The 72,089-nt window shown below is 39.9% G+C and overlaps 1 long non-coding RNA gene and 1 pseudogene across 1 annotated transcript; one reads left to right on the top strand and one right to left on the bottom strand.

Annotated features, from left to right (window-relative positions):
* Nucleotides 1–12,000: 12,000 nt before the first annotated feature.
* LOC146522487 (uncharacterized) lies at nucleotides 12,001–27,243 on the bottom strand. The gene is made up of 2 exons (XR_014873071.1): nucleotides 25,931–27,243; nucleotides 12,001–15,295 (listed from the first exon to the last, which is right to left on the bottom strand). It is a non-coding gene; the product is annotated as an uncharacterized LOC146522487 (long non-coding RNA).
* Nucleotides 27,244–61,284: 34,041 nt separating this feature from the next.
* LOC146522486 (uncharacterized) lies at nucleotides 61,285–64,125 on the top strand (annotated as a pseudogene).
* The last annotated feature ends 7,964 nt before the right edge of the window (nucleotides 64,126–72,089 follow it).

The following is a 72,089-nucleotide window of genomic DNA, read 5'->3' as shown; positions in this document are numbered from 1 at the left end:
AGCCCTCTCTCCCCTAGTCTTTAATCTGTACCTGGGAACATCTAAAAGCATCAGGTCTGCTGACCTCAAAGATTTCCTGGGGCGGTAAATGCTAAGAAGCTCTGCCAGGTAAGGAGGTGCAGTACCGTTAAGAACCTTAAAAACCAGCAGTAAAATTTTAAAATCAATCCTAAAAGCAACTGGGAGCCAGTGGAGAGCAGAGGACCGGAGTGATGTGGTCACTCTTTTTGGAACCGGTCAGCATGCGAGCAGCAGCGTTCTGCACCAGTTGGAGGTCTGACAGCAGCAGGTGTATCACTCCTTTTTCTACCTGGAGACAGCAGTCGCCTCAATTTTCTGACACACAACACAAAACTATCCACAACACTACACACTAACTACACAAGACAACACATTAACTACACACTCCAAACACGCTAAACGTCACAAATCTCTCACATCTCAAAACTCGCTCTCTCTCTTTTTCTGCTGTCTTTCTCTCTCTCTCTCTCTTGCTGTCACTCCTAAAACTTCCCCTGTTTTGTTTTTTTTTTTTTGTTTTGCTCATAAGCAGAGAGTGCTTGCTGCGCTGTCCTTAGACAGTAGTGATGGGTCGTTCGCGAACGAAATGGCTCTTAGAGCCGGCTCTTTGACGTGAACGACGCGAGCCGTCACGTGGGTGTTTTTTTTCTTTCTCTCAGCCTCTCTCTCGCACTTTTTTCCCGCTTCACTCCACACCCGAGCCTTGTGCTTTACGCTGAGCAGAGGGGGGTAGTTACACTCAGTAGCACAGGAACAGAGCCGGAGGGAGACAGAGAGAAAGAGAGCCAGGGACAACAACGTCACATTAGAAAGGTATAGTAATCATCCACAACTATTTTTGGTTGCAGATGATAAAGGATTCAGAAAGTTTATTCATGCAGGCCCATATGACAGAGAATATGCATGTTCTTTTTGTTTTCATATTTTAATTTATATTTAATTGTGTTGTGGTTTGCAGTGTTTTGTGTTGTTTCACTTTAAATTTGTAAAAGGAAAAAGCTGAAAATTTAAATAGTTAAAATTTGAAATGTGAATACTTGATTTTTGTATTATATGATTTATTTATTACATTTTATGTGGAGTGAATAAATAAAAGTATATTTATGGTGGCCCCTAGAGACAAAGCACATACAAACTTCAAATCATGTACAAACTCCAAAACACGTACAAACTCCGAAGCACGTAAAAACACGTACAAACTCCGAAGCACGTAAAAACTCAAAACACGCACAAAAGACAACAGAAGTGCTCCAGCATGCTGGGCGCAGTGTTTCCTCACATACAAAGAATGTTTCACTTAAAAGCAGTACAAAAGAACAGCTATGTCTTCAGCGTCGGTGTCTTCAGTGAGAGCCAAAACAAACCAACTTTTCAGCGTGAAACAACTCAGCTCGTGTAACCTGAGGAAACGGTAAGTTTTCTCTAAATATCTTTTTAGCTGTGGTTAGCTGGATGTCAGTCTTATGTTACAGCAGCTGTGTCGAGCTGCAAGTCATATTTTCGGCGCTACGTTGTAGTGAGATAAGTTTGTGGGTGTTTTGTGCAGCTTCAGCTGTCTTTTTAACTGCTCGCTGGTTAGCTAGCGTGAGCTATAAGCTAACAGCTAGCCTGGTTAATGACGCTGGAGTTCCACGCACATGTACCATACAACTTATGGTAAACTGAGCTGCCTTGTATGAACATATGTTGAAGATGCCTCGTTCTAATGTGTTCTCTGAGGCTGCTGTGCCATGTGGAGCAAAAATGAATATAAAGTTTACAGCATATCTTGTCACTGGAAATTGTTTGCACTGTTTATATATTTATATTATTTACTGTAGGTATTGGTGAAAAAAGCTTTATGTTGTGAAAAACGGAAATCTGGAAATTAGAATTGTTGTGCCTTATTTTGTTGATGTTTTTACATATTCTTTTGTATATTTATTTATTTTTGTTTGTCTGATAACATTTATTTAAAAAATAAATCGGACATTTCAAACAGTTACTCGCTACTTGAGTAGTCTTTTCGCCAAGTACTTTTTTACTCTTACTTGAGTAACTTTTTTGACAACTACTTTTCACTTTTACTTGAGTAATAATATTTTAAAGTAATGCTACCCTTACTTGAGTACAATTTTTGGATACTCGACCCACCCCTAATCTAATTAGTTAGATTACTCGTTACTGAAAAAAGTAACGCCATTTTGTAACGCCGTTATTCCCATCACTGTTGATTGATGGGCTCGTGAATAACGAGTAATGAATCGTGAATAACATCCCTTGTATGTGCTTTTGTGCTTGAGATCAAAGCAAAGTATTTAAAAAAACAAACTCTGGTGTATAATTCAATCAACAAATTGACTTTTCATTATCACACTGTAACACCATGTTTTTTTTTCATCATGTCTTTTTTCTGTCTTACAATAGAAGTTTTCATAGGCAACCACTTAAACTCCCACCGCATGCATTTTTCCTTGTAAATGGCCTGTATTTATATAGCGCTTTACTAGTCCCTAAGGACCCCAAAGCACTTTACATATCCAGTCATCCACCCATTCACGCACACATTCACACACTGGTGATGGCAAGCTACATTGTAGCCACAGCCACCCTGGGGCGCACTGACAGAGGCGAGGCTGCCGGACACTGGCGCCACCGGGCCCTCTGACCACCACCAGTAGGCAACGGGTGAAGTGTCTTGCCCAAGGACACAACGAGCAAGACTGTCCAAGCCGGGGCTCGAACCGGCAACCTTCCGATTACAAGGCGAACTCCCAACTCTTGAGCCACGATCGCTTTTGTACTGATCAAAAGCAACAAGTAATTCTGGTTGACTATCCACATCATGTCTAAAGGAGGGTAACACCTAAAGTTATGTTGCACAATAAGTTTCCAAGCACGCTAATGTAAAAAACAATGTGAGGTCACTGCTACCTGGTAAAAAAAACAAAAAATACTTGTTTAACCTGTCAAGCTGCTCACAGTGGAGGACAAAAAGGTTTAGCAGGCAAGTTCAAGCTTGTGAATAATAGTCCTCCCAACCCATCAACAAATACTATTTATTTACATAACTCCATTCTTCTTCACAGACACCCCCCTCCCCCAATTTGTGATTTTGAGTGAACAGATCTAATTCAATAGAAGAAACCTTTACATGTTCAAAATAAATCATGTTACTTTACTTAACATTAATCTTCTGTATTTTAACTGATTGTAACATGTTGGATCATCATCTCAATCAGAGAGACTGATCTGCCACCAGGTACTCATCCCAGGGAATCAAACACTCCCATCCAGACACCAGTGTTTTTGAATGAACAGGTCTGTTAGATATAAAGAACCTGTACATGTTCCCATCAAAATACATCATATTACTTTACTTATCATTGCCTTCTGTATTTTAACAGATTTTCACATGTTGGAATTAGCACAAAGCATCCCAAAGCATCCCATTTTGGTCAGTAGTTGTAGTCCACACTGGAGGTGGGAAGGACTCCAGGAGTCACAAGTCAGCCAGCCAGGACGCTGTGGGTCACTCTGTTTTCAGTTGTTTGTTTAGCTTGTACCTACTTCCTAGCTTTGTTTTTAATTTCTGGTTGGGTTTAGACATAAACTACTTTATATAGAACATAAACTGAAGGAGTTCACATCATTTTAAAATACCTGTGCAGTGAAGCACTGTAAGGGTCATTCATGTAGGTTTTTTATTTGTTGCCCTCCTCAATTTTGGTGGGTCTATTATGATGTGTTCTTTTATAACCTTAGAGGGGAGGGTCCCTACAAATTAAGACAAATCCAAGATTACAATACCCCCTAAAGGACACAAAGGGGGCACTGAGTGGTCTAAGTATAAAAATGATAGGAGTCATATGCAGTGGAATTCACAGTCCGTAGATCTCAGTCCAGCTGAAAATTTGGACAGATGAGTTGTAGAGTGACTATAAATCTATAGTAAGAAAACTTGAGCTTGTGGCCTTAATGACTTGCTTTATGTTGTTTTTTTTATTAAATTTGCATATTCCCAGCTTTACAAACCATAAAGACAATACAAAAACAACACAAATTAAAAGGGCTCTCATCATAATGTCAGTAATGTATTCGTTACAGATGCTTCTTTTAACCCAGGCATTCGTCTGAGCCTTCAGCACACATCAGCCTCTTCTGCTGATGAATCACATCCACAGCCACAGTCCATATTGTGGCTCTTCATTAACCCAGAACAGTCAGGAACAGCATCCTTTTCAAATCTGAATCTCTGTGTCGTTCTGTCAGACTGAAAATCATGTGGGATTTCTCTACTGAGAACTTGATTACACCTATGAATAAATGTCTTAAACTGACAAGGATCACAAATCAGGCTGGACTCAATTGCAGGAGTCAGTGTGGAGAGGACTCAGGGACTGTGACATAAACATTATCTCTAATCCAAATATTTCACAAGTGTAATTAGAAATGATAAAGAAAAAGCACAGTTCTATATAAGGCCCTTAACAGCTGCCTGTGGCACTTTTATTTTAAGGTGTTGGGTTTTTTTTGTTGTTTATTGTGGACTTTACTATTTTCACCCTTTATCGTGCTGCTGTAACACAACAATTTCCCTTGTAGTAACAATAAAATATCTATTTGTCTATATATTTTGTGTTTGAAAGGTGCAGGATAAATATGTGGTGGTGATGGACAGAGAAGGAATTGTTTATTCAGTATTATGCTTAACTGTTAGGTAGTTAGGCAATGCAAATGTTTACTGAGGTATACATCAACTATAACTTTTTACTCTGCCTTGATAAAACCAGCCATTACATTGCCCCAGGACGCATCAGCTTTTGGCTCATTTAACTTAGCATGTAAATTTGCCTGGTCAATATATCGACAACCCTTTTACCCGTGCAAACAGCAGCCCCGCTGATAATCCTTAGGATAACACATGTATTCAAGGTGCAGTTTTGATTCTCAGTGCGTGAATGAGAGAGCTGTGAGGAAGAGAGTAGGTGGTTATTTGTTCTCCCCCAAGAAAATAAACTGTACATCCCATGAGCTGCAGAAGCTTGCAAACTGAAGCTGACCTCAAGGGAAATAGATATAACAGTTTTTCCTCCTACATGAAAAATAAGTTTTGTTTTTCACTTTTTAGGTCCAAGTTCAAACCAACATAGCATAGTTGTCTCTATCAGCTACTGTATTAAAGGTGTAATTTCAGACAATACAAGTTTTTTTTTCATTCACTTTGTTTCTTTATAAGTTTTAATTCTGCAAAGACCAGATGCCTTGTAGTCTTACTTATAAGTGCCATTAAAAAAAAATAATCATGAAATGTCCCAAATTGTTTTACGATGCTGGAGACATGAAGAGGTGATCCTTTTTACACAGATGCATACCTGCCTAATAATCAGATAGAATAAACCTATTTGTAAATCATGCTATTTCAACAAATGACTGAAACAGGATAGGTCACCACAGACTAGTGTAAAAATTGAAATACAAAACAATTTTGAAATGTGAATTATTGGTTTATAACAAGATCCTCTCACGGTTGCTCTTGGATGTCTGAACAAAGGACAACAAACGGCTGGACTGCACACAAATGCTTTGTCATACAGAAAAAATATAAAAGGTGGCATTATTTTGCAACCCTTGTTTGTCACATACCTACGTTACTTTTATCTCCACCCTTTATTTTCTCTTTCTTTGTGGATCACCTGTTACTGATTATCCCATCAGTCCGCACTTGATACCTAACTTCTTCCCTTTGTTCTCAGCTACATTGTCTTGTCTTTTTCCGCTAAGGTCAAGCTTTCAATCTTTTTCCTTGCAGAAGTTATGTTGACTATGTTTACTAGTGATGTAACCTGTGTTTTTGGGCCATTGTCCTTTGTCTTCCGCTAGCCTGTGCTTTTCTAAAAATGTCTTGTGTCTTGTGTGTGGCTTCCATACATACAATAGCATAAGTAGCATAATGCAACTATTTTCCTCTTTACTCACAAAGCTTCAGATGTTTGGTAGAGCTTTTCTGAGAAGATTAAGTTGACATATACCACGAAAAAGCTGGTGGGGCATGTTTCTGGAGTTAAAATATGTAGTTGTACCTGTAATACATTGGAACTGAGGTGTGTGTTGGTATGTTAATCCATAAATCTGACAAAACAATGATAAGCTTGTAAGCAGAAGGTTAAACTGTTGTTTGCCAAGTCTGTCTGTTTTTGTTTCACTGTCTTGGTATGCACAGATGACTAATGTAGACCAGAGTACATATGCGTGTGCACAGTTACTCGGTGGTATTAAAAAGCTCAAGTACTTCACTTAAATGCTAATTTTACTACTTAAGCAGCAATAAATGTATTCTACATCCTGATTCAAAGCTTGTATTATAAAAGTCAAGTCTTTTATGCAAATATTCAAATATGCAAATATCAACATGTGTGATATATACAGAAACCTCAGCTAAATGCTTGTATAAACCATTTCAATAACCACCAAATGCAACGCAGACAACCAATACTTAAAAGAGCAACTACGTAATTGCACAAAAGTCCGCTTAACACACGCAACTGAGACAAAAAATCTCTAGACTTCATGTAGCGATGTAAACAATTAGCTAAGCTAGCTAACTGTTAAGCTAACACCAAGTTTCACAATGCTCTGACTAAAATTCACTGAACCAGCCAAAAAAGAAGACCACAACAATACAAGCGGAGAAAATGCGGTAAGACAGAAATCTGCATACGAGCCGCTGTACCCCCTGATAATGGCAGAACCAACACAATGCATTAGAGCCACTTCTGTCAACAATCGCGATTTTAGGCCCAGTTACAGACACGTGACTGGATTACACCGCGTGTTGTAAATTTGGGGCCGTCTGGCCTTGCAGCTTCTGATTGGTTGAAGTGATAAGAATCCAGAATCATTACCATGATTTTACTGCCTCAAACGATTAAAAAGAGGTGTCAATCGGCCAATAGAAGCCGAAGCTACAGCCCTGAAGAGGTTAGAGTGCCAGAGTCTATGTACACAGGAGACTGTGAATGTTTGGTTAATTCTCAAAAAAAGTAAAAGAAAAAAACAAAAAAAACAAAGAAAAAAAAAAAAAAGCATTTTAGGCATGTTAATTAAATTGAATCATTTCTGCTATTTAATACCTAAAAGAAAATGTGAACAAACTGCTGGTCTGACCCATCATGAAAGCAATTAGGAGTATTTGGGGCCATTAATCATACAAAGCTCCAAAATCCAGTTGATCCCCTTATAAGACCAGTGTCAACTGATGTTATAAAGGGATAAATCCAAATGTGAAAGTTTTGGTTCAAATCATGATCAGTATTTACTGGGAGGTACAACAGTAAATGTCATCGTTTGGGGCTCCATTTCAGCATGACCATGATCTCAAGCACACTGCCACTGCAGTGAAAGCATTTGTCAATCAAACACTATCAGTCATGGATTGGTCTTTCCAGAGCACAGACCTCAGGAATACTGAGGCAGCGTGGGATCATCATGACAGAGAACAGAACAAAGGGCAGCAACATCCAAAGAGGAGCTTTGGATGTCCTTCAAGAAGCCTGGAGAACTATTCCTGACGACTACTTAAAGAAATGACAAGTTCAGACTGTGTTGAAGAATAAATGTGGTCATACAAATAATAACTTTTAAGCTCATTAGAATTGTCCAAACTCTGTTTTTATACTTAATTTGATCTATTAATTGTTATATTTTCCTTATTTTGTGAGATTTAACAAAGAGTGCAGAAATTCACCACAGGTATCCTTTGACCTTTAAAATCCAACCAGACAGAGATCAAACATTTGCTTCCCTTCTCTGTTCAGATTTTTGAATTTCTCTTTCACTTGCTTTCTGTCATGCACACGTGTGCTCCCAGCAGACCAGTTCTTGTTGTGAATGGAAAAGCCAAAGCGACCACTATCCGTCATGGCTCTCTTTTCACTCTTTCTTCTGCTCTTCACTCACCCCCTTTCTGTTAACCGTGAGGGCTGGTGGGCTGGGAGGAGGTGCTGGCTGTCAGATTGGGGTCTGGGATGCGGGGCCTCCCTGCTACTACAGATAAGGAGGCGGTCTTCCTCCACACCAGAGAGAAGGGTTACATCTCCTGGGTCCGGGTATGGTTTGCCCCTCTGGGGGCTGGGGTACCTGGACCTGGGATATAGAGTATGTTTGGAGAGTGTGAATGTGTGTACAGTGTCTATTTGTGTCTGTCTCCACGTCGGGTGAGTGTCGAGTATTTGTTTGTGTATATAGGGGTGGGAATGCACGTTTGTGTCTGCGTGCGCCTGTTCATCTGTGTCTATATGTCAGCTTGGGTCTCAGACTTCACCTCTCTGGGAACAGCTCAGGCTCTTCGAGGTATGGAGGTCTATCTCCCCTCATCACACTCCCTGCTGGTGGCTGATGCCCTCAGACATTGGTGTGTTGGTGGTTCTTGGTGTCTGGGGCTGAGCGCTCATGTATGTACCGGCTCACTCCTGGTGGCCGATTGGCGGGGCCTGGCGCCTGTGGCCCGGCTGGGCCCCTTCCGAGGGGTGGGGTGCCCTCAGCCTCTGGGCCTCAGGCCCGGTTCTCTCTGGCACAGCTGGCTGCTGGCAGAGCCGGCACTGAAACCCCCCCCCGGCTTCTGCTCCATGGCTGCTGGGTGACCTCTCGTTTGGGGCTCTCCTCAGCTCTTCCCAGGAGGGTGGCCCAGTTTCCCCTTTGGTGGTCCTCCTTGGGTCCTCGTATTCTGGGGCCTCTGGATGTCTGGGGCCTGGATCTCGTCCATACCTGCTTCATGCCCTGGGGGACGGAGCTATGACTCCCCATACTCCCTAGCAGATTGTTACATGGAGAAACCTTTTAAATGCAAGCGTGCTGATCCACACAGGTGTACACACGGGTGTTCACAGACACAAACTACACCTTTCTTGGCTGCTACCTCAAAGCACATTGTGCGCTGTTGATCTTGTGTGCTGCACAATAACATTTAATCTTTAGTATTTACTGTTATCTACTGTTAGCTAGTTTATTGTGATTGTGTTGTATTTGTTATGTTGCTCTTTTTTGTTTGTTTTCTCTTCTCTTTTTTTCTTCTCCATACAGGTGATCCAAGTGTTTTGTTTGTGTTTCTTTTTTTTTCTTCCCCCCTTTCTCACCATCTTTTCTCCCCTCTATTTTTCTTTCTCTCCCTCTCTTTCTTTTAAGCTCAATCAAATGGACCAATATGGCAAGGACATGATGATCCACTTGGTAAAGTAAATCTGCTTGGCATTGTTCTTGGCCTTCAGACAACAATTCTGATGGCTAAAGATCCAAATGGGACAAGCAAAAAAAAAGAAAAAGAAAAAAAGAAATCAAAATTATTTACTTTTACTTAAAGTTGCTAGGTTTAAACATTTCATATGTTTTGTAAGTTCTATTTGCGTTGTCTCATTTGCCTTTGTTGCACCCCTCCTTCCATGCAGACACATGTAAGCCTTAATTGAATCCCCAAAAGAGCCCCTTCAGAAATTAGCATGGTAATTAAAATTGTAAATCTTAAAATGCTGGCTTGGTGTTTCGATGCGTGTGAGGTATAAGAAGCTGTGGGAAGAAAAAACAACAACAAGGGCACAAACCAGTTCAGCAACATTCTGAAGCTCATTTTCATTCTCAGAGCTGTTACTCACCAGGGCCGCTGTTGATTGAGTGGAATGTCGTCTGTTCAGTGTTATTTTGTAATGGAGAAACAAATGCCTCCACGGTGTGCGTGCATATTATGCAGTCATCTCCACTGCAACACAGGCAAGGTACACGTACAGTTGTAGTTGACTGTTGTGATTGGCAGGTTGTTTAGCATTAACAAAAGTGAAATGAACACAATAATATTATAGTTTGGATTTTAATAAATTAAGACAGCATGTTTCCCTTCTTTTTTGTCTAATACACTTAACTAAAATAACTATATTGTTGAATATTGGAATATTGTGGTCCAGCAGCCTGGCTTTAAAGGCATCTTCTGCAAGTCTACAGAACAGAGTTTCAAAAATTCTACTAGATTTTCATTTAAGGTTTTTTGTTTCTTTTTTCACGCTCTCTGCAGCTTAGTTACTCTCTGATACAGTACAGTGGACTTTCTTGTGTAAAAATTTAATGATTATAGAACATGTAAGTTTTGATTTTCAAAACATCTGTTCTTATAAAGAGACTCAGCAGTAATATTCATGCAGATGCACTGAATCACTGCACAAAGCTCACATTTCTGAAGCTAAAGTGAACAGAGCTGTATATGTATGAGGTGTCATGACACAACCCTGTGAAAAGCTATATACACCCCATGACTCAGCAGGTTGTAGACGAACCTTTAGCAAAGATAAATGAAGTTATCGCTTGTCAATTCATTGAGGTTTGTGGTCATTCATTTATGCGCAGCTCTCTGAATGTCCCACGACAGCATTTCAGTCAGCTTGGGGTCGGGACTTTGACTGGACCACTGCAAAACCCTGGTTCTTTTCTTTTTCAGCTATTCTGTTTTAGACTTGCTGCTGTGCTTGGGATCATTCTCCTGTTGCATGATCCAGTTTCAGCCACACTTTATCTGTCAGACAGACAACCATAAAATCCTCTGCAGAAGTATTCTAGCACCAAGTGTGAGGCTGGCTCAGTGACTGCAAGGTGTGCAGGTCCCGTGGATGTGAAACAAGACCACATTATTACCCAACATCTTTGATGGCTGGTTTGAGGTGTTTGTGCTGACATGCTGTATTTCATTTTACCAAAAAGTGGAGTTGTTAGATTAGACTGTCCAAAGGACATTGTTCCAGAAGTCCAGACTGTAAATCATTCATATTTTATTTGTTGTGGCTACAAATGAGACTTTATTATTATTATTATGAAAGAAACATTTTTACATAAATGCAGAGAACAGGTCTGTTTATGTTGCTCGGCAACATGATGACATTATAATATCTTAAAAAGACAACCTCACCTCATGTTTATATATTTTTTAAGCATTTTAAAAGAATTCCTGGCAATATTAACTTTTGGCACTTTTAATCCTCCACAGTAAATGAGTAAAGGTGATTATTGTCATGGTCCTGGGTCGGTGACCCAGCGCTTTAAGTTTATTATTATCATTTTCTAGTTTATTGTTATGATTATTATTTGAGTTCTCTTCGGTCTGCCTCTGAGTCTGCGTCTGTATCTCTGTCTATGGTGTCGCCCCATCTGTTTGTGAATCTGTCTGTTCAGTTCAGCGTCTTGTCTGGTTCCCGGTGTCTGAGTTTCCTGTTTTATTGTGAAGGTCTGTGTCTTTTGTGAGTGTACTCAGTTTACGTTACCCCTGTCTCGTCAGCTGTGATTTCTCCCAGGTGTGTTCCCCTCCTGTCTCTCATCCCTTGATTACTGCCATCTGTGTATTTAAGCCCTGTGTTCCTCTGTGTCAGTGTTGCGTCGTTAACGTCTGCTCACCCTCAGATTTCACTGTGTTTTCCGTTATCTGTTATGCCTGCCTGTTAGTTTATTTTCCCCCCAGTGTAGTTAGTCTTTTGTTCAGTCTGCAACCTGCAATAAAGTTGTTTATTTTGAGTTCAACTTTCCCTCAGTGAGTCCTCAATTTTGGGTCCTTCCTGCCTGCCTTCACACAGCCATGACAATTATTGTCACTGTAATTAATAGCAGTCTTCTGGTATGGCATGTGAAGTATTTAGGGTGTGCTGATGTGCGTGCATGTTTAAAATCCATTGGCTCAAATCCACTTTCCAATCCATTACTCTCTGCATTAATCAGGTGTTGAGTCTCTGGTGGTCCTAATCCCTTCTTTAAATAACACACACAACATGTCTGAGAAATAATCAAAACCAGGAGGAATGAAATTTCATTCAGAAAGGTAGACACACCATTATGCAACATTATATAAACAAATCACAGAGGCACACGTGACAGCCTGAAAATTACATACATAAATTCACAGAAAAATGCTCACACCTTGGCAAAATGTAGATCCCCCTCCCCTAGATCCCATTATGCTATTTTTAAAAAAAAAAAATACATCCATGCACTGTCAGGCTTGCCAGGCGCACATTCCCCTGAACGTTTTTTGCTTCTGTTATCGCTTCTACGTTTGATGAGTATACAATAATGTGCATAGCTGTCAATTGTACACTAGTTGTACATGAGGCCCTGTGAAAATGTCTGGATACCCTCCAGAGTGCAGTCCTGTTAGAGAGAGTGTGTGTGTGTGTGTCCTTGTTTAAACATCATCAAGGGGACCAAATGTTGGTACTTTTGAATTTTAAGGCAAAGGCTCAAAAAGTGGTTTGGGGTCATGGTTGGAATAAGGGGGCTAGGGACATCATTATGTCAGTCTGATCCCCTCACTAAGATGTGAAAACGAGTATGTGTGTGTGTCTGTATGACACAGAGAGAGAGAGTTGTCTTTGTGTCAAAACCAGCAGTGGTTTTTGACCCTTTGATCTCCTTATCTCTTAATAACCCACAGCTGTTGCGAGCCCCTGTGCAAGCTCACGAGTGTGTGTGCAGTCATGTTCCTGGGTGTCAGAGACTCGTAGGTGTCCATAAACCATGTGAACTACAGCTACAGCTGTACGTATGACACACAATTGTGAGAACAGAATACATCCTGCAGTTGAGCTTTTTAGGTATTTAGGTTTCCTTTGCGTCTTTTTGCCGGCAGACAGTTCTGCTTAAAAACGCCCAGATCTCTCTAACAACCCACTAGGCCAAGGGGAAAGATGTGGTTATAAGAAATTTATTGGCTACACATTTGAAGGGATTCACTGCTGCGTTCCTTTCTGTTTATGTGTGTGATTTCACAATATCACATATGGCTGCCACTCTGATAGTTTTGTCACACCTGTTAGATCAGGATAATTACGACAGGTCTTTTTCATGGAAAGATATTTTCACGTGTCAGAGCTAGAAAAGCATTTCAGAAAATAATTAAATCATTGCTCCCTAAATTCTTTGGCATGGCCATGACTCGCTGGGACACTTGAATAGAAGTTATGACTTCTACCCTTGTTTTTTCTCTTGTGAAAAGTCTAAATAGGTCTTTGTTTATTCTTCTAATATGGTCCTGCTGGTGATTAATGCATGGATTTTCTTGTTTAACCAAAGAGTTTGATGTCATTACCTCTGCCAGGGAGAGGTTCTGTCTGCAAATATGATAGCTCAAAAAGTCAAATTAATTCAGATAAAACTTTTTAGGGGTGTAGAGTGGAGTCATGTTAACAATCTATTAAAACTTAACTCACTTAATGTCTTATTGGTTGAAAATTGACAAAAAGCCTTGTATCTTAGAAACTATGATTCCCGTGTGTTGTCAACATATGGAAAGTAGTGTATAAAAGTAAAAAGATCACTTGAATCATGTCACCTTTGACCTCTGACCTTTCCTTCGAGAAATATATCGATCTGATGGACAAAGTGATAATAATGGTATAAAACAATCTTTCTTACTGCCATTGTTTGTATTGAGAACATAGGCATAAAGGCTATGATGAATGCAGATGCTAAATATCACATTATTTTATTATGACTGTTATGCAGATTACAGTAACAAATTATAACCATTACAAAACATTCAGAAACATTTCATGTATATTCAAATTGTTAAACAGACATTTGTGTTCAAAAATGTTTTCATGTGATGTTGATTTCTAAACATCTAAATGAATTTTCCCAAACAATGGAATGAATGTTACATATGTAGTACATCTACATAATTGGGGGTACAATTATTATTTTTTTAATTTATCTCAAGTATATTAGAATGGTTTTTAACTGGGTAAATAACAAAATCCTGCACATTGCACTTATGTTTCCTCCTGTTTCTCCTAAAAGTAAATACTGGCAAGAGAGTAAGCTGCCTTGGAGGATGTTTAACACTCTCACAGTGCTTCCTGTTTTTTATTTGGGAGTGATTGTTTTGCTTAAACTAACTGAGGATGCTCCAGAGACAACCTTAAACGGGTTACTGACTGCATAAGTGTCTTAGCAGCTGTGGTCCCCGCTCACAAAGAAAAGGTTTTAACATCAGGTGGGATGCTCAAAGCCAGTGGTAAATATATTGATGAATATATTAGTATTAGAAGATGTTTCCTCTCTCTTACTGAGGACAAAAAAAATGTCTGACCTTTTAGAGCAGCAGGAAGCCTCAGCTTTTGACTCGCGTGGATTACTGAACTGGTTATATTTAATGTGAGAATCTACAGTTTTAGCAGTATAAACTGCTAATTCACGCAAATATCTCATCAGCCAATCATATGGCAGCAACTTAGTGCATGTAGGCATATAGACACGGTCAACATGATCCACTGAAGTTGAAAGTGATCATCAGGATAGAAAGAATGGCAATTCAAGTGAATTTTCAGTGTGCGTGGTTGTTGATGTCAGACAGACTGGTCTGAGTATCTGCTGATCTGCTGGGATTTCCCCACAATCATCTATAGAGTTTAAAGAGAATGGTCTGATCAGGAGAAAATACTGTGTGAGCAGCAGTTTTCTGCTTGAAATGCCTTATTGATACCAGGAAGTCAGAAATGAATGACAAGACTGATTCAAGCTGATAGGAAGAAAACAGGGACTCAAATGACCAGTCATGACAACATAGGGATCTAGAAGAGCATCTTGGAACGGACAACACGTGTAACCCTGAATCAGATGGTTTATGGCAGCAGAAGAGCACATCGGGTAAGAACAGAAAACTTAAGCTACAGGTCATATGAATTCGTCCCAATTGGTGATGAGTCTAAAGTGATGAAATCAGATTAGCCAAGAACTTCCATGAGTCTGAATGTGATGTAAACACTTTGAAAGCGTCGATCCAGGCTGTCTCCCGCCACTGGTTCAGGTCGCTGGTGTAATGGTGTGAGAGACATTTTTTGGCACACTTTAGCACGCTAGTATCAACTGAACATAATTTGCCACAGCCTTCCTAAGCTTGTTGCTGACCCTTTCAATCCCATTATGGTCTTAGTGTACACAACGTCTGATGGCTGCTTCAGCAGGATAACCCACCATGTCAAAAAGTTTAAATCGTCTCAAAGTGATTGCTCGAAGAGTTCAGTGTGTGCAAAGGGCCACAGTCAACAATTAAAAACCTCACCTTTGGAATGTGGTGGAACGAGAGATTAACATCATAGATATGCAAAGCTGTAGACTGTAAAAACACCTACAGTGTTTCTGAATAATTTCCTGGGTGAGGGCGTTCTTGGAAAGGAAAATTTCTCTCTGTCACGTGTTCTTTCGAGTGCGTTGAGTGTATGTTTGTTCTGGTTTTTTCTTAGATCCATATTTCAATACAGCGCCCCTTCACCTGCAAATGGAAAAGAATACAAATGTACAATGAATAGATGCTGAACAGACAACAAAGCAGGAGCATGAATAGAGAATAAAAAATGGTCATCATCTTTTTTTCTTTGATAAAGCAAAGGAATGAAGGCATGAAAGTGGTGTAGTTAATTGTGTGACTGACATCTTGGCTGATAGAGAAGGTCTTATCCATCAAAGCAATGCTCAGCAAAGTTCAAACATATAGTTTGAGAAAACAAGCAGAATTGACTCAAAGAAACTTGGTGTGAGGAATATGAAAGAAGGGTAATTACCTCTGAAGGGGAGAATAAGAGACAATTATTTCTGGCAGATAATTGTCTTTTTACAGTGAGAATGGATCAAATGGTCAAGGATATTTAATTGCTGGAGCATGAAAAGTGATGTGACTCAGCTGAGCACGTCTTTTGTTGCACTCAAACATGAAAACACAGTCACTAACATTCTCTGTGGAGAAAAGATGACTTATAACTGCAGCTTGTTTACTCAGGGTTAGGGTTCTTTATTTACAGCCATCAACACATTGTGATGAGTGGCATTGTTACAACGCTTTAAACAGAAAGTGGAAAAAAAAGTGTTGTGCTAAATGGCGTAAGGGTTGCCTGTGAATAATTAACAGTTTTGTTTAAAAGCTCAGTCATTACAAAATCAAGTCTACATATCCATCCATCCATCCATCCATCCATCCATCCATCCATCTTCATCCGCTCTATCCGAGGCCGGGTCGCGGGGGCAGCAGCCTAAGCAGAGAAGCCCAGACCTCCCTCTCCCCAGCCACCTCCTCCAGCTTATCCGGGGGAACACCAAGGCGTTCCCAGGCCAGCCGAGAGATATAATCTCTCCAGCGTGTCCTGGGTCTGCCCCGGGGCCTCCTCCCGGTGGGACATGCCCGGAACACCTCACCCAGGAGGCGCCCAGGAGGCATCCTTGTCAGATGCCCGAACCACCTCAGGTGGCTCCTTTCAATGTGGAGCAGCAGCGGCTCTACTCTGAGCCCCTCCCGGATGGCCGAACTTCTCACCCTATCTCTAAGGGAGAGGCCAGCCACCCTTCGGAGGAAGCTCATTTCTGCCGCTTGTATCCGCGATCTCATTCTTTCGGTCACTACCCACAGCTCGTGGCCATAGGTGAGGGTAGGGACGTAGATCGACCGGTAAATTGAGAGCTTCGCTTTTACACTCAGCTCCCTCTTCACCACGACAGACCGGTGCAGCGTCCGCATTGCTGCAGCCCCAATCCGTCTGTCGATCTCCGGCTCCCTTCTCCCATCACTCGCGAACAAGACCCCGAGATACTTGAACTCCTCCACTTGGGGCAGGAACTCATCCCCAACCCGGAGTGGGCACTCCACCCTTTTCCGGCTGAGAACCATGGCCTCAGATTTGGAGGTGCTGATCCTCATTCCCGCTGCTTCACACTCGGCTGCGAACTGTTCCAGTGCGAGCTGGAGGCCCCCACCCGATGAAGCCAACAGAACCACATCATCCACAAAAATCAGAGATGAGATTCTGAGGCCACCAAAGTGAAAGCCCTCCGCCACTTGGCTGCGCCTAGAAATCCTGTCCATAAAAATTATGAACAGAACCGGTGACAAAGGGCAGCCCTGGCGGAGCCCATCACCCACCGAGAACGAGTCCGACTTATTGCCGGCAATGCGAACCAAGCTCTTGCAACGGTTATATAGGGATCGAATGGCCCGTAGCAATGGGCCAGACACCCCATACTCCCGCAACACCTCCCACAGGACACCCCGACAGACACGGCCGAATGCCTTCTCCAAGTCCACAAAACACATGTAGACTGGTTGGGCAAACTCCCATGCACCCTCAAGTATCCTCGAGAGGATGAAGAGCTGGTCCAGTGTTCCGCGACCAAGATGAAAACCGCAAAAACGTTTTCATGTGATGTTGATTTCTAAACATCTAAATGAATTTTCCCAAACAATGGAATGAATGTTACATATGTAGTACATCTACATAATTGGGGGTACAATTATTATTTTTTTTAATGTATCTCAAGTATATTAGAATGGTTTTTAACTGGGTAAATAACAAAATCCTGCACATTGCACTTATGTTTCCTCCTGTTTCTCCTAAAAGTAAATACTGGCAAGAGAGTAAGCTGCCTTGGAGGATGTTTAACACTCTCACAGTGCTTCCTGTTTTTTATATGGGAGTGATTGTTTTGCTTAAACTAACTGAGGATGCTCCAGAGACAACCTTAAACGGGTTACTGACTGCATAAGTGTCTTAGCAGCTGTGGTCCCCACTCACATTGTTCCTCCTGTATCCGAGGTTTGACTAGCGGACGAACTCTCCTTTCCAGCACCCTGGCATAGACTTTCCCAGGGAGGCTGAGGAGTGTGATCCCCCCGTAGTTGGAACACACCCTCCGGTCCCCCTTCTTAAAGATGGGGACCACCACCCCGGTCTGCCAGTCCATGGGTACTGCCCCTGATCTCCACGCAACATTGCAGAGGCGTGTCAACCAGGACAGCCCTACAACGTCCAGAGCCTTCAGGAACTCGTGGCGGACCTCATCAACACCAGGGGCTCTGCCACCAAGGAGTTGTTTAACTGCCTCAGTGACCTCGCCCCCGGAAATTGGCGGGTCATTCCCCTCATCCCCAGACTCTGGTTCCTCCTCGGAAGACGTGTCAGTGGGATTAAGGAGGTCCTCGAAGTATTTCTTCCACCGCCTGACAATTTTCTCAGTCGACGTCAGCAGCGCTCTGCCAGCACTATACACAGTGCAGGTAGAGCACCGCTTTCCCCTCCTGAGACGCCTGACGGTTTGCCAGAATCTCTTCAAGGCAGTCCAAAAGTCTTTTTCCATGGCCTCTCCGAACTCCTCCCACACCCGAGTTTTTTCTTCAGCCACTGCCCGAGCCGCATTCCGCTTGGCCTGTCGATACCTGTCGGCTGCCTCCGGAGTCCCACAGGCTAACCAAGCGCGATAGGACTCCTTCTTCAGCCTGGTGGCTCCCTTCACCTCTGGTGTCCACCATTTGGTTCGGGGATTACCACCACAGCAGGCACCCACTACCTTGCGGCCGCAGCTCAATGCAGCAGCTTCAGCAAAAGAGACGCTGAACGTGGTCCATTCGGACTCAATGTCCCCCGCCTCCCTCGGAATGCTGTTGAAGCTCTGCCGGAGGTGTGCGTTGAAGATCTCGCGGACTGGGGCCTCTGCTAGACGTTCCCAGCACACCCTCACTACGCGTTTAGGTGCACCGGGTCTGTCCAGCATCCTCCCCCGCCACCTGATCCATCTCACCACCAGGTGGTGATCAGTTGACAGCTCAGCCACTCTCTTTACCTGAGTTTCCAGAACATATGGTCGCAGGTCTGGTGATACGATTACAAAATCGATTATCGACCTACAGCCTAGAGCATCCTGGTGCCACGTGCACTTATGGACACTCTTATGTTCGAACAAGGTGTTCGTTATGGCCAAACTGTGATTTGCACAGAAGTCCTATAACAAAGCACCGCTCGGGTTCAGATCAGGGAGGCCGTTCCTCCCAATCACGCCCCTCCAGGTCTCGCTGTCGTTACCCACGTGAGCATTTAAGTCTCCCAGCAGGACAACAGAGTCTCCAGGTGGAGCACCTTCCAGCACCCCCCCCCCCCCCAGGGACTCTAAGAAGGCTGGGTACTCTGAACTACCACTCGGCGCATAAGCGCAGATGACAGTCAGGACTTGTTCCCCAACCCTAAGGCACAGGGAACAAACCCTCTCATCCACCGGGAAAAACCCCAACGTACCGGCAGCAAGCCGAGGGGATATTAAAATACCCACCTCAGCCCTCCGCCTCTCACCAGGGGCAACTCCAGACAGAGTCTCCAGACAGAGTCCAGCCCCTCTCCAGGAGACTGGTTCCAGAGCCCAAGCCATGCGTAGAGGTGAGCCCGACTATATCTAGCCGGTACCTCTCAACCTCACGCACTAACTCAGGCTCCTTCCCCACCAGAGAGGTGACATTCCATGTCCCTGTTGCCAGTCTTGCCCCATGGGCCCATGTCTCCTCTTCGGGCTGTGCCTGGACGGGCCCCATGGACTAAGGCCCGGCCACCAGACACTCGCCCTGGGGCACCCTCCCCGGGCCTGGCTCCAGGGCGGGGCCCCGGTAACCCTATCCCGGGCAGGGTAAACTGTCCCCTCGATGTTCTCTTCATAAGGGTCTACATATCAATGTGAGTATTGTTTTTTAAAATATTGTTTTAATTCACTATTTAAAAACTATGGTAAATGGCCTTTATTTGTATAGCGCTTTACTAGTCCCTAAGGACCCCAAAGCGCTTTACACATCCAGTCATCCACCCATTCACACACACATTCACACACTAATAAAATGTCTATAAAAATGCAGTTTGGAATCACTTTTCTTGGGAAGTAAATCAATTTTAACACATCCTCCAGTTGCAGAGCTACAAAATAATCTCCAGCAGGAAACTGGTGTAAATGTGTCTGACTGAGGGTGGACAGAGGGCCCAGTGTCATATACTGAGCCCTGTGCTCACTATCCGACATCATGGTGCCTGCTTGGCACATGCCATAGATTACCAAAATTGGCAGGTTCAGCTCTGGCACCCTGTGCTTTTCACAGGTGAGAGCAGGTTCACCCTGAGCAAAAGTGACAAACGTTAAAGAGTCCTCCCTGTCCAGGATGTGTACATCCTCATCATTGAAAGAGTGTCCACTGGCCTGTAGGTGTAAATAGACTGGAGAGTCCTGGCCTGACGAGGTGGCTCTTCTGTGTTGTGCCATCCGATTCGCCAGAGGTTGTTTGGTTTCCCCGATGTATAAATCCTGGCAATCCTCCTGGCACTTAACAGCGTACACTATGTTACTCTGTTTGTGTCGGGGGACCCAATCCTTGGGGTGGACCAGTTTTTGGCAAAGCGTGTTTTGGGGTATAAAAGTCACAGAGACCCGGTGTTTAGAAAAAATGCGTCTCAACTGCTCCGATACTCCTGACACATATGGGATCCCTACAGGTTTTCGCTTGGGCAGCGGTTGTCTTTCTCTCCTGGATCGGCTGGAGCTTTCTTTAGGTGCCTTTCCACCTTTGACAAAAGTCCAGCTGGGATAACCACATTTGCTCAGGGCCTAAGGGTACAATTACTTATTGTCAGTACTCATTGAGTGGCCCCTCGCCAAGTCCAGTAAAACATCTCTGGTAGATTATGTTTTGGTTCCTCACACACTACCAGATCCAGTGACACCTTGTTCCAGATTTTGGAGGAACACCTACAAGACACCGTTTGTCACCTCATTAGGAATATGCCCCGACATTGTCAGGCATGAATACATGCAAGTGAAGGCCATACAAACTACTAAGAACCAAGTGAAGGAAAGAATTCAGCCTCGTGTGTACTGATAATTTTCAACAGACAATGCCATATCTGTTTGTTCCTAACACATTACCCAGTCCATATCAGTATAGATATCCAGCCTGATTTTTTTAACCACCGGGGTCAGATATGATTTCAGAGTGTTTAAGTACATCCCGGTGAATAAGAGAAGATGTTGTGATTTCAAAATTAGTTTAACAGAAAGTATAACAATAAATTCGGATTAGTTATAGATAAAAAACAGTAATGGAAACAAATTTTCATTAAGTTGTGAGATCTGAATTAGATCAAAAATACGTTTAGATCCTGGGGTAGTTCTCCCTCAGAGGCAAAGCTTCACTGTAAATCAGTACAAAGCAGTTCTGAGTTGTCATCTCTTTTTCCTAAAATGAAATATTTCTATTCTGATGAAAGCACTCCTCCATGGTTTGACAAGTGTAAAGACTGTCACAGTAACATGCTTTCACAGTCACAAGATTTCAAAGGAACTCAGCACCTGTGGGAGGTTTCAGTGGCATTCATATCATTACTAGCAGTGCAGCAATTCAGAGAATCAATGACAAGTTGCAGAGAAGATATATAATATAATACGTCACTAAGATGTTTCCAGGAAAGGGATCACACCTTTATAACCCAGGAGTTTCATTTAATTTCCATGAATAAGGAAAAAAAGTAAATAAAAGAAAATAATCAAATTGAGAGTCGCAGTTTATTCTTGTGGCAGTCTGGGGGTACTAAAAATGACAATAAAAAACACACATGAATAAATTAGACAAAGCTAATAAAGATCAAATGTTTCACAAATACAAGATCTCTCATACCATACGTTCTTCTCAGAGTTGTTTTTGAAAGCACTGTAAATAAAATAAAAATGCACAGGTTTGTCAGTGAAGAGAAGGGGTCTCTGGGATTTTTGTGTTACAATATATCTACTCATAGCCACAATACTGGTAGGAGGAATGTGTGCTCCACTACATATGACAACAGCACAGATTTAACTAATTTCACAAATGCATGCTCCCTGAGTGTGCAAATGGCTGTTTGGTCTTTCTGAATGCACCCACACATACACACTAAAAGACCAGAATCCCTGGAAAAGTGAACGAGCATGAAATAGTAAGCTGACAGCTGGCAAATCATACACATGATAAGTGAGTGGAAGTCACATTGAATGAGTGCAGAGAAAAGTGAATGGCTTTGTTAGTGTGCGTGCACAGTGGGATTTCGCCTGTTATATTCTATTTCTGGCATTCAAACATGTCACCCATCTGTTACACAGCGATGCCAGGTGGGTGAAAATGAGTGGCATAAGCCCCACAAGAATGAGTGTGTATGCAAATATTTCTCTGAGCCTTTGTGTGTGTGTTTGTATATCTTCCTCTGTGAGTAATAAATACCCTCAGTGGGGAATCTGAGGCAGTAATGAAAGAACATTCATCAGACTGCTTTATTTAATTAAAATGGTTTTCACCATCACAATCATGTCTTCATTAGGGGTTACTCTGGGGAAAAAAGCAAAACAGAAACACCCAATCCAGATCTAGAGTTGTTTATGAAAACCTTCCATTTGCCAAAAAATGCTTTGCCTTTTAGCGTTTTAAAAGGCTTTTTCAGCTCTGAAAGATTTCAGCTGCCAAATGGTATTCCAATATGAGCTCAGTTACAATAATCTGCCTGAAGGGTTAAAAATAATCAACCAAACGAAAAACTGCCTCAGAGCTACAGTGTGCATGATAAGAGTATTTCTACAGATATTTGTAGGCTGCCAAAAAACAGGCCTCGTTTTGTTTACACACTGGAAAAAAAACATCTGTGAAGCACAATGTCCTGTTCATTTTTGATGCCTCTATTTTTATGAGGGTTTTTAGTGATACTGTAAATGAAAAATGGTTAAAAAACAAACAAACAAACAAATACAGAAAATTCTGTGGTAGCTGGCTCTGGGCTTTGTTCTGTCATTTATTGTTTCTTTTTTATTCTTAGTTTGTTGTAGTTTCACAGTGTGGACTTATGAACCTCTTTAGAGATATCCGGTCTTTAAGTCTGACGTTCATGTCTGGGCCCAAACTCCGCTGCAGGTCCCTAAGTCAAACAATCACTGCGGCATCACTGAGAGTTGAAAAACTGCCTATTCTTTCATCTGTAATAAAATGTTCAGTGTGGCTGCTCTACCAGGTGTAACAATTAAGTTTAACATCCAGGCATCCATGAAAACGGAATTTATGACATTTAACGGAGTTAGAAGTTAGCAGGGAGTTAACTTGCTAGCTTTCATCTAAATATAAAATACCATATTCTGACTGAGGGATTTATGAAACAAATTAAAACGTACAGCTCTGCAATCTCTTCCAACTAGGGATGGGTATTGTTTAGGTTTTATCCGATACCGGTGCCAAACCGGTACTTTTGAAACGGTGCCGGTGCTTAAACGGTGCTCGAACACAAACTTTGTCCAAAAACCTCCCATGTTTAGCTGTTTTTTGAAAAAGATAACAATGTTAGCCTTTTCTGCATCTATAGGGCATATATGTATCACTCTTGGCTGGAAGCAATGCTTAAACAATGAAAAAACCACAAACTTTGTCCAAAAACCTCACTTGTTTAGCTGTTTTCCACTTTTTCTTTGGTCATTTTAGCCTTTTTGGCCAGGATGAAGGGAGTATCTGCCATCAAACAAGAAGACAGCCGTATGTAACTACGACAGTGTTTGCTAGTTTACCTTACGTGCATTAGTTTAATGCAGGGGTCAGGACTCTACTCTTCGGCTTCTTGGGGAATGTTGCTAACTCCGGGTCCAATAACAGGCACCACACCCGCACTCGGAGTGAGGTCTTGCAGCCAGCTATCAAATACGGTGCATTTCTCGGCTTTTAAAAAAACGCTATCGTCGTCAGATGTTTCATCAGATTCTATCCTAATATCCTCGGAAAGGTAAAATGATTGGCTAGAATCCAAAGTGTTTGACTTCTCCGGGGAAAAAAAAGCAACGAAATAAAGCACCGAAATGTGCGCTGCTTTTCGGTCTGGTTACTACCGTTTATGTCAGAACCGGTGCCAGGTACCCATCCTACTTCCAACATAAATGAAGACAGGAAAGTAAACAGCAGTGACGTTTGTAAGGTTACTGAAGTTGGGCTAGCTGGTATATAATGATGTGCTACGTGATCGCTAGCGTGACAAAGCTATGTTAGCATAATATAAACAGTGAAACTGGAGGATGAACGCTAACGAACGGAGGACGTTTTTTCCACTCGATAAAAGTTAATGTGAGGGTTCCCAATGGTTAGGGGCAAATGCACTCGCATGGCAGGATGCTGTAAACGGACAAAACGTCAGTCAGGAGAACAACTGAGATAATCCATCCACAATACAAGGTTAGTCATTAATATACTGATTAAAGTCACTTTAATCTCAGAATTCTGGAAAAGAGAAAATAAAGATTTGCCCATTCCCCCCATTCTTATGGCTCCTTTCAAGTAAACTAAAACTTCACTAAAACTAAACTCATCAGTGTCCATGTCAGAAACCTTCCTGGAAAAGTTCCAGCTTGTACATTAATAGCTGTGTACTTAGCAACCTGTTTAACTACCTACATTAAAAAAAACAAGCTTATATAAAAGCTTGTGGTTGCAGCGTCATGCATTAGTCCGAACAAGTGACTGATGTAACAAAGGCAAGGCGGGGAGCCAGATTAAAGAAGAATACAGTAAGGGCACATTCTCTAAGAGTCACAACAGGTGTGCAAATACAGTGGACCTGTCCTGAGTGGGGTTGACTGAGGGTTAAGTGTAACCCAACATCAGAATGCAAGGCAGGTATTTGTGTGGGAGCAGTGGCTCACATCAGGCGACAAGATGATTATGTCAGATATCAATAATGGTAGCTGCTGGTGAAGAATTTATTGAGTTACTGACACGATAAGTTATGCAAACATTACGATTTAACATCAGTTTATGATGGACAGAGAGATGGAGTTTGTCTTCTTGTGTTTATACCTGGACATCGTTCGACACATTCAACATGATTGTAAAGGAGTCCAGAGAGACTCAAGAAGACCAGTAACTCAAATTTTTGCAACCGGCCCACTTTTGGAGATCAGTCGCAAAATTGGCCACCCCTATGAACACTGTTTAGTAAATACAGTCACATGCTATTTTGTCCTGATTGGTAAATCTGGTGCATTTTTCCTAATCTCATACTTTATTTTTACTCTCAATATACACTTTCATCGCAGCTGCCCTTAAAAAGGACCTGATATTACCTTATGCTTAGGGAGAGAATGGGATAGTGTAGTGGTAAGTCTACACACCTGGTGGATTCCCACCTGGTATCCAGTAGGGGTCCTGGCTAGACCCCCCCCATGCTAAAAAACTAGCCCTGGAATGGCGCGGCTACGTTTGCAGCCTGTCCGCAGCTCTGACACAAGCATTTCACTACATGTTGTACTGTGTGTGAATTTTATTTTAATTTTTTTTTACTAGTAACGTATGTGTTTAATGGTTAAATGTTAAAGTTAATGTTGACTTTAATTTGCTGTGATATAAAAGTGTTGCAGTCTGTAGTGATAAAAAATAAATAAATAAAAGCAACAGCAGTATAAAAATCTGGAATGGTTGGAATTTAAATTATTTATTTGTGTTACCTTTTGACATCTATAATCTGATTTAACATTTGTGGTTTTAAATGGCCTGAAAAGAATTCATGCTCTCATACTTCAAACATGTGACTGAATACTATGGGATAGGTCTGACATTTTCGTATTTGACAAACTGGAATACTGATAATACCGGTGTGTTAGCGTGGGAAAGCACCTAAGGCTCTACTGTCAGGGTCAAATTCAAGTCAGTGTCTTTCCAGCCGATGCTTGTTTACAGTAGGAGTCCAGGACTGAACTGCCAGCCTGGTCCTGAGCCACAGCCTCCCCTAATGGCTGAAAACATCTGTGCACAAAGACGGTGCATATATATAAAACTTTTTAATTGTTCAAACATTAGCATGGCACATTGCACCATTTGATGTCCACTGCATGCTATAAATTAGTCATAGATAAACAGGCATGTTGCTTTGCTTTACTGAAGTGCCATTTATACAGAATAAAGCGTTGTGACATAGACCTCAGTTTATAGTTTAGTGAAAAACAGCAGTCGCAGAGATAAAAGTTCCGCAAGTGTCCCTGAACGCAACACACATTTTAGATCCACAAGGAAATGATTATCTAACTAAAAAAAAAAAAAAGTCAGGCGGCTTTTGCTTTATCCACTCACCTGATAGTCATCCCCTTTGGGCTTTACAGGATACACACTTGACTGAATCCTTCCTTTGTCTGTTTTAAACACTTTCAAGTAACTGAGTGAGTGATACGGCTTATCAGAATATTGGAAAATCAAGGGAGTCCCGCAAAGACCAGAACACAGAGAGTGCTGTGCCCTGTGGCAAAACTAGAAGTCTACGGTGTGCTGGAGAATCTCCCGCTGTAAAAACACTCAAAATGCTTCGGCTATGCTGGCTTGCCTTCGCTTAGAATACAACAAGTTTAAACACATCTACTGTGATAGAGAGGATCTTATGCAACAATAAAGGTCGGCAACTTGAGGTTAGTTTGTTATGAAATACTAGTGTTCAAACTGGTATGACATATTTAAAGCAATCAAACTATGATAATGAAATAATAGACTGATAAAGGAAGTTATTGTGTTACAGGAGGAAGGTTAAAAATAATATAGCCTACAATAAACAAACAAAAGAATTCAAGTAAAAGTGACACAAGGACATAATGAAAGGCTTGAATTTTTAGATTAAGTTAAGGGGAAGTAAAATGCACACTGTTGGTTTCAGTGCAAAATCTATGACATGATTTTTTCTTCTTTGTCTTAAAGAATTTCCCAAGTCTTGTCAGGGCTCTGTGTGCAGGCAGGTGGAGAGGAGGAGCCAAGCGCAGGACTCGAACACAGAATTGTAACTCAAAACCTCATCTTTATTGCTGACATGAAAACCAAACGTGAAGTGAATACAGAAACCAAAAACACACAGGCATAATCTGAGGGTACGACGCGACACCGAGCATGGGGAAACACAGGGCTTAAATACACAGGGTAGTAATGAGGGAATGGGCAACAGAAGGGAGACACAGCTGGGAGAGATCAGGGCTAACGAGACGGGGGGAACCAAGCTGCACACACTAACATAAGACAAAGACTTTCACAATAAAACAGGAAACATGAATCACTAAACAAGAACGCAGACTCGACACTGAGAGACAAAATAACATGGAATACATACATGGAACTCAAACAATACATGAAACCACAAATCCTTAAGTACGGATAAACAGAAACAAGAAACTAATAATAATCATCATTATCACTACAAGAGAATAAGAAAACAATCCATGAAGCAGAATTAAACCAAAGTATAATAAACTCAAAATACTGGGTCCAATGGACCCAGAACCGTGACAAGTCTGGGATACGTTAAGTACTTTTTTATCTTTGTTACATTGCAGTGAAAACAAATATTGGATGCACTTTATAATGTCACACAATGAACCATTAAGGTATTAGGAATCGGTTAATTCATATATATATATATATATATATATATATATATATATATATTAGGGCTGGGTATCGTCACTGATTTCTAGAATCGATTCAATTCCGATTCACAAGGTCCCGAATCGATTCGATCCACGATTCGATTCAATTCGATTCGATTCAATTCGATTCAATTCGATTTGAATCTGGGAAATTTTGACAGTCAGAAATATTATAATTCAGATCAGTATATTTACATATTTTTGTATCTATAAAAAGAAAGCTGACACATGCAAGACTTTATCAAAGGTGTAAGTGTCACAGCAGATGCCTTTGCGTCAAAGTAGCTGAGGATAAAACACAGAAAAACATGAAGGCGATTTTCCTGGCCTGGGATTTTATAAAAATATTCTGCAGTACATCAAAAACGAAAGAAAGCCATTAACCAACACATGAACATTACCTCTGAAGTTACAGCGGTTTTATTAGAGACACGGCTAAGAGTTTTGCATTTTGCATAATTTTAAAAAGTTTAAATTTGTTCAGTATTGGATGACAGAAATTAGGTTTTCTTTTCGGAAGTATATAAAACGGGAAAAAAAACGTTGGCCGACAGCGCTGTAAACAACGGTAGACTTGTGCGTAACAAGCAAGCGAATAATGAAGAAAACAGATTTTTAGACGGGAAACTGTTCTTGAAGTACAGAGAGAGAGAGAGAGTGAGAGAGAGAGCTGTGCACCGTGGTCGAAGCAAAACAGTAAAAGTAAGAGTGAATACATGACGATGTTTATGTGAAGCGTAGTTTGGATCTTCTTTTGCTGCTGGTTCAGTCAATATTGTTTGGAAAGACATCAAACTAACAGCTTTAGAATCAGCGCATAAAGGGCGTGAACACAAAGCGCGGACCCACTGACAGATCAGATTCAGTGAGCTGTCGGCTTTCAGCCCCGACTGTGAGAAATTCGACATCTAACTGATTCTGATCTGCGGGTTGCGCTGTATGTTTACGTCTTTCTGCAGAATCCGTGTACCCGCTCTCATTTACTGTCTTAGCTGTTTGGTGGTTGTTGAAATTTTGTGCGATTTCACCAGAGATTCTGGCATTTCGGGCAAAATAAATTTATATTAAAAAATTGATTCAGGATTTTAATGAATCGATTTTACATTATCCAAGCCAGAATCGATTTTAATCGATAAATCGATTATAAAAACCCACCCCTAATATATATATATATATATATCTATATATATATATATATATATATATATATATATATCATTACACCTCCTTTTGTGTGTCTTTCATAAATACAGATATGTTACACCATGTCCAGATATCAACTGCTAGTCATAATCACAATAATATCTGTATCTACAAATGACATACTGAAAAGTAATGATATATTATTGAATTAAAAACTTGCTAACAGCTTATTAGTTAATTAATAAACCATTAATAACGTTTTTTATTTATGTTTAATAGTGTGACATTGTTATAAAGTGCTGCCCAAATATTAAGAGAGACCGACAAAATAAACTAAATACATTATAAGATAGTTAATTGTTTTATTTTCCATTAACTAATAAAAATCAAAATAAATAGATAACACATTAAAGTATCTATTAAATTGATTGAAATATTGAATCTGATCTTTAATTCATTATTTCATGGTTTCTGTGTGTCAGGTCATCATGGCCTTGCCCCTTAAAGTCAGGGGGTGTGGTTGATTCTGATATAGTCAAAACCAGGTGTGCAGTGGAATCTGAGTGCATGGGGTTTGTACACGCACACCTGCTGCTTTGCAGATACACCCACGAATCCAGACATCTGAGGACAGGAGGACACACCTCACATTGAGAGAGCAGCAGACTCATTAATATCAGCTCAGCTTCACTGTTTACTTTACTACCTTTTCACCCTGATGATTAATCCCTGCAATGAAAGGAGCTCATAAAAGACCTAATGACTTTTGTTCTTTTAAACTTTATTCACAAATTCATAAGCACTTTGGGCAAGATTCTCAGCCATAAAAGATCCATTAGGATGGAATTATTTTGAAAGGTCATAAACACCGGCTCGCTCGGAAGAAAGAGCACCAGTATATTAGACTATATATTACTGATTAATCAACTGTTCTCTTCTCTCCTAAAAACCTTTTAGGAGAAAATGATTATACATCAATGCATAGCTTATTCTCAAAGAAGACAAAACAGATTATATGTTAATTTTTTCTCTCTCCCAACACTTATAACAGATGGTGTTTACAGTGTAATCAAATACATATAAAAAACGATAATTTACTTGACATCACTCTTCAGGAAATCTACGAATAGCATCAGCATGCTGCTCCAGATGTTTGAGTTCCCGGTGAAAATGTTCTCATTTTACTTCCTGTGTTAAAATATTTTAGTTTTCATTGAAAATGAGCTGTTATAAGCAGGTAAAACACAACTGAAAATCAGGAAACAAAGATGAGTGAACGATTCACCTCAAAATGTGCCAGCAGTGCTCCAGTGAGCCACTATGGTTCACTAAAACTATACAGTCAGAGCTTAACTTTAAGCCCAGCCAAACAGATTTGCTCAAATAAACAAAACACAGAAACGCACAAACTATCACCCATCAGATATCACCTGAGTGTGTTATATCCTGTGTCTCCCTCGCACTGAGAGATGACGGTGAGTGGGGGATTTGAAAACAGCATGCCAGAAGCAATTCTGACCCAAGCCAAGAATTCCCTCCTAACCACCTATATTGAATTAGAACTATAAGCCGTATAAACACGCAGATTTTTTTTGCAGAACTTGTTATAGAGAAAAACATTTAATGTCATGAAATATTGAGTCCTGACATGAAAACGTAACAGCCGTAATAATTTCAAATATTTTTATTGAAGCTGGTAGTAGGAAACCTTCTGTGTGTTTCCCACACTGAAACGGTAGCTCAGGTGCCGTTATAATCTTATAACTTCTCCAGCTTTTCTCTCTGGGTACTCCGGCTTCCTCCCACAGTCCAAAGACATAAAGTTAGTGGAGACCAGGGTTTTAATAGTTTTGCAATTTTCATTAGTTTTTATTTTTATTTAGTTTTGACTTCAGATTTTCAATTTTATATCAGTTTTAATTAGTTTTTACCAATTGTTTGCTAGTTTAGTTTAGTTTTTATTTTTTTGAAAATCCTTAGTTTCAGTTTAGTTTTGATTAGTTTCAGTTATAGTTTTAGTTGTGTTTGCAATAATTAAGTGTAACAAAATCCCAGTTTCATCTTATCAGTTATTCTCCTCTGCTTATCCTTGGGTATGTTGCTATTCCAGCTACCATACTGCACCCTGGACAGGTCGCCTGTCTGTCGCAGGGCTAACATGCAGAGACAGACAACTCACATTCCCACCTATGGGTTCTTTAAATAAATAAATAAAGGCAGATGAACAACCATTGATACCAGGCAACTATAAAATGTATATCTTCGCCCCAATGAGACTATTAACTCTTGCAGCACCGGGTGTTCGTAATTTTGGTTCAAGTGAATTGATAAACTTTTTGAAGGTAATTGACTCACACAGTTGTGTAGATATCCCCGTCCTGTTGTCTCGGGATGCATCACGCTGCCTTGCCTGGGGTTAGCTTCTGTTTTCTGGGGATGAGGGTTGAGTGTGCTCCCTTACCTTCTCAAGGTAAGCTAGGTTAGCCTTCTTGTGTGAGCTTTTCAAGTGCACTTTAAGGTTTGTGGGATTTTTTTCCCTTTAGAAATGTCTCATAATTTGTCTGTTTCCACTACAAGACACTTGCTTTATTCAAAACACAGTCATATTCAAAGTAATCCCAAATTGGACTCTGGCGCTTTCTATGACTTTTCCTGACATGATTCTGCGCGTGGACGGAGCAGCAACACAGACGACTCGACTAACGTACTTGCCACCTGCTGGCATAATGAGACACAGCAAGAAAAAAATCTGGAAACTAAACTTCATTTTCAAATTCAGTTAATTTTAGTTAGTTTTGTGAACACTCATTACAGTTTTAGTTAGTTTTCCTTTTTTTGTTTTTATTTTTATTTCCGTTAACGAAAATGTTTTTTCACTTCTAGTTTTCGTTATTTCGTTAGTTTTCGTTAACGATAATAACCTTGGTGGGGACAGATTAATTGGTAACTCTAAATTGCCCATAGGTGTGAATGTGAGTGTGAATAGTCATCTGTCTCTATGTGTTAGCCCTGCGACAGACTGGTGACCTGTCCAGGGTTTACCCTGCATCTAAGACAGCTGGCTCCAGAAGACACCGTCTGACCTCTATACGACCTTTGTTCATTATGTACACAATACATAATAAAACCTATGTTTTATGGTTTTGAGATTCCCAGATGAGACAAAAACCATTGAGAACCTGAACAAATGTGGAGGAAAGACAAACAGTTTGGTGTTAAAATTCCTTGAACTAAAGACAGACATGGAACACGCACTTTCAAGATTCCATAAAATCATAATTTTCCCTGATTTGACCCCCATTGGTGCATCCAACATTCATCTCATTAACTACAAAAATTTATAGCAAGGTATTTTTACTGATGTAAAAACTATTTAGGCCAGGTTTGTACAGCAGAACAGTACAAAGGGGTTAAACAGCTGATGTTTCAGTTGATCTTATCTCCTATCATTCATAGCTAAAAGAAAATTGAGATTTGGCTGTAATTTTAACTCAAAAGCAATTGTGAAAATTAAAATCGACACAGCTACTATTTCTGTCTTTCTACTTTCTCTTATCTCTGCATGAGGCACGTGGTGCCTGCAGCCTGTTGCTCTTTACATGTGTTTTCTCTACACAGACAAACATTTACACTTTGTCCTGAATGCAAATGTTGCTGTTGGTGGTCATGAAAAATTACAATATCTTCTCATGTAACCATTTTTTTTTATAAATACCCACAAAACAAATTTGAAATATTTGTAATTCACTGTCCTTTCACATTTCACACTTTTCCTTTGAGTCTTTTGCATGATTGTCACAAACCACCTGCCAGACAGACACTCAGTGCCCATGACAAAACACTACCTGATTAAATAATTGATTTCAAACTGCACCAGGAGTAGCCAATCATATTTGGTCTGAAACCAACTCTTGCAGAACTAATTGGTTTACAGTTAAAAGTAAGGCAAGCGGTGTTTTCTTTCTCTCCTTATCACACTCTGTCTGTACTCTAAAGGTGAATGAAGGAGAAAAAGAACATCCATCCACTTCACAGATGAAACAAAAACACTTCATGTCATTAAGCAAATTGGAAAACACAATGTTTGAGGGCAAGTGGGCTCGTTGTGGAAGTGTGCACATGCAATCTAGTTTTATGCCTCTGGCTATAATGCGAGTGCGTTGTTTGTGTCCTGTAATGCTGTCACTGTTTTGAATTTGATTTCCTGATTTTTAAAAAATGTCTCAGGTTATCATCACAATGTCTGAGGACACACGACTCAGAGCTGAGGGATTTAAAATACTGACTTGACGCCTGAACTGTTAAGTTCAACATATCAAGGATATATTTCCATTATCCATATTTACTTAATCAACAACAGCAAGCACAGCAGTCACACAAAACTGGTTCAAAATTATAGAAAAAAGTATTGCTGATTCTCATCGGTGGAAAAAAGACATTAAGCGCTACCGAAAACCTTTAAACTCTCCTACTGCAAGCACAGAGGCCTGAGGGATCTTCTGCACTTTCCTCCCCAACCTGACAACTGATTTGTCAGTAGGCCGTGATTTCATACCTGTTGATATCTAGTCTCATAAAAAAAACCTACTCCAGGGCAGTTTAGCTCTACAACATGGCAATAAATCCAGTAAGAGTTAACCTTCAAGTTACCTTTGTAGGGCAGAACACTCAGTGTCAATCCTGAAATGACCTGGATAAGATGAAATCTTGCATCATGGCACAAGTCTGGTTTATTAAGCAGCACCAGAACCAGCAGAGCAGTGATGGCACACAACAGAAATACTGACTACCATCAGTGCTAACCGTAGCTTCCTAGTAGATACACCTAGGTGACTTCCATCTTGAGCAATCGTATTCACAACAATTTCATAAAACTTGACCTCTGAACTTGACCTCTAGGTTAAGGTTACTGTGATTTGAACTCCTCCAAGATTTTTAATAGATGCACATATGGCATCAATATTAAAATCTTACATCACCTCGTTCTCGAGTTCACAAAGTTACATGTCCAAAACTGACTGGTGACAATACACCTTGAGCCTTTCTCAGCTGAGGGCTAAAAATACCTTTTTATATACCTATTCATATTCACGCAAAGGCCCTGAAATGGCAACAGTCAAATAGTATAACTGACCAAGGATGTAGTGGGTGTTCTCCCCCAGAAAACTCTCTCAGACGTACACTTATGGTACAGACACAGTTTATAGTTAGGCAAAATCAAAAGAAAGCAGTTGTCAACATCTGTACATCTGTCAGTCAACACAGCCACAGTGGATGAGATGGATTAATTATTAATAGGTAATTCATCCACAATAAGCTGTTATGAAAGGAGAAACCTTCTGTACAGGCAAAAATCTTTATCTTCTTTTAATATACCAGGATGTAAACATGATTTTTGAGGCCAGGCTCCAAAGTCCACTGGAAGAACTGCAATTTTTGGCACTTCAATGTTGCCTTCATTTCTCGGCCCTGGTTTCATGTATGTCAGCTGTGTGGTTTTAATCTAAAACATATTTTCCTAACTTTAAGTAAGAAGCCTGGGTGCTTAGGCCTAACCAAATTCCAAATTCGACTTGCAGTCCAACAAGTTTGTTTTTTCCTCCACCGCTTCTCCTTCTATCGCTTGTTGAATGTTTTGGTGTTCTAAAAGCAAAAATCTTCTTATATAAAACTTCAAGAACCTTTACATGGAACATTTGAGACTGTGGGAAATGACCGATATGACTGTTCAGCTGGAGGACTTACTGCTGAAAAGTGTTGCCGTGGCCTGCTGAGAGACCGGGAGGAATAATTGAAGGAAACAGGATCAGTGTGGGAGACTGCATGTTTCGTGTGTTCACCCCGAGAAGTCAAGATGTTAAGGGGTGTATTTCACCAAACTGTTTGCTCACAGAAGTGAGTGGGTGTGGTGACTCATGCTCTGCCGTTTGCACCATGCAGCGGTGCTGCGACCAGTGTTACTTATCTTCCACGAACCTGCACACACGCAGCATCTCCTAACACAGAGTGTGTACACTCAAAATGCCATTAGTAAGTGTTTTTGCAAATAGGACATACAGATTACAAACTGTACATTTTAATCATGGTCCTCACAAATAGAAATGTATGCATGCATACGTGTTTTCTACAGTGTTCACATGTCCAACAGGAATTGTTTTACTTGCAAAAAAAAAAAATCTTTGCATACATTACTACATGTACACATGTTTTGAAATGAAAGCATATACCTGTTCCCGTCTGCTTGTGGTATCTTTGACATAAGGACATATTTAGCCTTTATTTTTGTTTGTTTGTATTCGATTGCCATCACGTTTGCTCCTGCAAGGAACAAGAAGTGTGTATGTATGATTTGGTGATCATTCATAAACTGTGAAAAATGCCTATTTATCAACAACACAAAACAAAAAAAAAGAAATGAAGAAAAGCATCTTTTATTTTAATGTTATACCTGGAGTATTGGAGTGGTAATATGAGAAACCACCTGTAGGGGAATCAAAACTATGGCCTTAATCACTTGAAGAAGCTGTTACTGAGCTTTAATGCATGTATGTGGCTCAGGGTTTATAGAGATACTGAACTCTGAGTTGCCTCAAATACACTCATGCGAGAACTTGGATGGCACATCAGTGAGTAGTAAAAACTGCTCACTGATGTACTCAATTAGAGTAGGCAAAGCACTATATAGGAAACCAGTCCATTTACCATTTAATGCAAAAATCTGAAAGAAATAATACAATGTGACATATCACTCAAAAGTGAGAAGAAACTAGAGCAGGAATAGAGTAAGGAATACAAAACTCAACCTGTCAAATATAGGAATCAAAAGGTCTGTTAGTTTCTGTGCAGATTTTTGTTATTCCAGAATTCAAAGAGAAACGTAAGAATACAAAACCCAAAAGTAATGAACAAACCGAGACAGAATCTACTTTGAAATTTTCTCAAAATATTTCATTTTAAATTTTTTTTTACTGTTTCTGAGGGTCTCTTCTGAGTGTTATATTAGCATTCAGAGATGTCGAGAGAAGTTTAGGGAATTCATAAACAGAGAGGCCAGATCCAATTTGTGGGTCCTCATAAGCTGTGCTTATCACCATATCTCTCAAATGTCATTGATTGAACCAGATTCCTGCTACCCTAAATCTTCTATATCGCTGTTATCTCTATAAACCATCATCTACACATGAATATTTAGGCAAGTGGCAGCATTTTTGATATTCTCTGGCTGCTGCTTCGAGAGGCTAAACACCTCTGGCCCCTTTCCTTAAGACCATCACCTTCAAGCAACATAACAGTTTTTAACAAAGTGAACCATTAAAAAAAATGTGAGATATGATTTAACCGTAAATGTGAAACTAGATCCACTACAGTCTGCCTGCAGCGCAGAGAGAGGTGCTTTTTATACTCAATAGTTTATATAAGCACTTAGAAAAGCTGCAAGGCCATTTCATGCTTTTGTTTGCAGACTTTTCATCAGCATTCAACACGATGCTGCCATATCTTTTAATAGGATAGGTTGTGACATGTGATTTTAAATTGCCTCACCAGCTTCTATTAGAGATCTTGACTTCTTGACTGACTGAGAGCTGAGGATTTCTATAAATGGCCATATTTTCTCCGAACATGTAGATGTCCACAGGCTCCCTATATGGTCGCGTCCTTTCACCCCGACTCTTTAATATAGACATGGATGAATGTTGGAGTGCTTTTTGCCATATTTTCTGATGACACAACATTGTTGACCCTCTTCCGAGGTTCAGAATCAGACTGGAGGAATGTGCTTACTGATTTCATTCCTTGGTGTGGCCAAAAAAATAATAATTATTGGACGTTATTATTTCAAAGATCTCCACTGAGTGTTCTGCTTTTTGTAATACATATGAGTTACAGAGAAACAGTGCATCATAGAAAAGCTAAACATGGAAATACTTAAAAATAATTGAATTAGCACCTCACATTTTAGGTTTTCATTTATTGGCTGGATTCACTTCCTCAATCTAAACAGCAGAAACAACCTGAACAGCTTAAACACGCTGAAACTACAACAGACCTTTAAACTCATTTTATAATGCATGGATCCTCAGAAAGATGTGACTTTGACTTAATACAACCTTGTAAGTGAACTCACCATCTGACATTTATTTATTTACTTTTTTTTTTTTTTTACTGATTTTGACCTGATCCTTGTAGTATTTATCACTTGTATCTAGCTTATTAGAATTAATTTATTTTTAAATATTTTTTTATACCATTGACTGTATATCTGTATCCATTTTAACTCATTTTAGCTTACCACATATCAGAGCAAAGCCTACAGCACATTTAAACAACAGAAGCTAACTCAAAGGGCATCAAAGATTTTATTTTTTTTTAAAAGAGTCTAAAAAACAGTTTCAAAATACATGAAAAGCTAATAGGTGTGTTTCATTGTGTTGTGGAAAGTAAAAATCAGTGTGTCACATGGCTCTTCCTTCTTTACAAGTTTGCTTCTGTTCACTTATGCGCAGCTCTCTAAAGGTCTCGCCAGGTTTGTAGTCATGTCGAGGTCTGAACTTTGACTAGGCCATTACATCACCCTGAATCTTTTCTTTTTCGAGAGAGGGGCGAGGCAGTGTGGCCTGGAACAAAGAAGCAGCTGAGTATGAACAGAGTAAAGAAAGAGTCAAGTGACGCACAAAGAAACAAATATAAGGGTGTAGACAGAACTTATTTAAGTGCATGACAAACAAGGATTACAGAATGTATTATGGCCAAACATCTACAGTTTTTCTTTCTTAGAGAGAAGAGGCTCTCTCTTGGCAACCTACCAAGACAAGTCATACTTGTTCAGCCTTTTTCTAGTTATACTGTGATGAACTTTAACATTTAACAGGCTGTAGAGTTTCAGATTTACTTGCTGGGATTTTTGCAGTTTCTGAGAATTGCAGAGTCTGACCTTGGGGGTAAATTTGCTAGAGAGCCCTCTCCTGGGAATATGTTGTTGTATATGTTGGAATTGACCCTGTGCACGAGAAAATGCTAACTTCCTGGTTTGAGACCGGATGTGGGGTTGTACATTTCCGGTAGCTTTACTTTGCGGTCAATCGCTACTGCCAAGATATACTCCAAAATCATGTCCAAAACTGGAAAACGGAAAGATCGCGTTAAGTTACAAAGAGCAGAAGGTGGGAACACTCAACACTGTTGTCTTAAAAAATCGAATAATCAATTTTGACTTTTAAAGAGATCGATCAGTTGTTTACATCACTCAACACAACCAGAACTGCATCACTGCAGCAGAAGACACATCGCCCACATTCAGAAGTATCTCTGTATAGTGACTGGTCTTATGATTTAAACAGGCAAATGTTCAGCATTCAAACTACAGGTGAACAATAGTCAAACCAGATGTTTCCCCATTATGTCGATATCAGCTAGTCAAGTACACACCTACACAGCATGTTAACAAACTGTGAAAAAAAGCCACACAAAAAATGAATGATTGCTGGTAACGGTTTCTATACATTAGTATTTACGAAGGGTATGTTGTGACTTACCTTCAAAATTACAGTGGTCCCTCGCTATAAATTTCCCAGAGGAACCTACCCGAGGGATTAATAAAGTTTTATCTAATCTAATCTAATCTATAATGCGGTTCACATTTCACCTCGCTGTTTCGCGGATTTTTAGTGCAAGTTTGCATGCTTTTTTTTTTACGTCACATTGTGTTCTGCGTCCTGATCGCTGCAGACGATCTCCTCCGTGCCGTCTCTCCTGTACAGTACAGAATCACTGCATCGATCGCTAGCAGTGTGACTCTGAAGTGCAGTACTGTATGTCCACGATGTCCACGAAACGTTTTGCGCCGTCAAAAAATAAAATTGGCTACTTGATTTCACCTATCGCTGGTTATTTTTAGAACATAACACCCGCGATAAACGAGGGACAGCTGAGAAATATAACATTTGAATCCATTTTCTCTTTTGCTCTGAGGCGCGGGGGAAAAAATATCGACAAGTCGATGAACATCATTTACAGATATATTGGGTAAATGCCCAAGACATCTATAGAAATGTAAATCGCCGCTTGATTCATTAATTTGCTTAACTTGTTTTGGACTGTAAACCAGGCGTGAATAGGACACCGGAAACAAAGCTCCCCACAGGAGTTTTCCGCACCGGAAGTAGCATATGCTAACGTGCACATAGTCAATATGTTACTGCTGATGATCAGTCAAGTCCATTTGATCACCTGGCTGCTACTACTTTATAAATATATTATTCACTGACTGTAAAGTGCATTGCTTCCATTTTACAACAGAGACTGAACCAACAATATTTGCTCCAACAAAAAACCAAACTGAGTTATGGCCATGAATAACATCTTTGTTTTATCAGCTGGTTCAGCTACTACAATTTCCCATTTTATACAAACATTGATTGTCTGCTGGGTATTAAGTCTACAGACTTCAGTGATCTTCCATCTGGATAAAGGACCATTGACATTTTGAGGACAGATTAGTGGAAATTTCTGCTGTCACTATATTACTGCTGCCATAAAAATTCTAAATTTCGGAGATTGCATCCAAGCAACCTGGTGGTCACACGATGCTTGACCTCTTTTTTCTGTTCAAATCATTAAATGTGGTCCAGATATCTCTTCGTGACCCTTTCAGATATCCCTTCAATAATCCAGTCTTCTCTCTGCTCATTCATCACTGTATGGTTTGGATACTGAACAGGAATACAACTGACAGTAAGGTTGGCAGAAAGACATCATTGGTGCCGACTTGCCTTCGATTCAGGATTAGTTCAAATCCAGAGTCAAGAAACGAGCAGTTAGCCTCAAACCCTGTTACAACCTGTCCCAAATCCTTCCCTGTGGTAGGTGCAGAGCACTGTACACTAAAACAAGCAGACATCTGTACAGTTTCTTTCCACTGATGGATAGGGATGGGTATCGTTTAGGTTTTATCCGATACCGGTGCCAAACCGGTACTTTTAAAATGGTGCCGGTGCTTAAACGGTGCTCAAACCGGTGCTTAAAGAATGGAGAACACAAAATTGGTCCAAAAACCTCATGTTCAGCTGTTTTTTTGTAAAAAGATAACAATGTTAGCCTTTTCTGCAGCTATAGGGCATATATGGTATCATTCTTGGCTGGAAGCAGTGCTTAAACAATGGAAAAATCAAACTTTGTCCAAAAACCTCTCATGTTTAACTGTTTTCCACTTTTTCTTTGGTCATTTTAGCCTTTTTGGCCAGGGTGAAGGGAGTATCTGCCATCAAACAAGAAGACAGCCGCATGTAGCTATGATGATGTTTGCTAGTTCACCTTACATACATTAATGTAATAACGTGGTTAGCCTATTCAACGTAAATTAAACACGAACAACATTAAGCTACTCACGCAGAGAAGAACGGCTGCTGCTGCCATCATCATCATCATTTCTGCTTCACTGGCAGGGCTACGGCTACACACGCAGTAGATGTGCACGGTGTGAGGTCTCGCAGCAAGCTATTAAATACGGCGCATTTCTCGGCTTTAAAAAAAACCCCGCTATGCGTCGCCAGGTGTTTCATCGGATTTGAGGTGTTACCTCCTTTCCACAGTATCAGCTTAAAGCACTTGTTGCAGGCTGCTGAGTTTGCATCTTTTGCTGTGAAGTACAGCCAGACTTTGACCGCTTCGCCTTGGGCGTTTTTAATCTGTAGCTCTGCTCTAAAAGAACGTACGTACCTGGACCCGCCTACTATCCTCAGAAACGTAAAATGATTGGCTAGAATTCAAAGTGTATCACAGCTCAGGAAAAAAAAAAGCACCGAAATAAAGCACCGAAATGTGCGCTGCTTTTCGGTCTGGTTACTACCGTTTATGTCAGAACCGGTGCCATCATGGCACCGGACACCGGTACCCATCCCTACTGATGGATACTCAATGTCTGTACTAAAACATCCATCATACCTGCTCCTGTGCTGTACACACTGTTTTGTGTGTGAATATATATTAACAATATACAAATAGGCAATCCTCATATATATACACTCTATATATTGTCACTAGTTATCCATCCCTTATGATTTCCATCATTTATTCTAATATCTTTGCACTCCTTACCATAAGTATGCTACACATGTGTTGTTATTGTCTGCATCATGTTGATGTCATGTAGTCAATATTGTCTCTGTTACCTACACTGAGAGCAAAGAAATGGCCAGAGCCTAGTTCATTGTATGCTTACACATACTTGGTCAACAAAGTTGGTTCTGATTCTGAAGTTATTTCCAATACTGTTTTATTAGCGAGGCCTTTAAATCATTAAGAAAAGTATACTTTCTGAAAATAAATGTTAATTTTAAGCGCTGAATTACAGCACTACAGAGCAACCAGCATGTCTGCAGAAAATAAGCTTTTTACAACTGTCAAACAGGACACAGTGGATCAATTTTAGTTCAACTTTAACTTAACCATTTTAAACTATAAAAACAGGATAAAGTTTCTCTGGTTGTGGTAAGGTATGGTTTCAAAAGGATGTCTAGATGTAGTAAATTATAGACTGAGCTGAAGTCCCATTAAATTTTAATTACGGTCTTCTTTATTCTTTCTTCTATAAAAAATTAAGGACAACAGCTGGACAGGAGTCCGGTTGGCCATGCTTTTGAAACATTTAGCTAAAATTGCTCACTATGAAGGAAGAGAATTAAATTCAACACCATCCACAGCTACAAGTACCGATAGCAGGATGCGATCAGGTCAGAGGGCTGCATTCACCTGACAATATTATTTTGACCCCTGAGTGACTGCGACAAAGACCAGTGCAGGTATAAGAAGAGAGCCAAGACATGGGGTAGAGTGGACTGTGGTTTTTCCAGATAAGAGCTTATTAGAGCAAGTGGATGAAGACAGTTAGGGGAGAGAGGATGACTCATACGAGTGAGGGTAATGTGAGTGTTTTCTCAAATGGATGAGTTTTGAGCCTGCGGTTAAATATGGAGTGAGACCCTGCTGGTCTTCCTGTGGATTGAAGGTGATTTAACTAGCAGAGAAATCAGTTTTACATCTGGCTCAATGAGGGAGGTAATCTGATGCTTATGTAGAGGATGATTTCTGAACAAAAGGACTCAGCTACAGCGCAGCATCCCTGCCTGGAGCTACCAAGAAATGAGATGTTTAGAAATAAAACATTTTTGTTCAGTGGTTTGACCTATACAGCAGACTTTCAGTGCTATTCTCCAATATGCTTTTTTTCCTTTCTCAAAATTCAGAGTAAAAAATAACCCCCTTCTTTTTACGACTTAATGCTGGTGCAGCTCAGTCAAGGTCATAAAAGTCAGTACAAATATTCTGGTTTTGGCTAAATCAGGCATGTTACAGTGTATATCGTTGGTGATCCTTTTCCTCATTTAAAAAGATGACACATTGCCAGACATTTTTTGACAATCTCACAGCTCAACAGCCCTTTCAAACAGGAAACTGTGGCAGACAGAGCTTTTACTTGCCCATTTACCCCCCACTGATTGTTCTACACACAGGAGCTTTCAGACTTTTTTATTTTTAATTTTCCAGTATCTGACTACCAACACCACAATGCATTTTCAGCTTCTTAATACAGATGTTGTTGCAAATGGTGAGCCTATGAACTTCTGTCTGGCTCATAGACTGTATATAAAGATGGACATACCTACCGTGACATCACTTATTGGTTAGCAAAGCCCTGCTGTATGTCACAAGCTGAGCATTTCACTCCCATTGCCATCTTGGTGCTTGGTGGTTGATGCCCCCTTCTGGCCATTATAAAGAAGTGCCTGCAATGACTTCACTTTTCAGACACAGGAGCTACAGCCACAGTTTATAACTATTCTGTGGTCTGACTTTCCTATGAAAAATGACTCTGGACACAGACTAAAGCCTCAATTTGGCATCTGTTTGTTCATAGCAGTCACAGAACAAAGGATTCTGTTTGCATGCAGCACTATAACAAGCCAACAGCACATTGCCTGTGGGAAATACTCTGCTGGGTGGATGGCAGAGCAGGAAAGGGGAATGCCAAAGTGGTTTTCACCATGAAGATCTGGTGAACTCCACTTTGATGTGGAGGAGAAGTACTGACCAGTACTTAACAATCAGGCCCCCCATCATTTACTAAAATATTTACTAAAATGGGTTCTTTCATCATATAATGAATTTTGGGGTGAATGGGATAAAAAAACAAACAAACATTTTTTAAAATAATAAATACAACTACTTTTACATAGAATCATTTTGACCACATAGAAATCAATGTATGATGCTATACTCAACATTCAGATAACGCCTTAATTGCTTAGCAAGACGTATTATTTACACATATTTTTATATGAATGCAGCTATGACATGAGCCAGAGCCAGCTACATGTGACTGATGGATAAATATGTTGGATTAGAGAAGACTTGGGAGTAGAGTTGGATGTCTCGAGACCGGTCTTGGTCTCAAGACCACTTTTACGTGGTCTTGGTCTCGTCGTGGTCTCGACAGACTTTGGTCTCGGTCTTGGTCTCGTTGTCTCGGTCTTGGTCTCGCTGTCTCGGTCTTGCGTTCTCAAATCGACATAGTGTTCGGGAGATTTGGAGTCAACCATCAGCGGAGCGGGGGTGGGGGGGTGGCTTACTGGGCTTAAGCCCGGGTAATTTTTTCAGAAGCATGGGGTCTTTTGGAGTGTAATTTGTTAGTTAGATGCCTGACTGACAATTGTATAAAACAAAAACAACACACGAAGCACAGAGCGCACAGTCATAAATTCCCCCTAATTTTGGTATGATCCGAGCTCAGGCACTGGGCGACTGAGCACAGCACCCATGTGAGTGAGGAGAAGCTGCTGCCTGCGAGTTTGCTGCAGACAGAGGAGAGCTTAAGTTTGACCAGGTCAGGGGCGATTCTAGGACCAGAGCTTTGGGGGTGCTGAGCACCAGGAGAGCTGCCCAGCCAGGCAAGATAAACTTTACTTGTCACAATGAGACTTCTTCCCCATCTCTGTCAGTCCCTGCATCCTTAAATGTCTCCAGTTGTCCCGAGTTCTCGACTGTCTCCTTGGTGCATTCAAACCCCTGTTCCTCCCTGTCCTCGTCGTCTGTTGTCCTCATCTCTGTTATCAGTCATCATCATTTTACCATCTCTGTGCAAGTCTGCAAATTTCTTTATTAAATCATAAGATTCTTAAATTCATCAAGTCTCTCTGTGCCTGGGTCCTCGTCTCAAAACATGACATCACTGTTTTGTACATTTTAACACAATTTAATCCCACATTTGTGAAAGAAAAGCAAAACACTTTTTTTGAAAAGTCTGTGACAAAACCATCAAATCTGATAAAGGTTATTAAAATGCTGCTAAAGAAGAATGGATTGGAATAAAAATACATATCCTAACTTTAATTACAGGTGGAGAATAATGAATGATGCTCATAGTGAGTAAGAAGTAAACTGAGTGCATTTTTTGGACAGAGATTCACTTTTAATGTGTATGTATAATATAATACAGAAACATAAAAACACTCCCAAAACAGAATAAATTATTACAAATAAATTATTACAAAATATTTAAAAAAATATATAAAAATGGAGGCAACTTTGCCTGTGGTACAATGTATAAAATACATGAAAAAAATCTTTACTGTAGATACTAATTTTGTGTTGTAAGATTTATGAGTTTCATGCTTTCATAGTGGTCCTTGGGAAAGCTTAACATTTTATCAGGTGGTACACACTGTAAAAAGTTTGAGAAACACTGATAAGTGTATATGTGCTTTTGGAAAACATTTAAAGCTGCAGTACCGAATCTTTGAAACAAGCTTAAAACATTTTTAGAATATAAACAGAGCACTCTGCTTCTCTTTACAGCTCCTCACTCCACCAGGGCTGTTTGGCACTTTCTGATAGTGTGCAAATGTGGTGTACGTACTGTGGCAGTCATACAGACAACTGGAAGGTCCAAAAGTTGGCCTACCTATTACTGGCTGAGGTTTTAGTAGAGTTGTGGCTGAACCACATAAAAACATGTCATTAATTTTAATCTCCCCAATCAATTATAATGTTATGTTGGAATGTTGTTAAAGAGGGTCAAAAATGTTTCAATCCAGTTTGTTTTGCAGATTCTGTATAACAGCTTTAATATAGAGAGAACACAACTTCCAGATTGTGTGAGTAAAATCAGTTTTTTTCTCTTTGTCAGTTTAACAGTTTCGGTTGTGCCTGTCACTGTTCCCTGTCTGTTTTCTTACCTGGTTTTTCCTGACCTTGTACTTTCTCCTCACGTTCCCCTCTTTCCTCTCTCCCTCTTTGGACTGACAATCATACACAAATAGATTGTATTCAATTAGATGAAAAATTACATTAATATGAAAAAATTCTATTAAGATCACTAACAAAAAGTCCTCTCTCAGTGTACTTTCAACCAAAAGGCAAATAACCAAACCACATTAACATCTAATAAAAGATATCAACTTTGAAACACTGATCCAACATTATTCTTGATTGACGGATCATTTGATTTAATACATTTTAACTTAAATGTGGCTCCTTTTTTTGAAAAAACTTCCTTATATCCATTATGAACCTGGCTGTCTCTCTGTACACACACACACACACACACACACAACAGGAGTTATAAGGTTAATGGGCATTCAGTCAGTTAGCTAGTAAGTATCCATTTAAAACAGGACAGTGGTAACAACAGCAGGCTACGGACAATTTTAAGTTTTAGATTTTTTTTAAATAGGCTGTATACATTTCAATGGGAGCAACACGATGGTCAAATGTCGCTGATTTTACTACAGAGCAGGACGGATTGTAGGGTAGCAAACACTGTCTGAAAACATGTTTTCAACACTGCAGGTTACCTGGTGTAATGTTTTTCAGCTAAAAAGAAACATGGTCTGACTCCTACCTAACTATATAAAGAGTAACTCAAGGTTAAATGCAGCTAATAAGTCCTGTTTTAAGCCAGGCACTTACACCTCCGCTCCACTGCGTCTCAGCCAACATCGCTCTGGCAGAAAGTGCGCTAGAGCCAGAGTAGGGGAGAGGCGAGCTGGAACAAACCATTATGGGAGGGGGGGGGGGGAGGGGGGTTATCTATACTTTTGTTGTTAAAATGTTACGTCTCAACTGTATGCTTTTTATATTTTTAGCAGTGTGTCACACAAACAGCAAATATTGTCAAAAAAGTAAGAAATCTTTGGGGGTGCTTTGATTCATTCAAAATGGGCTAAAGTCGCCCCTGGACCAGGTACCAAAGCAAAACATTCGTACTGTACAAATAATGTAAATATGACGGTGTATCACAAAAGATTGATATCAAACTGATCATTTGGTTGCGTTACTTGTTCTTCGAGTGAATCAACAAATGGATAAATAAAAAGCCGAACGACAATGCAGATTTTTTTAGAGAGTCTTAGCTTACATTTCATATTTTCAGTTGTTACCCTCCACGGCTAAACAAACTCTCTAAATCGGTTTCAATTGTGTACTGATGAACACAACAATGGACATAAGGAGCTTCTTTCAAAGAAAAAACTCAGGTAGATGTTATTTTATATATTATGCTTTGTATGTTGTTCAGTATATTTCTATGCAAAACAAGAGGAATTTCAATACACAGCATGATATTCACAGTTTAAACCAGATATTTACATACACTTTAGGGAGAAAACATAAAACTTTTTTTTTACTGTTAAACATCAATTTAGAGTAAACTTGTTTTGTTTTAGATAAATAAATGTTGAAATATCTTTTGAATTAGTTAAATGTCAGAATAAAAAGAGGGAGCTGTCTATTTTAGTCACGTTCATCAAATTTAGGAGTACATATACACTAAGTGTATTGTTAATTAATAAGAAAACTCCAGACGATTCCATTCTGAGCTGAAGAAGCTTCTGATTGGTTAGTAGAGTCCATGTGAATAAATTGGTGGCACACCTGTGGATGCATATAAGGCAAAACACAGAGCCTGTTTCTGTGACATGGGAAAATCAAGAGATATCAACCAAAACACCAGGAAAAGAATTGTGGAGCTCCATAAGTGTGGCTGAATTTTGAATACAAAATACAAAAGTTAATGAATATGTTTTTTATGTTTATCAATCTAAAAAAATAAACATTTAGTCTGATTTGATGTTACAATCAAAAAAGTGTTTGTGTTTTTAGCTGAAGAGTATGTAAATATCTGGTTTCCACTGTATATTTGATGATGTTGGTGTTTGGCTTGATTGTCAGCACAAAGAGGGAGAGAGAGGAACAGAGAGAGATGGAGAATGAGGACAGAACAGAGATGGAACAAGAGCAGGTGAGACACACATGTTAGTCAAATGGTTGTTTGCCCAAACTCATCAGAACATGCATCTCGTACCTAGTGTAACTTTTTAGATATCATTTGTTATTTTTCAAATTCTACATTTATTAAGTTATGCAGGCTTGTTTGCACAACAAGGCTGAATAATTATATGAACCTTTCTGAATCTAAATAGTGTTATTTGGTAGAATTAAAAAAATAAGTGTAGTGCAGGTCTATGATGATTTTTAGTGCTACTATCATCTAGTTTTGATTCTGGTTCTGTTTTGGTTAAGTCCCAAGTAGTCCTGATTTTGAATTGTTGTAGTCCTGTTTTAATTCCGGATCAGTTCTGGGTCTGGTTGAACTGGGGTTTAGTCCCTGTGTCTTGATACAGCCCCGACTTTGTTCTGCCTTGCTGTTAATTAAAAACTAGTTTAAGGTGTCCTGCAGATGTGATATATATATTTTTTTCCTATATGAAGTCATTCTTTTTTGAACAAAACTCAAAACAGAGCCTAATAATCTTTCAGTCATTTCTACCCTCACTTAATTTCCTTTTGCTGCTCAGCTCTCACACAGTGGCTCAGCTATGCTCCAATCCCTCCATATTGTGGCCAATCACATGCCAGGATATAGGATAATATCATTATGTGAAAAACAGAGAGGGTGAGAGACGCGACAGTCAAGTGGAGCATCCGTCTGTCCTCTCAGTAAGTGAGTGAGACAGTAGACAACACATAAACACATAAATATGCCTGACACCCATAAACGTAGCAGCATCTGGCTGCAGTTTAAAGACTTTTTTTTGTCTTGGTCTTGGTCTGGTCTCAACTTGGTCTTGTCTTGGTCTTGATACCCTCTGGTCTTGGTCTTGTCTTGGTCTTGGATTAGGCGGTCTACTTGGGAGGTTGCTGGCTGTAGAGAGAAGCAACACAAGAGCAACCTGAGCTGAACTGAGCAGAGAAACCAGAGTGTGGAGAACTAATCAGAAAACCAGAGCAGAGCAGTTGAATTGGGTTGGTTTCAGGCCTGCACACTGCAGCGGTGTTATAGTGTGTGGATAAAGGACACACAATGCAGACTGTGAACTGTGAACATCTCTGGAGAGATGCAGACCAAAGATGAAAAGAGGGATACAGCATGAGAAGTAAGACAAACTGAGGCTTTAAACAGACACAATGAACTCAGGCGGATGGAAAACACCAGGGCAACAAGACACAGCTGAAACTAATCAACCTCAATCAAGACAATGAGACAGGGGAAGTAAAACTAAATACCATGCACACAATACACAAGACAAAATAAAAGAGGAAATAATGAAAACATAACAAAGCAAAAACAGAGATTGAGGCTTAACTATGGGGAAATACGGGGGAAGAAAGAATTCCAGGAGTCAAACATAAACAACTTCCAACAAAACTAGACTGTAAAAGGTGAGGAAACTAAAACAAAGAAAACCAGAGAATATAAACATGGCAAAACTAAACTGGGAATGTCAAAACAGAACAGACAACGGTGTAAGCAATAACCAACCTAAATGTGAATAGAAAATAATCAATAACAAATAGAAATTTTAGATAATTCAAAACGCGGGGCAAAGACCCAGAAGGCTGACTGATGGAGCAGTGAGGATGGTGGATATGGGAGCGAGGCAGCAGGTCTGGTGAAGAGGACTCAGATGTGGATGAGATTAAAAGCTTACTTATACTTTTACTTGTACTTTTACTTTACATTTAAATGAATTTTTTTCAAACATTTTTCTGTTTTGTTGTAGCCAGCTGTGAGAACAATTTTAAAACCTCTGTTTTTGACTATTTTTATATCAACTAATATCACCTACTATCCCAAATTAATTTGTATAAATGTTCTTTTTCTGCAGTAATCAAATGAATTAGTTGTGTTAGGTATTGCGTTGTTTGGTTGCTTGTCCTTTGATTATTAATGGATTCTAAAATGCTGCATGGAGCTACAGGCACACATGCTGTCTGCACATACAAACACCTGCTCTCTCTGTTGTTTAAACCAATAACTCCATTCCCATTGTGATCAAGACAAATACCCTGTATTCCTTTCAGACATCTATTTTTCCCTGTTCATTGCTCTGTCCATTCTCTCCAGGGGAGATAAGAACAGGGTGACTCACCTGTTTTAGTGATGCAACATAAATAGCCTGACTCTTTTCTCTAACTCCTCCTGAGCCTTGATTGGTCCCCCAAGCCTGTGTCTTCCCTCCTCCCAGTCTTCACTTTTGTCTTGAGCTGCTTCTGGAGATAAGGGGCTTTATTTTTAGCCTCACAGCCTACGTAGAAAGAATTTGAAATCTGTGATACGACCAGCACCTATGTGACTGTGCTGTACCTTTGATGAGAAAATCTGGCAGACTTTGATAGTTATTGCCTTTGCCACTTTGCAGAAATCAAAAAATTATGGGTAGAAAAAAGTAAATAAGATGTTACTTTGTCAAACGTATTATCCCATATGGAAAAGATGAGTTGCATATATTTTTACTGACCACACATAATTAGTTAGCTCCATTTAACCTATGGATTTAGGAGCAGTATGTATATGGCATGGTTTGACGAAGCCAGAGTTCAATACAGAATGGCCCTGATTAGCACCGCGAGGCTACAAGAGGAGAAGAAAAAACAGAGGAGTAGGGAATATTTAGCCTCTAACCTCTTCAAGGTCAGCTACTCATGAAGTGCTGTGAGCATTTCAGTGCTATTGCTATTTTTAAATCGCTCCCTGGAATTCCCGCTCTGACCAATTTGCACTCGCCAAATTGTGATGTGAATGTGACGGAACTCTTCCAGCATTTCAAAATCGTGACTCTGCAATCTGATTTTCATTTTGGGAAGTAGCAGGGAGACGAGCCAGGCTAGTAGGATGGGTGATTAGTGAAGTTTGTGTTGCCGTGGCCAAAAAAACCTGCTGCCTTTCTAATATGCTGAGAGTAGGTTTGGATCTAATGTTCTCCCCCTGGCACCTCAGGATGTCAGAGTAGAACTCCACAGTGATAACTCTGGCGATCCTCTCGGGTCGTCCTGCTCGTGGGTCTGTGTTAAGCATGTTCTGCTGTTATGTGTTTTGTCTCGGCTTCTCTCCCAGTCCCCTGTTTCCCTGCTTGCATGTATACGTGTGTGTGTGTATAGAAGGCCAGTTTACAGGCACTGTCATGCCGAGAGGAGTTCCCATGCTGAAGCCAGCCGCACCTGTAGCTCATCAGCTGTCGCCAGCTGTAGCTGATTGCCTTCATCAGGAGCCTCTCTGCTAACAGTGTGACTGGGCTTCAGTCAACGCTGGATTATTGTGTCAAACCCATCAGTATGTCCATGGATTACTTTGTTACTTGAAAACCCTCGCTCTTAGAAGATTGCCTAGTAATCATAGTGTTCTTTTTGTCTTCACTAGCCAAAGCCTTTGCAAGACCTTGGTTCACATAGCCCGCAATAAATCAGACTAGTTTCCGGTAGATGTTGGACTCCGCCAGGGCTGCCCGTTGTCACCGTTTCTGTTTGTTTTTATAGACAGAATTTATAGGCATAGTCAAGTGGTGGGAGGCCTTTACTTGGGTGGTCTCAGAATCTCATCTCTGCTTTTCGCAGATGATGTGGTTCTGTTGCCCTCATTGGGTGATGGCTGCGAACCATTCCAGTGTGAGCTGGAGGCCCAGTGTGAAGCAATGAGAATGAGAATGAGTACTTTCAAATCCAAGGCCATCATCCTCAGCCGGAAAAGGGTGCCATGCTCACTCCAGGTCAGGGATGAGTTCCTGCCCAAAGTAGAGGAGTTTAAGTATCCTGGGGTCTTGTTCACGAGTGATGGGAGACGGGAGCAGGAGATTGACAGACAGACTGGCGATGCAACTGCAGTGACGCAGAAGCTGTACTGGTCTGTTGTGAAGAAAGAGCTGAGTGTAAAAGCGAAGCTTTTCAATTTACCGGTCAATCTATGTCCCTACCCTCACCTATGGTCACGAGCTGTGGGTAGTGACCAAAAGAACGAGATCGCGGATACAAGCGCCAGAAATGAGCTTCCTCCGAAGGGTGGCTGGCTGCTGGAGGGTGAGAAGTTCGGCCATTCGGGAGGGGCTCAGAATGGAGCAGTCTGCTCCTCCACATCGAAAGGAGCCAGTTGAGGTGTTCCGGGCATGTCCTCCCGGGAGGAGGCATCAGGGCAGACCCAGTACACGCTGGAGAGATTATATCTCTCGGCTGTCCTGGGAACGCCTCGGTGTTCCCCGGACAAGCTGGAGGAGTTGGCTGGGGAGAGGGAGGTCTGGGTTTCCCTGCTTAGGCTGCTGCCCTCAAGACCCTGCCCCAAATAAGCAAAAGAAGATGGATGAATGGACTGTCATACGGGATGTCTTTCAAAGCTTGCATATTTTCACATGCATTATACAAGTGAGAAATTTTCTTACTTCCACTTTTGATAAATAAATGTTTGCTTTATAAAATGTTATTATAAAATGGTACCAAGATTAAATCTTCCCTTTTCTGAGCATATCAGGCAAAGACATCATCAGGAGAACTAGATAAAATGGACAAGCCATGTTATACAATATTTAATACAGAATGACTAAAGGTGTAAAAAGAAAGTAGAAACAGACTAACAAACTTAAATTAGTTCTATTTCTTTCATTAAAAGATAAGCCTCGGTCAAACATTAAACAGCAAAGCTTTGTGAGGTATGAGATTTCTAGTGGAATTGTTCTGCTCAGCATACATACTTGGAGAACAAAGTAAACCTGAGCAAATGTCACACAAAAGCTAAAATTTATGAAAGTTCTACTTGCAGATTTGCACCACTGACTACTAAGATGGTCTTGACAGTTCTGACCTTTGAAGGAATGCAGAGCTGGAGGGCTGAGGCTGTAAAAACATTGCACTCATTACAGTAGTAAGAGCAGGATGAAAAGAAAGAAGCTGTGCGATACCAGAAGGAGAGTCACCGTCACATGTAATAATGACTGATCCAGCGTATTGTAGTTAATGAACAAAGGTGGAAACATATGAGCCAAACAGTACAAACATTATTAAGTTCTAATATTTTCCAAGGACATTTTTCCCCTTTTTCCTTTTTATACCTAGTTGTATTAACTTATCTAATATATATATTAGTGCTGTCAGCGTTAGTGCGGTTAGCTCATTAAGGCGTTGATGCCGTGCAGCCCTCGCACGGGGCGATCTGCATTAACTCGCTAATAGACATTTGCCGCATTAATGCAGTTATGGCGTTAACGTCATTTTAACGAGATTAACGCTCACAGCACTAATATATATATATATATATATATATATACATAAAATGAATCAGAGGCCTGTCCTTCACTAATCAGTCTGCACATTCAACACACAGTGACTCTTTTGCAAAGAAACACACACATGTCCAGTAAAACAAAAACTCGAGGAGAAATGATCCACTCTGCTCACATTTACATTAAGCACTTATTTTTTTAATTGACTGACCTATCATTTCATTAAAAATCCACTCTGCTGGATTATAGTGGAAAAAATACACACAGAGTCATGGACTTAACAATGGGCATGACCTGAAACGTGCCATTCATGTTAAAAAACTCTCCAATGTAACTGCATTTAAATAATTTTGCAAAGAGTGGGCCATCGTTTCTCCACAGCAATGTAAAGACCCATAACCCAGATTTCTTGCTGCCAAGGGTTAGGATTGTAGGATTATGACTTTAATGACATTGGAGTTCACTTGGATTTTTCTCTGTGTGAAATGAAAATAAATCTTTTATGATTAGGACTTTTTCCACACAGGGTCATGTAGGTTTGTGAGAACTTTTGTCCCTTAATAAATTAAATCATCATTTAAATACTGATTTTCATATTCACTTTGGTTATATTTGTGTACTTAAAATTTATTTGATGAGCTGAAACATTTAGTTGTGAGAAATATGCAAAAACAAAAGAAATCAAGAATCGGACAAATACTTTTTCACAGCACTGCACAGTCTGTAATATCTATGTTATTGTAACATTGTACATCGACAAAACAAGCAGATATATACATGCAGCAAAACTGTTCAAGCTGCTATTTTCACTTCTTAAAAGTGGCCTCACACTCTTTACACAAATGCGCAGGCACGGGCACACACACACACACACACACACTTAGACTCCCTGCAGGTTGGAGTCATTGCACTTCTGTTCGTCCCTAATATGATCTGAGAAACATTCAACAGGACAGTGAGGTTTTTTGAGTTTTTTCTTGTTGTTTTTTTCACTGCGACGCAGTTTGTAATCATCCACAGACGCGACATGCATTTTAATCTGGCTGACCATAATGCAGCGCTTACAGCAAATATAGCCTCATGATCCGCAAGCGTCTGTTTAACTGCCTCGATATGTGGTACTCTACATTCAGTAGCCACTCAGGGAAAATGTGACTTGAATTCTTATGGCTTTATTTAAAACTTGTTTTATCCCCCATTTACCACACTCATCTGAGGAGGATTACAGATGAAGGCAGGAAGAGGAGGGAGGAGAAAGGTTGGAGAACAGAGGGAGATACGGTTGGAGGCCGCAGGCTGTTATCTGTTATTAGCATTGGTCATATTAGTAGATCCACAGAAGTGCAAAAACATGTATTCAGACAGTGAGATAGAAACTATGAGGGTATGCAGCTTAAATTTAGATTTTTCTTTTCCTAATGATAACACATTGTCACTGTGTGGATGCCGTCACCCACAATGGTCTTCCCATTCAGTGCCCCTGGTCTAAAAAAAAAAGAAGAGGCTCAGGCTATCATTTCAAGGTCTTAGTGTCATAACCAGTTAAGGCAGACCTTCCCAAAGTGTGGGGCCTGCCCCCCCCGGGGGGGGGTATGAAAAGGGGAAAAAATAACACCAATGCTTGGACACTGCTAGCACGGGGCGCCTCCACAAACGCAAAGCAGGAGATGAAGCATCGCTGAATATGTTTCCAAACCAACTTCATTCTAAGACAAAGACTAGAAAATATGGTGAAGCATATCTTCCCTTTGGCTTCACCTGCACAAGTGCCGAGGTAGGTCTCCCTGCAGGATTGGTTTTCCCTTCGTCGGGAGCAGCGCTGGGTTCTCCAAATCCCGGACAAACTGTATCCCACATTCTTGATTTTTAGTTCACACACACATGTAATGACTAAGTACTCCGGACATTTTTGAGATGTTAGCTCTTTATATAGTAAAGCTACAGTGGGATGCAAATAATATCAGGCTGATCCTACCACGATTTGTTCCCTCGGTTCAAATCACGGACAAACAGTATCCTACAGTTGTCCATGTTTTTAAACCCATTTTGCACAGAGAGGCATTTTTTGAAAAATGTATTGATAGCAATGTTGAATATTATTACACAGGGAAAAAAAACCCAAATACACGTAAAATAATTACACCGTGACGCCTCTGCCTTTCTAAATGGAGGGACATTAACTGTGTGTATGTAAGCGTCTAAAACCTGCAGATAGTCAGATTAACAGTATTTTGTCTCTATCTGCCATTCTGTAATTCATCTCATGTAAACAATAATGTTGCGTGACGTGAAAAAAGGCACATACCTTTGACGTTGCAAGAACTCTGTATTCCTTGTCCACATGTAAACGCAAAAAAAATAAAATTTAAAAAATCTCCATTTTCGGTGATTCGAAACGCCGTTTACGTGTGGACGAAACAGCTGCATTTTCAAAAATACCCATGTAGGTGTGGATGTAGCCTAAAAGAGTTAGTAGTTTATTTTATAACTACCTGTCATTTATTGCAGAATACTTGTATTTTCTTAATTGTTTACTAAATGTTTGAGGTGTGAAATAAACCGCAATGGAGCAAAATATGGGTGTGTGTGGTTGGAGGATGTGTTTGAGCGTGCATGTGTGCGCGCGAGGGGGACATTTTTCTTGTAAAACAAAGGGGGGTCTACCAAAAAGATTAAAAAAGGATTATTTTACAAGAATTAAGATTAACAGGGCCAGAGTCTGGAGCTGAGAGAATCTCAGGTGAGTGTCTATTCCCTGCACTTGAACCATCTTTTACCTGAAAGGAGAAAACAGATTAGTTTTGTCCAGACCTGCACTGAGGAATAGTGTGCGGTGCTAGCCTGTACAGACCTTTGCACATCTATAGTACCTTGCCGGATCCCTGAATAGAAAACAAACATGGCTACGGGAGGTGTTTTCGCTCAAACTTGGTTGGATTGAGGTCAGATCACGTTGACATCATAAATGACCATAAAGACATACAGAAAATCTTCCACAAAACCAGGCTACATTTAGCCTGACTACTAAGCCAGCAGCAATCAATTTGACAAAAAGAAGGTATATCAATATGTATATATTAATATATGCTGGTTTTTGCGCTGAATTAACAACAACTGAAATAACCTCACATATATTAACTCAGCAGGGGTAAAATAATATTTGCCGAAGCACAGAAACTGTTAAAGAAAGCAAGCTGTGACAAGAAATAAAACAAGAAAGCAGTCTTTCTTGTTTTATTGTTTGGCAATTCTTCCAAAGCACCTGTTGTGGAGACATTACTGATAGCCTGGAATGATAATTAGTCTTGTTAAGAACTGTGCAACACTCATTTGTGTTGCAGATTCACAGAATCGCTTTATCCAGATGTGATGATACCAAAAGTGGCCACTGGGTGCCACCATGGAGCTGGTCTTAAGAGCACTTCAAAGTCTTGACACAATCCAACACAACTTCATCAGATGTTTCAGTGTTTGGCAAAGCCTCACTTTGAGCATCATTTATTATAGCCAACTATTTCTCGCTTAAGCCAACTTGGAAGTTATTAAGAGGCAAGGAAAGAAATAATGCTAGCAAAGGTTTCAATTTCATTAGGGACTGAAACAAACCCCAGAGAGCCTGATTACTATGACAAATGCAATGACAATTTGGCAAGAAATTTTGGCATGACCTCGTCTTTAAATACAGGGAGATAAAAAAAAAAACTGGGTGCATCAGCTGAAGAACGGGAAACTGGAACACGTATCTAGCAGGTGGACCCCAGATGGGACCGACCCAAACTCCACCCAAGAGCAGAGTGAAGGTAATTAGTGAGTGTTACTAAAAGAAAAAGAAAAGGTGGCTACATATTTGCTTGACAAGCAAAAGGTTGTTTATTTAATCCTGGCTATAGATCCTTTGGGATTACATCAGGAAGGGCATATAAAACTCTGCCACAAACTCAAAATTCACCTTGATAATGTCATGACTATGTGCGGGCAGGCAGGGAGATAGGACCCAAAATGCAGGACTCGGAGGCAGACGTGAACCCAGAATACACAGCTTTATTGCTGGAGAAATGGAACAGAAACTAAACTAAACCGAGAATACAAAACTAAACTAAGCAGGCAGGCACACGGAACACACAGATAACGTGAGGGTACAACGCAACACTGATACGAAGAAACACTGGGCTTAAATACACTGAGGAAGTCATCAAAGATTTAGAGACAGAAGGGGAACACAGCTAGGAGGAATAAGACCTAATGAGACGGGGGGAACAAAGCTAGAAACACTGACATAAGACAGGAACATGAACCTTCAGAGTAAAACAGGAAACAAGACACACTTTACTAGGACACGGACTCGACAGAGTGAGACAGAAAAGACGCTGAACTAAACCGGCAATAATAACCAAATACAACCCGAACCTTAATCATAATGCAGAAACATACCAGAATACCTGAAACACAGATTCATAATAAAAATCAACAAAGCACCAGAGAAACATAAAGAACAAGCCATCATTCAAAAATAAACCAAAACATAAGGAACTCAAAATGCTAAATTCATCACTGAAGTATTATATTTATGTGAGAAAATATAGCCAGAAACTTTCTTACATCCAAATACATCTACTTGAAATTAAGGGTACAAAGTACAAGTACGAATAATTTTATCTTATTTGGAAAAGGCTCATTTCAGAGTCTGTATCAGGGTTTGTATTTTTTAATTATTCCACTTTGAATAACTAATATAGTTTGACAGGGAAAGCTCTGTAACTCCATTCAAAAATCAATATAATCACTACAAATCTGAAAGGGTGGACGGATCAATCCAAATACCAAAGTATTTTACCAGTACTGATACCAACACTGGTACTGGTAATGTATCGAGACTAGTGCTAGATCAATATTTCATCCAAGTTAGTGGATTGCTCCCATTCTTTAGAAAGGAGACGTGCCTATGCACATGCCGCTCCTGTCATTTAGACCCTGCCCCCTAAATAGACCCAGACCCCCAGCACAGAGACAGAGCCCATCATCACAGTCCTTTTAGACCAGCGGTTCAAAAACTTTTTTTGCGAGGCACCCCTTTGTTTTACAAGAAAAATGTCTTCTTTTTTTTTATTGTTTACATGAGATGAATTGCAGAATGGCAGATAGAGACAAAATACTGTTAATCTGACTATCTGCAGGTTTTACATGCTTAAATATACACATGCAGTTGTGTATGCAGTTGTCCCTCCATTTAGAAAGGCAGAAGCGTCACGGTGTGATTATTTTAGGTGCAGTTGTTTTTTTTCCTGTGTAATAATATTCAACATTGCTATCAATACATTTTTCAAAAAATGCCTCTCTGTGCAAAATGGGTTTAAAAACAGACTGTGGGATACTGTTTGTCCGTGATTTGAACCGGGGGAACAAATCGTGGCAGGATCAGCCTGATATTATTTGTATCCCTCTGTAACTTTACTGTATAAAGAGCTAACATCTCCAAAATGTCAGGAGTAGTTAGTCATTACAACAAGTGTTTGTGAACTAAAAATCAAGAATGTGGGATACTGTTTGTCCGTAATGTGTAGAGCCAAACGCGCGCTGCTCCCGACGAAGGGAAAACCAATTGTGCAGGGGAGACCTACCTCGGCACTTGTGCAGGTGAAACCAAAAGGAAGATATGCTTCACCATATTTTCTAGTCTTTGTCTTAGAATGAAGTTGGTTTGGAAACATATTCAGCGATGCTTCATCTCCTGCTTTGCGTTTGTGTGGGCGCCCCGTGCTAGCAGTGTCCAAGCGTTGTTTTTTTCCCTTTTCATACCGCACCCCCCTGCAACGGCTCTGCGCTCCCCCCGGCGGGCCCCACACTTTGGGAAGCTCTGTTTTAGACTGTCAAAGAATTACCTGCTAGGTCTGCAATTTTAAGTCATGACTGATATCAACTCTTCAGTGTTAGTTAATGTAAAGTGTTAATTTTCATCATAACTGTTATTTTAACAGACTCATTACTTACAGACCACATTCAAATATTCAGATACTATATTCAGCCCACTGAATTGTGTTAAATAAATGATTGTATTGTAAATGTTAAAAAAATCCAAATATGAACTATGAATATATTATGTTTGAATATAATAACCTTTTTATGTTGACTGTTAGGACCTAAAGCACTTTAGAGATGGGCACATTTACATTCCAGGTCTGCAAAAAAACATTTTCAAAATACATGAAGAGCTGAAAGGTGCGTTTTATCATGTCAACTCATTATTGTGGAAAGTCAAACTTACAATGATTTGGATGCTTTTAAAATGTGTTCCGATTTACCAAATTGATGATGATTCATCTCATAAACCATGACTCACTGCTCTCCCCTTCATAAGCTACCTTTATAAGTTCAAAGTATCAGCATTGAAGCACAGCCAGTGGAGACAACGTTAAAAGGGAAATGAGCTAGATTTAAATAAACTGCTTTTTTCTGATTGTTTTTCTTTTTAATAAGGAAAATGGCAAAACTTTATTGTCACACATCCTCAGTAGCAACACAACTTTATCACATTAAATTCTTTAGTCCCTATGTACCCTATTTTTCGGACCATAAGGCGCACAGGATTACAAGGCGCACTATCGATAAACGGGTCTGTTTTCATACATAAGGTGCACCGGATTGTAAGGCACATTAAGCAAAATAAAACAGATAAATCAAACTTTACTCAACTCATTCTTCTTGCTTTCTCCACTTCTGTACCATTGATTCAGTAATGCTGAATCAGCAGCTGCTCTGTTTCCATGTTGTTTCAGTATATTAATGATTAACCTTGTATTGTGGATGGATTATCTTCGTTGTTCTCCTGGCTGAAGTTCGGTCCGTTTACAGCAGGGGTGTCAAACTCAAATACACAGTGGGCCAAAATTCAAAACTGGAACAAAGTTGCGGGCTAACGTTAATATTTATTGAAATATATTTATTCCTCCAGATATAAGAATTTTCTTATGGACACGTTTTGCTGAAAAACTGAATATGGAACAAGCAAAGCTTAATACTAAACAATATATATATTAGCTGTATAATACCAGTAGGCCAGCTCTAATAGTAATTTGGTATGGCTTCGTGGGCCAAATGTAATTAGGCTGCGGACCAAATTTGGCCCGCGGGCCAGAGTTTGACACCTATGGTTTACAGCATCCTGCCATGCAATTGCATTTGTCCATAACCATCGAGAACCCTCGCGTTAACTTTTATCGAGTGGAAAAAAGTTAGTGTTCATCCTCCAGCTTCACTATGTGGAGCTGGAGGTTTTTTTTACAGTTTTTACAGTTTTTTTTTTATTGGTTTGGTGCAGTTTTCACAAGCAATTGGTACATTTTCAAAACTCTTAGTACTTATATCACAACGAATGGTCAAAAGTGCACCTTTTTCAAACATTTCAGCATATTTTCAATTGTGTTAGTACAATACACATAATGACAAATTATCCTTTTCACTACACAAAATAAGTGTTTCATCTAAATAAATGTTTCGTTCACAGTTACTGCCTTTCATAATGTTATCACTATAAAATTTTTGATTTGCATTTCTTATTATTCAGTTTAAAACATTTGTCTGTCATTTAATTCAACTGATCTTAATGTTTAATCAATGAATCATTCATTATGTCCATGGATTTTCAACTTGACTGATCGTTGTCTGGTCATTTGTAAGTTACACATTGCTGCAAGAGCTTTCAATCTAGAAATACTAATTGCTAATTATTTCCCCCTGATGATCACAATTAGTTACCATATAAGTAGAACTGTGTTTGAGACTTTGCACTGTTCAAATATGGAGCAGGATAGACTCGTAGGGAGAGGAAACCTTCATCGAAGAGGTGGTGGTGCTCCTCGACAGAGAGGCCCGGACGTCATCTCTAATGACATCCGGGCCATCATTGTTGACCATGTGGTTAACAGAGGCTTTACCATGGCTGAGGCTGCCAGGTTGGTACAGCCTAATTTACAAAAGTCAACTGCCAGCTCTATCATCAGAACTTTTCGCCAAGAAAACCGGTATGTCTGCTATAGGAACTTCACTTCTAAAATATAGTACTCTATTGTATAGATGAACAACATGTAATTGTCAGTTTACAGTAATGTAATTTGTAATACTTCAACATTGACAGTATATGATTGTCCTCAGAATTAACAGGAGACAACCTGGTGGTGGTCGCCCCCGTGTTCTGACTGACCAGCAGGAGTTGGCTGTGGTGGAAATGGTCAGGGCAAGGAATGACATACGGCTGTCTGAAATCAAACAGGCTATTGAGAACAGCAATGACACCTTTGCCAATGTGCCATCAATTAGCCTTCCAACGATTGCCCGGCTTTTGAAGAAGCACCAGGTTTCCATGAAACAAATTTACTTGGTTCCTTTTGAGGGGAACAATGTCCGGGTGAAACAACTGCATTCAGAATATATTCAGGTACAACACTAAACTGGCATGCAATTACTGTAACAGTACTGACAACTATTAGTTGTAAAAAAAACTAACTAAATTATCATTTTAGAGGGTGATGGAGGTGGACACTGCTGTGAATCATCACAAGTATATTTTTGTTGATCAGGCTGGTTTCAATCTCGCAAAAACTAGACGCAGAGGACGTAACCTTATTGGACAAAGGGCTACCATCCAAGTCCCTTCACAAGGTGGGGGAAACATCTCAATGTGTGCAGCTATATCTGAAGATGGTGTGGTAGGCTGTAGACCAGTTCTAGGGTCATACAACACTGAACAACTAATAGTTGTTTTTAAGTGAACTGGAGCATGCCTGTCAGGGAGAAGACATCGTCTATGTTGTTGTGTGGGACAATGTCAGCTTCCACCATGCACAGCTGGTTCAGGAATGGTTTCAAACACATCCTCGCTTCATGACCCTCTATCTTCCACCATATTCCCCTTTCCTCAACCCAATTGAGGAATTCTTCTCTACATGGAGGTGGAAGGTGTATGATCGCCATCCCCATGAGCATGTCTCCCTTCTTCAAGCCATGTGTGAAGCTTGTGGTGATAAAACTGCTGAGCAATGTCAAGCCTGGATTTGTCATGCCAGGAGATTTTTCCCACGGTGCCTGAACAATGAAGACATCCACTGTGATGTTGATGAAAATTTATGGCCCAATGTTAATGACCGGCTTGATTAATTGTGTAACAGTGATAAAAATAAAATTAAAATAAAAATATATTTTGCTTATGTAAATGACTTGTTTTTTTTTCTCCCTTTTTCATGTGTGCGTGTTTGTGTGTGTGTGTGTGTATATATATATATATATATATATATATATATATATATATATGTCTGAACATAAGTGTAATATTTGCTATGTGAAGTTTTACAGTTCAGTTACACTCATTCATCACCAGGGACAATTTGAAACGCTTACCTTGTATTATTTGCTCCTGAATGAAATGATTGGTAAAAGTACTAAGTTGAAAAAAGATCTTACTGTTTTGTTTGGGTGATTAAAGCAAATGTTCTCAAAATATATCACAATGATCATGTGTTCTGAAACAATGATTAAGTGGAATGAAAATATGTGCAAATACAATGAAATCATGACATCAGATTTGAAAGAATGACTAGTGGTGTTACAAATGTGATCAAATGTGAGTTTTGTACTGAGAGATTTGAAAATGTACACTTTAGTTATGAAAATAGTACCAAACCAATTATAAAAAAAACTGTAATGTCCCTCTTCAACACTGTCAAAGATTTCCTGCCAATATTGAAGAAACTGACAGGTTTCCAAATGCTCTTACTCACACTAATGCATTTGAGACTTGATCTTCCAGTCCAGCATCTTTGTCATCTGTTCGATGTGTCCCACAAAACACTGTCTTCTATCTTCGCCGATACCATTAATGTTTTGTATGCCCGCTTAGGAGCACTGGTGCACTGGCCTGAGAGGCAGTGTCTGCAGGCCACAATGCCTCCACAGTTTACTGAAACTTTTGGAAAACGAGTAGCCATCATTGTTGACTGTTTTGAGATTCGAACAGAAAGACCATCTAATTTAAAGGCACGTGCACAAACATACTCTCATTATAAGGGTACACACACCATAAATACCTCATCGGGATTACACCCCATGGAGCTATTTCTTTCATTTCCAGGCGTAGTATTGGCTGACAGAGGCTTTGACATCAGAGATGCTGTAGGAATGATGTGTGCGGAGGTCAAGATTCCAGCTTTCACAAAAGGCTACTGTCAACTTGATGCAAGGGACGTTGAACAAACGAGAGCAATTGCCCACCTGAGAATTCATGTTGAGTGAGTAATAGGTAGTTTGCGCAACAAGTTCAAAATGCTACACACTACAATGGCAATCCGATTACTCATATCATGTGAGGGTGAAGACACAACACTGCTTGATAAGATTGTTAAGGTTTGCTGTGTTTTGGTGAACATGTGCCCCAGTGTGGTTGTCAAACCAGGGCCAAATGAAACTTGCTCTTGTTGAATATTCATAAAGTTGTTGTGTTGTATGTGTAGTTCATTGTAAATAATTGTACTTTGTGTGAAGTAGTTTCAATAAAACAGAAAAGAATAGTGTATTTGTTTGTTTGTTTTTTATTCTTGATCTGTTCACATGTACTTAGCAAGTACATAAAAATGAAATGCAAACTATTTACATGGCAACACACAGCTGGCATCAATCTTGAACCACAAAATGAAACATTACAGGCTATTTAGAGCAACACGTTGTTTGGAGAAGTATTTCCCAACAAGTTCAGGAAGGCACACTTTAAGAAAGAAGTCTTGTGCTTGCTTTAAACACAGTTCCCAGAAATCCACATCAGGGAAGATGCATATCACAGCGAGGTCTCTCTGTGTCCACACAACGAGGTCACAGTGGTCGTCTGGGTTTCCACTCCACTTCCTTTTTTCATAGGGGTCCACATTACCGATGCACGCAATTTTTTCAAAGTACCGTTTCTTGGCGTCTGGGCACAATCGGTCGCGATACAGCCCTTTGTCTTTTGCGCTGATTTTGAGCATGGTTCTGGCAGTCCCAATTCCAACACTCCAACACTGTGCGCTTGTTTTGCTTTCTGGCCTACTGACATGGTGCCGCGATCCCACAATGCACTGCGGCGTGACGTCAACTCCAAAGCCTTATACAGTGTTTCAGATTGGGAGCGGCACAAGGAAGCAAGTTCAGGGAGATGCATGTCGCGGGCTAATGGAGGCTGTCAGGGCAGGCCCTTGTGTGCTTCAACTGTGTGTGTGTGTGTGTATATCTGTTTGAGCTTGTGAGTGTCCCTGCTTCACAAAAAAATCAATCTCAATTATGGGTGCTGGCATGCTCGCCGACTGCAGGTGTGCATGTGTGTTTGTAGCCATGTGTGTTCATGTCGTTTTTCTAGCACTTGGTTTTCAACAGTTATTAGCACCATATGAGTGTGTGGTAGTGTGTCTGTGTGACACCCAAGACTAATTACATTAGTGCCAATTAGCAATGCAGAGAGCTGATAAAAATCTCGCTACATGTATTAATTATCTCAAACCTCAGCGGGTCATACGTGATTAAAGAGGAAATGATGTTTAGTTGGGCCACTAATAGTTCATTTGCATTTACACTGAGGATATTTGGTGATATTTATTCGTCTTTACAGTAGCATGTGCAGAGAGAGCTTTTTTTTGTCACATTTCTTAAACTAGATATGGATCATTTACATGCAGCTCTGTAGCTTTCATTGCCTCCAGATACAAGGTTTACTGATTGTCTTTTCTGGCATTGCTTTGATCTTTCTTGACTTAATTTGTAGCTTTGGCTGTTTAACATTCCACACATAGCTGCTATTCTTCAGTTTAACCCTGAAGCAGTGAAAACTTTCACTTGACAAATACTTAACATGTAGTTGCTTTGACACAAAGAAGTTTAAAAAGTTTCAAAGAGTTAGATGGTGTCTTTTTTAATATGAAATTTGGGGTTTTTCACATCCAATCCTTGCTTTATTGGACCAGGTCAAATTACGTAGTATTCTTTAGTTAAGGTGTGAAATAAGACTATGAATTAGTGTATAGTGTTTGGATTTCTGGGGGATATATGCTATGTAAAAGTTTAATGAGCAACAGAGTTTAAGGGTTTAAGGGTTCAAAAGGTAAATGTTTAGAGCTGATGGAGAGTGGGCATATAGGACTGACTCGACTGATGTAAGCTCTATTAGATTATAAGTTATTAACTTGATTTTATTTACTGTAAAGTCAATAAATATGTTTTTCAGCTTTGATGATGGTGGATGTATTGTGTCAACATGAAATTCAACGCACAGTAACTTTTTTTTTTTGCCAGATTGTGTTTGTAGCTGCTGGGAGTGAACCAGAGTTCACTAACTGTGGATAAAATGTACCTGTGGGGACATCACAGGTGATGCTTGATGAGGACGATGGTCTCATCTTAAGTAGCAGCAGGTGGGGCAGTCAGTGATGATGGATGGATAGTGAGTAATCATCCGCACAGGTGAGAACGTTGCACAGGTGAACACAGAGGCGGCAACCAAGGCCAGACTCCGCCCTGGAGATGAGGAGCGAAGGAGAGGCCACAACAAACAGTCCAGGAAACCCTGGGACCGTGACACGAAGGCCTCTGATACATAGAGGAATTCACTGATGTCCTATTAGCTGGTTCTTGCTTTCTCTTCCTTTTATACCAACTCATTGAGGGATTTTCACTGGATTTGAAAAGACCCTGGAACCAAGGAATATGTGGGGCTTTTCAGATTGTATCTCAGCACTGAGATTTTCTCTCTATTGAATCTCTTGCTTGAGGTGGACATCCACTGACTCATCCTTTCTTTATAGCTGCATAGCTGCCCTCTTTGTGTGATCTGGACATTGTTCCAATACACACAGGAACACAAAGCCTCTTTCTAATCTCCTGGGATATGTAAGCAGTAAATCTTTGAAAGGCTGCAGAGGTATGGCAGTGCACCATATCTGTATGTAAGAGCTGTTAAAAAGATGCAGATTTAGTGAAAAATCCCCATGTACAATCTGCAATTACATTTTATGTTTTAGAACACTTTCAGTAGTTTTTGCATTAATTATTCCAAGGCCGTTGAACCATGAACCCTTTTTTCACCCATCTACAATTTTGGCAAGAAATACTGGAAATATTTTACTTGTTGCATCTCTCTTTAACCTAGTCTTGCGGTATTATGTGTGTTGTTTGTGCTGTGATAGAGTCCAAAATAAAGGAAGCAAGTAGCTTATTGTGTCTTAGCCTTTTTAACAGCCTTTAAACCTCATCTGTGAAATAGGCATTAAAAAGGCTGAAGTGCGATTTCATCGTAGGTCCTCCAGCTTTGCAGACACCAATGTTAAATCTTAACTTCATTTTACATTCATTTAGTTTGTTTTTTTTGTTTTTTTTGTTTTAAACTTTTGCTGATGGCAAACTGTATCAGCAGTTTTGAGGCAGTTGAGGTAATTTTAGGAAGTTTTATTCATTAACTCAGTGGTTTAAAATCATGGACCCGTGAGGTCATGATACCCACAGTTTTAACATTTGAGTTTACTGACTATCCTGTAATTTTCTCTGAATGACAAAACCTTTCACCAAATATCCACCTTAAAAGTAAAGTGACTTTCATCTGCTCCTTTATTCACAATGGGTCACCAGAGCAGGTAGCTCTGAATGACTGTTTTGACAGATTTTAAGACTAGATGACTTAAGACCTTGGGGAGACTCAAATCCCTTGCATGTTAGCAGAATGTATAAAACACTATAGAGCCATTCACCTTAAAAAAATGAATGATTTACATTATTACTTATTTTGTGAATCTCTTCATTTTGACAGTGTGAATGGATTTGTATGCTCCCCTATGATTAGTATGTGTACATAAGCATACACTGCAAATAGAAGAAGTTCCTATCTATCTTACACTTCTTATTTGTTTCTCACAGTGAACTTGTGGTGTTCTCAGAAAGTAAAGTAAAAATATCAAAGTCTTTTCTTGTCTTTTTTCTTTAATTAAGTTGCCAAGGTTGCCATTAATGGAGTTGTTTTCACAGTGAAAGTGTTGAGATGCCTCACAAGGTGAAGGGAAAAGAAGTGAAACTCAGACATGAAGACAGAGAGGGGAAACAGCTGTATTGAAATGAAATACAGGGTTGTATTGAAATGTAAAAATGCATTTCAATACAACCCTTTTAAATCTAAAAAGAAATGGAAAAAATGCACCAACCAGGAGCAAGTATTCAACTACAAACAATTGTGCGTCACTGTCTGTATTTCCACATACCAGGTTTTTGTGGATTTGTTTCATAATTGTCCACCTTTGAGTCAAGGCAACAGATCAGTCCTGTGTCTGCTTGTCACAGATAACGTGAATCTAAATCAAATCTCCACTTGCATGTAATAATTTGAATACAAGTGTAATTCACTGAGATGATGTGACAGCGGGTTGCCTGTGCGCTCTCTGTCCCTCTGGAGAATTTTATTTTGTACGTTCTAGGACGCCTCTGTCTTGTCGTATTTCCACAGAGTGTGTCTGATACCGAGGTGAAGGTGTTTGATTGAAACGAGGAGTTGTACGAATTGTCCCCTTTATTGGAAAATTATCTTTTGGCTCGCTATGATACCAAAGATTCAGTTTAAGCTCCCTTTCAAAGAGGCAATTCACTTTGGGGTCTAACATTTTCATTTGCCAGCATGCTTATCTCACTATGACTTAATAAACTGGTGACATTTGATTCTCGCAGTGCCTTGAATGTGCAAATGCCCCATTGAGGCTTTTATTCTGAGTCTGAGAGCTGAAAATAATAATTCTGGAAAGCCTCGAGATATTCTGCGTGAGGTTAATTTGTTCTATTACCATGTCCTCAACATGCATTTTTCTTAACTGCCTCAGCGGGCACTTCCTGTTCTGTCATGAAAACCACTGAGGGGGACTATATACTGTCCCCACACTGCTGCACTACTACAACCCTAATACCAAGCGTCCAATATGCTTTTAAGAGCCACTTGTGATTTTCATTTGTTTTTAATTTCTAGTACACGCAGCCTGCCGAGTGATAATAATAATAATAATAATGGATTGCATTTATATAGCGCTTTTCGGGGCCCTCAAAGCACTTTACAATTCCACTATTCATTCACTCTCACATTCATACACTGGTGGAGGCAAGCTACAGTTGTAGCCACAACCAGTGTTGGGTAAGTTACTTTAAAATAGTAACTTAGTTACATTACTAGTTACTTCTATCAAAAGTAACTCAGTTACTTCAAGTTACTCGTTACTTTCAAAGTAACTAGTTACTACACAGCAAATCCAGCATGTCCAAATTAACACTGTCAGATTTGATTTCAACACTTTTAAAGTGTCTATATGGGTCCACACCAGAGAGTGTTAATTTAACTCTTTTTGGAGAGTTGGTATGTTAACTCTGATTTAGTGTTAAACACCAAATCTCTCTGGAGTTGATAATTTAACACTTGGTGTTAAGAGTTTATATATTAACTCTCAAAGAGTATTTTAGTTTAACTACGTAAGAGTTATCTTCTAATTAATTCTAAAAAACGGGAATTTTACTGTTCTGAACTTCTAGAAATTTATTTTGGAAATAAACATTTACTAAAAAGACGCAATGGTTTTTGAAAAACATTTATTCTGAACTGTGCACCACAATTTCAAAACATTTTCTGAAAGATGTAACAGTGTACATGTTCTCACTTTCATTAGAATTTCGTTTATCAAAAGGTCTGACATAGGTGAGCTGGTAAATGCAAATAACAGCATTCTCATCACTTATTTCAATAAATACAAAATACAATATGCATGTCCTTCATTCATCACTTTGTGGAACTTCAACGCACTTCTGCTCTCCCCCATATTCCATCTTCACAAGCATATCCTATGTGGAGATTGAAAACAAAATTAGCTGACACTAATTAATGGCACAAATCAATTGCAGCACAGTAAAAAAAAAAAAAGGAATCCTTTGAGCCATTACTTGTGTAAAGTATTTTCCCAAAAGACAAGGACACAGACAACAGGTAATACTGAACTAAATGTAAAACCTCAACCTTTTTCATTTTTACCTAAACCGTGTGCACAAAACTCTGGAGGAATCTAAATGCTAACGTAGAACTCAGTCGGGACTCGGGACATCTGCTACTGCTGTTTGCTCGTTTTTTATGGGAGATCGTTTTCAGGCTTCAAGTAGCACCATTATATCAACATTTCACATTCTAGACATTGTTTTAAGTGTATTTGACCAAGAAATTTGACTGAAAATTCACATGCAAGCTTTTTTTCAAGGCTGTGGTATTTGCCCGCAAACAATACCTTTCAGCTAGCTAAAACAGAATATTATGCTATCACCGAGCAACATGGCTAATGCCTTCCACACAGCTTTGTCTCAACTCCAAAGAGCCACAGAAGTAAAAGCTAATAACAATAATTGAAACAATCTTTGAAAACATGACTTACCAAGCATGGCAAACAACTCAAATATGTAGAGCAAAATGTTCTGAAACGGCTTCACTTCAGCTTCGATTGGAGCCGTGCTGGGGGCGGAGTCTGTGAATTTACTCTATTGGTGTCATAGCCCCTGTAGGAGTTCAGAGTTAAGAGGTCAAGAGTTAATGTTTCCATTGTAACACCTCCAGATTTGAAATAGAAACACTCATTTTTAACACTCGATTTTAACTACTATTATTTTACACCTCAGAGTTACATTAAAAGAATGTGACTCTACTTAGAGTAAAATTAACTCTAAGACTACTAACACCAAAACATTTAACACTTTTGAATTTGCTGTGTAGGGAAAGTAACTTTGGTTTTACTCAGAATTCTCCTTTTGCATCCAACACAAAAACTGCAGTCGTGGTGCTTTGATTGTACTCAGAACTCAGAAATTCTGCCTTCTGAATAAGAAGATGTAGGCAACACCAGACTGCAGATGAGCTGCATACAGGGCTGGACTGGGACAAAAAATCGGCCCGGGCATTTTGACTAGAGACTGGCCCACCATTATAGGAAAAATCATAAAGCCTTTGAATGAAAACAAACGCTGTTGTGACAGTGATGTACACTGTTTTGATGGTACACAGCAAATCCAGCATGTCCAAATTAACACTGTCAGATTTGATTTCAACACTTTTAAAGTGTCTATATGGGTCCACACAAGAGAGTGTTAATTTAACTCTTTTTGGAGAGTTGGTATGTTAACTCTGATTTAGTGTTAAACACCAAATCTCTCTGGAGTTGATAATTTAACACTTGGTGTTAAGAGTTTATATATTAACTCTCAAAGAGTATTTTAGTTTAACTACGTAAGAGTTATCTTCTAATTAATTCTAAAAAGCGGGAATTTTACTGTTCTGAACTTCTAGAAATTTCTTTTGGAAATAAACATTTACTAAAAAGACGCAATGGTTTTTGAAAAACATTTATTCTGAACTGTGCACCACAATTTCAAAACATTTTCTGAAAGATGTAACAGTGTACATGTTCTCACTTTCATTAGAATTTCATTTATCAAAAGGTCTGACATAGGTGAGCTGGTAAATGCAAATAACAGCATTCTCATCACTTATTTCAATAAATACAAAATACAATATGCATGTCCTTCAGTCATCACTTTGTGGAACTTCAACGCACTTCTGCTCTCCCCCATATTCCATCTTCACAAGCATATCCTATGTGGAGATTGAATAAAAATTAGTTGACACTAATTAATGGCACAAATCAATTGCAGCACAGTAAAAAAAAAAGGAATCCTTTTTGAGCGATTACTTGTGTAAAGTATTTTCCCAAAAGACAAGGACACAGACAACAGGTAATACTGAACTAAATGTAAAACCTCAACCTTTTTCATTTTTACCTAAACCGTGTGCACAAAACTCTGGAGGAATCTAAGTGCTAACGTAGAACTCAGTCGGGACTCGGGACATCTGCTACTGCTGTTTGCTCGTTTTTTATGGGAGATCGTTTTCAGGCTTCAAGTAGCACCATTATATCAACATTTCACATTCTAGACATTGTTTTAAGTGTATTTGACCAAGAAATTTGACTGAAAATTCACATGCAAGCTTTTTTTCAAGGCTGTGGTATTTGCCCGCAAACAATACCTTTCAGCTAGCTAAAACAGAATATTATGCTATCACCGAGCAACATGGCTAATGCCTTTCACACAGCTTTGTCTCAACTCCAAAGAGCCACAGAAGTAAAAGCTAATAACAATAATTGAAACAATCTTTGAAAACATGACTTACCAAGCATGGCAAACAACTCAAATATGTAGAGCAAAATGTTCTGAAACGGCTTCACTTCAGCTTCGATTGGAGCCGTGCTGGGGGCGGAGTCTGTGAATTTACTCTATTGGTGTCATAGCCCCTGTAGGAGTTCAGAGTTAAGAGGTCAAGAGTTAATGTTTCCATTGTAACACCTCCAGATTTGAAATAGAAACACTCATTTTTAACACTCGATTTTAACTACTATCATTTTACACCTCAGAGTTACATTAAAAGAATGTGACTCTACTTAGAGTAAAATTAACTCTAAGACTACTAACACCAAAACATTTAACACTTTTGAATTTGCTGTGTATATATGCATCAATCTATCAATCCTTTGTTGTAAGATTCAGATAATTATTTTTTAAAAGCTAGACATTTTAAATGAGAATAAGAAAGAAAAGTATTTCTTTGTGCCCCCCTCTCCCTGTTAATGCCCTACCTGGCCCCCCTGGCAAAACTTTGCTAGATCCGCACCTGCACAGTTACCAGCTGTCAGCTACCTAAAAAAGGATCCTGGGGTTATCTGTCTCTCAGAAACAGTTCATAACTTCCCTTCAACTCATTTATGTCACCTAAAAGGTAAACCTGTTTCTCCATCACCTGTTCAGCTCTGATGATTCAGTAAGGACGTCTCCTGGTTTCATCTTCATGTTTCCCTCTCACCAGATAAACAAACCGACATCATGACCAGCAGCTTTTTTACAGCTGTGGCTCCAGCAAACATCAGCTGATACTAGAAATTAATATTAAATAAATTCTAACAACAGCTGATCAAGCTTAAACGTGCTGCTGTTGTTTAACGCGACATCGGCTGGTTTCCTCTTTCTGGCGCAAAGTGGGCGATAAACAAACAAGAGAGCCGATCAGCTGATCATTGATCAGTTTTCATGATTGAAGTAGAAATGGGAGAGGGAGGGGGGAGAATGAGAGAAGAAGAGGCAGCTGTGCAGCAAAGACACAGAATAACTCCAGCTTTGTGTCTTTTTCATTGTAGCTGAAGTCCGGGACAAACTGTTCATTTTCACCTTAATACCAAACGTGTAATATTTTCTCTGAATACCAGACGGGATGGTTGGCAACTCTAATAACTTATGAACAAAATAAAGTTCAACATCATTAACTTCATAGCACCCATCCAGCTGTATAGAAACTCCGTCATGCTAGCTAGTACGCAGTACGGAAAAAGTCAGAATAACGAAAATAAACTCCACCTAAACTTGGTTTATATCTGACCCAGATAGACTGCAGGTCATAACTTCTTACCTGAAGTTCAGTTCACACTTGGACCGGCGGCCGCCTCGGGTCTCTTTTCCTTCTGCGTCCCCTTTCCCTCATCCACCTGCTGGCCTCCACCACTTGCTAATGTTATTGAATCTGTGGAAGCTCCGCGATAGCCACCACACGAAGTAACGAGTAACGACCCTATCTAAATCCCAGTAACGACTAACGCGTTCCTGATTTTGGCATAATAACTAGTTACCGTGCTTGTTACCACAATAATAACGTAGTTACTGTAACGCGTTACTTAATAACGCGTTAGTCCCAACACTGGCCACAACTGCCCTGGGGCAGACAGGACAGGAGACAGGAGCGAGGCTGCCATATCGCGCCATCAGCCCCTCTGGCCATCACCAGTAGGCGGTAGGTGAAGTGTCTTGCCCAAGGACACAACGACCGAGACTGTCCAAGCCGGTTACAAGACAAACACCCGACTCTTTGAGCCACGATCGCCCTTGAGTGATGGATCATAAGTATGTCAGTATATAAAAAAATCAATACATATGATTACTTATATATGCTTATGAATACAAATGAGATGACTTGCCAATTAAGCTTAAAATTTTTCTTTCTAATGAAGAAAAATGTGGACCTGATGACCCTAAACCATCCTG

The sequence above is a fragment of the Neolamprologus multifasciatus genome, chromosome 3 (genome assembly GCF_963576455.1).
Source record: "Neolamprologus multifasciatus chromosome 3, fNeoMul1.2, whole genome shotgun sequence".
NCBI lineage: Eukaryota > Metazoa > Chordata > Actinopteri > Cichliformes > Cichlidae > Neolamprologus > Neolamprologus multifasciatus.
The sequence above is the reverse complement of the archived record's forward strand: the minus strand, read 5'-3'. Positions and strand labels throughout refer to the sequence as shown.